Source organism: Prosopis cineraria, unplaced genomic scaffold, assembly GCF_029017545.1.
Source record: "Prosopis cineraria cultivar Desert tree isolate PC_DT_omini unplaced genomic scaffold, ASM2901754v1 PC3, whole genome shotgun sequence".
Lineage (NCBI taxonomy): Eukaryota > Viridiplantae > Streptophyta > Magnoliopsida > Fabales > Fabaceae > Prosopis > Prosopis cineraria.
The window spans coordinates 14,078,614-14,150,702 of NW_026555334.1; the positions used below are offsets into that span (position 1 = coordinate 14,078,614).

Below are 72,089 nucleotides of genomic sequence, written 5' to 3' on the forward strand. Positions count from 1 at the left end.
GAGAGATCATTCAATTATTGAAGCTTCTTCTTCTATCAAAGTCAATGCGAGAGAGCATTCAAGCGAGTAAATTAATTTAAGTAACCTCTAATTAATTTGGGTTTTTTTTTACTCAACCACATTAATATATTAAGCAGAGTTTGATTGTACTTTAAAGTAAGTATTTATGGTTATTTGAGAATGCAACTAAATACGCATAAACTTTAAGTAACTTGTAAATGGTAATTTTGCACCAAAACTTGTAAATGGTAATCCCAGAAAAGATGAAACAGAGTGAAGAATGAGTCGGTGTAACAAAAAATAAAATAAAATAAAATAAAACTTGACACTTGGGAGGAAGTTTCAAGTTTGGTTGGTGGAGGAAAAACGTGTTCGCAATTTCAACAAACTTCAGGAAAACAATGTACTGCCAAATACTCTTTTAATTTTATATACAAATCACTTTTAACATATTTTATTAATACAAAAAAATTTAAAAATTTATTAACTTTATCATAAAATTTAATAATTTCTCAAATTTTTATCTATTAAATATATACACTTTAGTAACATATTTTTAAACTCTAACATTCAATGAAAGGCAAAAGAAGAAATTTATGATAAAAAATTAATAATATAACTTATATATAAGATTAAAAAAATTATTCTCTTTTTGCCTTACAAATGACACCAGAGACCATAGTAATTTCATATTCCTTTGGTTAAAAATAATATAAAATATTTTAATATTTTAAAATATAATTAATATATTTTTTAAAAGTGCCATAATAAAATAAGGCTAAAATATAATTTTAGTTATCTAACTTTATATAATATTTTAATTTAATCTTTTAATTTTATAACGTATCTTTTTATTTCTTTAGCCCCAATATCATTAATTTCAAATGATTATTTTTTATATCAATTATTATTATTTTAAAAAATTAAATTTAATATGTCAACATTTGAAAATATTTTATTAATATTTAAAAGTTTAATATAAAAATTTATTGGGATAAAAATAATAATATTAGGGTTAAAGTATTAAAAATACACTTTATAAAATTAAGGAATTAAAATAAAATATTATGTAAATAAAATATATATTTTAGCCATAAAATAATTAATTTATATTTATTTTAAAATAAAATATATTTGTTAAATAAAAATAAATATATAAAAATGATCTTAATTTAAAAAGAAGTTATTATGGAGATAATTTTTAATTAAAAATATTTATATTTTTTAACATGTGAGTATGTTTCTTTTGCCATATTGTCGGACCCATTTCATAAATGCCGTCAGATGCCTTCCGGACTTCCCCGCCATAACACCCCAAAATTTATACAAAAAGAATGAATTATTTAATAATAATAATAATAATAATAATAATAATTTGTTTTTTTTGTAACCGTCAATATATTCCTGTATTAGTATATCTGACGTTTATTTTTTCGTAGTATTATTATTATTATTTATACTGCTAAATATTTGAGTTGATAAAAATATTATTATTTTTAAGAAGTTTTAATTTAATCCTTTAATTTTATAAAGTATTTTTTTAGTCATTTAATCCTGATATTATTAATTTTAAATAATTATTTTTATATTAATCATTGTTATTTTAAAAAAAATTAAACTTAACATGTCAACATTTAATAATGTCTTATCAATATTTAAAAGTTCAATGTAAAAATTAGTTGGGATAAAATTTATACATTTAGTCATTTAATTTTACATAACATTTCATTTCAGTCATTTAAGTTTATAAAGTGTTCTTTTAATCTTTTAATCCTAACACTATTAATTTTACTCCAACAAATTTTTCTATTGAATTTTTAAATATTGACAAAATATTTTTAAATTTTGACATATTAAGTTTCATTTTTTTCAAAATAACAATGATTAATATAAAAAATAATCATTTGAAACTAATGATATTAAGATTAAATAATTTAAAAAATACTTTATAAAATTATAGGATCAAATTAAAACATTATATCAAGTTAGATGACTAAAAATATATTTTAATTTTTTTTTGTAAGATAAAATTAAAAAAATTAATATTCCAACTGACTAAACACACACGAAGTACTCCGGATAGTTTGACAGTTTTCATGGAATGCATGCCTTTTTTTTTTTTTTTTGGCAATTCACGTGTGCATCTGTGTTGTTCTGCAGAGGGATTCACACACACGCACAGATTTTTTATATATTAAAGATAGCTTAATTTGGAGTTAAAGTTTAGTTTTTGTATTACGATAACAGTTAATTAAAATCGGGAAAACTGAAAATTTAGATAAGGGATTCACTAAAACCATTAGATCAGTGGTCGCATTAAATGAAGTTTAAGAAATTGCCAACGCCAACAAGTAAATAAAATGATTTATTCTACTAATTAAAAGTAGCGTGAATAGTAAAAATTCTCGTTACTTAAGTAGGTGATTGAGGATATGAATCCCATGATTGAGGATATGAATTCCAATTCTCATATATGTAGTAATTTAGTTAAGAAAAATTTAAAATTCAGCTTCGATATTTTAGAGGAAATAATTTCTACTATCAACAGAATCTACTTCTCATATTATCAAAAATAGGTTCATCATGTTGTTATTATCATTGCGGTCCCGCATCGATAGTAGATTAGAGGATATGATTCTATCCATATATGGACAAAGAAGTGAAGAACCATATATAGGATGATTTGGAACATTGTGATCACGTTTAGCCCACAAACTTTTTTGACTATAATTATCAACAACATGCTATTACAACAAACGCAATGGATAATTTTACTCCAATACGTTACTGATAATTGTATAATATATCTTCCATTGATGACAAAAAAAAAATCAAAGCAAGATATAAAATTTAATGCATCCTTTATATAAAATGAGAACTCTTTCTAACTATTTACTTTCCAATTTTTTTCATTATAAAATCAGAATGCATGGAAGGACAATGGAGAAGAGTATTTTGGGATAAGATCATGAAATTTATCTCTATTAATGACTTCATCTTTTAAGTTTAATTTTATTAATATAATTTCTCATGTTTTCTAAATTTATCATGTTAGTCACTCAGTCCTTTAAATTTTAAAATACAAATTAGTCTTAAAATTAAGTTGATATATAAAATATATTAATAACTTAATATGTATCTAAGTAAGAACAAGTTAGCATTCACAAGCTAACTAATATCATATCCTTACTTTCCCCTGCTTTCAAAAGTCATCCAATAATGGCGAAAAAAGTTAATATGACGCTTTGTAAAAGTTGATTGTTATCCTTCAAAACATGTGCATGTTTGATTACCAAAATACACACACACATGTGAAGTTAAAAATATATTTTATACTTTAAATTAATTTAAGGATCAATTTATATTTCAAAATCTTGAGAACTATAATACTATTATTCAAAAAAAAATAGGGAAATTGATTGATAAAAATTAAATTTAAAGAAACAAATTAAATCAATAATTAAGATAAATTAAGGATTATAGATTACATGATTTCAAAAAAAAATACGCCACCATAAATAAAATTAATTTTTTATTAATTAAAATAATTCACATTTTTTTTATAAAATAAAAACTATTTTAATAGGAATGGAATAAGTAATTAATAATTAAAAAAACATAATTTTGAATTTCTATATTTTGCTCAAGTTTGTGTTATAAATTCCTGTATTTTTTCTTTTCTTGTGTTTTAGGCCCCTCCATAAATGATATTATAGGAATCTATAATACTGAAGAATAAAAGTATAAAAATTTAGGGTAAAAAATTGAGTAAAATACAGAAATTTAAAATTATATTTTTTTCCTTAATAATTTAATATAACCCTCAACGTATTCATTATTTGTCGCGTCTTGCCTGGTGTATTTCAGTCGCTTTCATATGTGTGAAAGGGAAAACATGCACCGTCCTGAATTCTATTTTGGCCCCATAAAGAAAGTACAAATGGATCACTTTTATCAACTTAATTAATAAAATCCCATTTAAGTCGGCAATAAAGAAATATTAATAATATCCAAGAATTAAAAAAAATAAAAAAGGATGTGGGATAACCATGAAACACACTTGGCACAGGGCAATTGTTTTGGTAAACACATGAGCACTGTGGAAAATTTCAATTTTAAAAATGGTTCATGTTTCTCATCTAATCTTGACTTGGAATATAGTCTCTGCATTTTTATTTATTCCTGAGGCACCCGTATGGCATTGCTAAAGTGATAATCTCGTGCACTTCATTCAATCCAAGTCTCTTGACGCAGCAGATGACGAAAGACCCCTCATATTTAATTAATTATCGCTAAATAAATTCTTTAGTCAATTTTATTAAATTAAATGAAGTAAGTAATCTTGCGTAACGTCCGAAGATTAAGATAGGATATCTCCAGCCTCATAACAACAAAAAGTGCATGGCTTGATGAGAAATGTGAAATGAAAAAGAAAAGAAAAAAAGGAAAAAAAATAGAGAGATCCTTGTTAAAAATGAGATTATGTTTGTTATTTTGACTCTCTTTCACAAAAAAAAAAAAAAAATTGAATTGATGTATTTTTTTTATTGGATTTCTATCCATCAGGACTGATGAGGCTCAAACCCATAGCTTCCGCCTTGACAGGCCAGTGCTCTGACCAATTGAACTATAATCCCAGGAATATGCAATTTAGCATGCATAATCTTATGATTTCATTCAAATCTCTTCTATTTTGACTTTAGTTTCAAATTGTCTTCTTCTAACTGGCAAAGGCAAGACTAATATATTGATATTTATATGGATATGCACTTTAGCTAGATCAATATGAATTACTAGTAATCTATTTGTTATTTCCAAATCCATTGAAAATCAATCTTTTAATAAATCAATGAAAATAAAAAAGAGTCTCTTTTTATCAGACTTTATACTTATGGATCTTAATATGAATCTAGATCATTAGCAAGATATGAATTTGTGAAAAGAAAAATACATAATAAAATAAGTAAGGATGTAGCAGATTTTTAGTCTAGTGTATTAGAGTTCATTGGGCATTTCTTGAGAACAACAAATGGTTACATCATCTCATGGTGGATTGGCGAATTATTGGGTCGAACTAGATTTGAACCAGCGTTGACATATTGCCAACAAATTTATAATCTATCCCCATTAACCGCTCGAGCATCAAGCCAAGAAAAATCAATTTAAGTTCTTATTAATAACCCACGATCAACTTTCTTTCGTAGTACCCTACTCTCAGGGGAAGTCGAATCCCTACTGCCTCCTTGAAAGAGAGATGTCCTAAACCACTAGATGATAGAGGCACACTTGCCCAACCACCATTATAATATGTTCATAGTATGAACAATTTTTTGAAATTGTCAACATAATGGAATGATATGACTCAATTAGAAGGATCTTTCCATCTTTCATAATTTCATAAAATCTTTGGATTCATCATTCTCATTTTGAAATTGTTCATTCCAATCACTATTTTATACTTCTAAAAATAGAAAAAAAAAAAGTAACATGAAAGAGAGATAGGAGGCTTTTGGGGAATAATTGGTTTGTTGGAAAAGAAAAGGCGTGGGGGTTAAACTTCATTTCTTTCACTTTCATTCATTGTTAAGAAGGATTCAATGGGCATATTTCTATCTCACACCAGGCTGGAAAATTAAAAAATGATAATCAATCTAGAAATTTGAGAAGAGGGATAGGGATCAACAAGTTATTGCTTTTTCAATGAGAATTTGTTTGAATGACAAATTGAATCCATTTATCAACAATTCAATAAAATATCTTGTATTTATGTTGAATTGGTGAATGCATGTATCAATCAAATGAATTTCGCTAACATGAGGATCAATTCAATTAGAATCAATTTTGAAATAATTCATTACATTGATATTTAGAATATCCAATATCAATAAACCCATTTTACCTATATTATACTCACTAAGTAAATTCAATTTATTGTTCCTTAATGAGCCACTATACAGATAAAACGTATCTATGTATATATATTGTGATAACCCTTATAAAAATAAATTAATATATATGATAACTTGTTTATGTGTGTTTATATTAAATTCTTACACAATTATGCCAATAGAGGAAGCTGATGCAGTGGTAGTTGGGCTGGATTACTTCCATTTGGTCCCAAGTTCAAACCGTAGTGAGCCCATGGAACTTTTTTTTCCTTTGCTGATTTTCCTTGTAAAATTACCAAATTACCCCTATTATAATCAGACTTTTTTAAACTCTTCCTTCATTCTTCGGCGAGGATTCTGGAGCAAAAAGAGAGAGAGAGAGAGAGAGTTGGTGGAGAGAGTAAGAGGGATCTTAGGTCTAGAAATTTCACTTCCTCCGTATACAGCAGTCACTGGCGTTGGTGACTATAGAGGTTCTGTCTGCAGTTGCTAGTTGATTGAGTGTGTGAGTACGTGGCTTCCTTCTTCCCTGCCGTGACGTTATCTGGTGTGCATGCGAGCTTGAGCTGCAACTTGCTTTCTCCTATGTTCTTGGTCTTATAAAAGAGCACGCTAAACCTTCTCCTTCTTCCTCCTTGAATTGTTGCTACTTCTTTTCAGTTTCAGCCGTTATTATCACCGGCATGCTTGCTTCTACTCCATCTGTCATTGGTCAGTCAACTCGTGATCTTTGCACTCTATTTTTCTCTATTTATTTCAGATTACCGAGCTCTTTCTCTCTTCTTTATCTAGGTGCATGTGTGAGTATTTAGATCTTCCTTTCCTTTATTATCACTAGTGATTATCGTTGAAAAGAGTTGGAGACTTGTGCTGCACCGATTGCTCCAGCTATCTTTCATGTTCTTTGTCTCTATTTTTCCTCTTTGTTTTCTGTTCTGGTTTCATCTGTGGCGTCACCTTCAAGTAACAGCTGGGATGAGAAACCAAGTTGCCAAAGCTGCGACAGTGCTGTTATGAGTATGGATTATTATTGCTGATTCATTTACTGTGTTTCCTTGCTAGTAGTGCCCAGTTTTCTGCTTCCCTGTTCTGCTGCAAGCTTCGTTTTCTTCTTCTCTCTCCTTTGCTGTCCGTCGCTGCCTGGGTCAGTCAAGTTGAGGTGAGAAGTTTAGTTTTTGTGTCATTAGTTTTGTTGGGTTGTGCACGTAGGCTTCTGTTGCTGTACGTAAGAATATAAGTGCTGTATATGTACGTGAAAATGCAGAAGTTAGTATGTGTGCCTTGCTATTACTTCTCGGTTATGAGTAGTTATGGAAGCTTCAAATTTTTCTGCTATCACCTGTACTGATACGTAGAGAGGAGAAGACAAAAATTTAAGCAAGAAACCCATCTGAACTTAGTAACAACAAATGATAAATGTGGGTTGGGGGTTGAAATTTTAGATATTTATCCTTCCTTGTGATTACATGTGCAAACATAGAAAGGAGTATTTTAAGTTAAATGGATATTGTAGTTGTATAACCAAGAAAAGTGATTGAATTAGTGATAATACTTGGACCGATTTTAAATCATAAATTTAGCTTTAAATTTTGGGTGAGGATGGTTAATTTGGAATTGTTTCTAAAGATTGAGAATCTATGAAATTATTTTTATCTTGATAGGAGGTGAGGAAGAATAAGACCCTGATCAGAATTGAAAGAAAGGATATTTTAAGAATTTAAAATTCTAACGAGTAAGTGAATAGCATTCCATTTAATTTATTTTTAATAGCTTTTTTTTCTAAAATATTTTATTCTTATGAATTATATTAATTTTGAAAATTATGAAATATCAACGAAGGATAAACGAGTTATGATATATGCATTCATTATTTGCAAAAGTGTATTTTCAAGATTGATAAAGGTATTTTTGTATGGTTGTTAAGCCTTGAAATGTATTGGCTATTCAATTACTGCAAGTTTAGTATATTAGCTACAAAGTATGATTTTCGTAAATTTTGAGAATTGAAATAGTTCATGCGAGTTTGGCAGTGAGAACGATAATATTATTACAGTAGTAATTATTCTTCTCGCATGTTTAAAACGTGATTTTTAAGAGGACTCAAAACAGAACACTGTTGCTAATGGCAATTCTGTTAGCCCGTAGCGCGCTGTGATTAAACACTAACTAGTTTATTTCGTGAGTTTTATTCTCACATTTAGTATTCGTGGGCTTCGTACCCGCGTTTAATTCTGTGGCCTGAGTCGCGTTTGGTCACTTACCCTCGTGGACTATGTGTCCACGTTTGTTTTCGTGGCATAAGCCGCGTTTGGTTATTTACCCTCACGGACTGAGTGTCCACGTTTGTAACCTGTTCTGTTGAGTTCTCAAAATTTTAAATGTTGATTAATATGTGTTTTCAAAATTTCCTTAATTTTGACTAGTAATTTGTATCATTTTGAGTTATATGAGAGCAGATTGTTTTTTTTTTCAAGCATGATAACATAAATTGTTCTCAATTTACTTTTATTTTATAAAAATGGTCATGACTTACAAGTTTATAAATTTTGGTGGAATTGTTTTAACTAATTGATACTATTATTAGAGATTATTGATTAAAATTTTATGAATTTTTTTGGAAATGATATTCACTGAAAAATTATTTTGGCCTCAGATCTGTTAGCTGACACTGATCCCACCAACAGCCTCAAAAAGGGCAATTAGCTATAGTGGGTGGATTTTTTTGATTGGTATTGTTACTTTAATGTAAATATATAATCTGTATGTCTTTTTTGATTTGAAAGAAATAGCAAATACTCCACATAGGTTGTTGATGAACTTTATTTTTGGTTTGTATATTGATAGCTGGTTGGAAGGAGCTACGCTCCTGAATTATACTGTTATTGTAAAAAATTTTGTTGTAGAATTTTTGAGAGATCCTAGTTATAGGGGAGGTTCTGTTGAAATTTCTACAAAAATGTTGACACTTTCTTATGATAATGAATTTAAAGAAGTTATTTAAATTCTCATATGATTTGATTAAATTTTTCCTTTCTTGAAAAATGAAATAAATATTTATTTGAAGGCTTACGGGAATGTGAAAGTGGTTCACACTCGTGCCAGTTACCCTCTATTTTGGGGTGTGACATGTATTCTAATTTCATATAATATAGCATATAATAAGTATATGCAATAATAAATATATGTACTAGGCTCATAGTGGCTAGTTCCTTATTCAGGAATTGAATCAAATGGGGTCTTTTAACTCAATGGTAGAGTAATGCCATGGTAAGGCATAAGTTATTGGTTCAAATCCGATAAGGGGCTTTTTTCTTTTTTCATAAAACTCCACCCTGTAATTAACTTTGGTAACTTTTACTTCCTTCATGTCAAATGTTTCATTTTACTTTTTTTTTTAAGTTCAATATAGCATTTATTAATGCTCTTCTAATTATGCCCTTATTTATCATTGAGTAAATGAGTAAATTAACTCTTAAATTATAAGTTTAGAAGTGTCTGCGATCCTAAACTCAACTTTTGATAATGGTATAATTTGAACCCTATTATTAAAAAAGGTTAACTTTGATCATTAGTTGACAAAAAAATAATTTTAAAAATTATGTAAAAGGATCGAGAAAATTTTCTTGGTTCATTTATGTAATTTGTCAGTCCTTATCTATAATTTTTGAAGTCTATTTGTGGCATTTTTTGGTCAACTAATGATCAAAATTAAATTAACAATAAGAATTAAGTTACACCGTTTTCAATAGTTAAAGGGAAACATTGCACAAAAATGATCTAGGATCACAGACATTTTTGAACTTATAGTTTATGAGCTAATTTCTCATTTACCCTTTATATTCTAAATGCACTATTTATAAATACACATCTTTGTTTTTATTTTGTACTTATAAAATGAATTGAGAGTAAAATTGCCATATTAATTGTATATCTTCATACTTGTGTCAAAATATTAAAACGGAAGTAAGATAACCTTAATCACTAAATTTTAGTACAAGAGTCTTTAAGAAATCAACCATGCGTGGCTTAACCATATGTTAAGGTTAAGATAACAAATGTGTTTGGATTGGTTGTCCCATGGGCTATACAGGCAGACCAGTGGCTCAATGAACTTAATCATGTCTAAGCCATTTTGATTCAGGTTGCTTGGGCTAAGTAATGGGCCAAGTTCTAAGCCCAATTGGGCTTTCTATAGCTTTTTTCTTTTTGCAAATTACAATTGTTTTGTTGTGGATTTTTTTCTTTATATTTTCCATATAACAAATTGATTTTTTTTGTAACTATCACATATTTTTTCATTATCTCAATTTTCAAAATTCCATTATTATTTTTTAACTTAATAATTGTTATATATAATTTTCAAAATGATAAATTTTGATCCAAATATTTTTTTGAAAGGGAATGATAATAATATTGAAAAAGTAATTTACTTTTATCAAATTATCTTATATTTTGAGATACTGAATCATTTTTAAAATTGTTTTATCTATATTGAGACCTAGAGAGTACTAATTATATAGTCTTTGACTTTCTAAATCCCTTTTATGATCTGCTCTTCACTAACCTCACCATATTCTTTTATTCTGTTTTTTTTTAATAAAAATTTGCCATGAACCATATAGACTGTTTATCTTACCAAATGGGCATGGGATATTGATTCTTGGGGATATATTCTTCCTACTTGGGTGATTCATAAACTCAAACAAATCAGACCACTGAGGAGGAGGAGATGATAGTATTTGTTGGGGGCAAAACGCAGATGGAAGATTTAATGTTGAAGTAACATATGACTTTTTGCATAAGCAAAGTCCAAGAACTACTGAACCGATGTGGGTGAACCTTTGGAAGCAGCCAATCTCAGAAAATTGAATTCTTTATATGGCGGGTAGTTTACAAGAGACTGCTCACAAATTCACTCAGAACTAAACGAGGGCTTACAAATAATGTCCACTATCCTTTTGAGTGTCTCTATGAAGAGTGTTATACACATTTTACATGATTGTGAGATTGCAAAAAAGAGTGTGGAAAGAGATTCTTATTGCTAACGATTACCCTTTTTTTTCTTTTACTGTAGTGATTTGCAGGGATGGTTGAACTGGAACTCAACAAAATCTGAGTAGCAGCAAAATTTCAAAGATGGCCATGGCTACAAGTTTTTGGACATGATGCTGCAGAGATTTTTGAGAACTCAAGCTTTACGCCCAAGGATATTATTCTTCAATGCATTGGTTAAACTTGTGGTTATAATAAAAAATCTCAAGTGTGATTTTAAAGACTAGAAATAGACTGTGTAGGTTGGGCTGAACCAGAATAACTCATTTATGTCAAGCTTTCTCATCTCTTAAACCCATCCATTTCATAAAAGCTTTCTGCACTTATTTATTATAAGTCCATCACCTCATGGAGGAATCAACTGGCAACAAATACAGACACGAGATCTTTCATGGCCTCACTAAGGATAGTTCAAGATGGATGCCACCACCTGCAGGAACTGTCCTGATTGATGTGGATGCTTCTGTTACTTTTTCTAGACATGCTGCCTGCGGAGGAGCAGCTTCCACCATTGAAGCTGAGTGAACAGCCATTAGAACAGGTCTTGAGGTATGTCAAAAAGAAAGGATTGCAAATGTTCAGCTTTATTCAGATTCTGTTGAAGCCTGGAATCTCATATTCCATGATTGTGATCCTTGTCGCTCCCTTAGACACATGGTCAGCGATATTCGTGACATTTATATCGATAGTGGATGGGATGTATCTGGAATATACCTAGAGAAATCTTCAAATGCGTAGACTTAATGGTGCGGGATGCTGAGGGAACTCGAAGGGAATATTCAATTGGTTTGGACTTGTCCCGCCAGTTGTATGAATTTGCTACAGGCTTTTGAGGTCATTGTTGGCATATTTATAGTTTTCAAGCTTGTCTTGCCTTGGATGGGTTTTTTTTTTAAAAAAAGTTATAAGGCACTTTAAAAAAAAATTTGGGAGAATGACAGAAAAAAACTCAAAAGGAGTAATTAATTCAACTTAGGTCTCAAGTGTTAATTTTTAAAAATTTACAAGTTTAACTCTCAATTTTGCAACTTTGTTGCGATGAATTTGTGATTTGTATTTCAAATGTTAACGATATTTATTTTTCAATCATATTAAAATTTAAAAAAATAAGTTGCAAATTTATCACAACAAAGATACAAAATTAGAAGCCGAACTTGCAAATTCCTAAAAGTTGACACTTAAAACCTAAGTTAAATTAGTTTGTTCTTTTATGGCCTCTCTGTCATTTTTCCTTAAAATTTTATTAAATAGGCTTTTTTCAATATTATTTTTTTGTTCTCTCTCTATATTTAATTTTTATTCCTTTTTCTTTTCAATATATTAAATGAAGAGTATTTTTATAAGTTTATATTTTTATTTTTTAAAGAAATAAGATTATTAAGTATATTTAATGAGATTTATTGAAAATTGATATACAAAATTATATTTAAAATATTTTATAATTTACGAACGACAAAGTGATATTTTGTTCAGACCTTTTCAAAAAATTATGATACTAAAGCATAACAAAATATCCACCAAAAGCCCTACAATTTCAATTCCTTATGGCCTAGTCCAATAAAAGACACAAATCCTTCCTCCCTCTATCCTTTTCATAAAAGCCTTTACTAAAGTGCAAGTTTTCTTTACATCTTTTTTGTTTTAATATTTTCTAACTAAATAAACAAACTTCTCCTTCCTGTTCTTTTTCTTTTTTTTTTTTTTTACTAAAAAGAGGATACATTAACCGAAACAGATTACAAACTGGCCAGGTTTTCAACAGGATCATTATCATCTACTACTGCTTCCTGCAGAGTAGGTGAGGGGAGATCATAGGTACAAAAACAAGCATCTAAATTATGAGAAAGTCTAGCAAGATAATCAGCATTAGAATTAAAACTCCTATTAAAGTGGTGCATCAAAACTTTCCAGTCCCTATTATAAAGCAATCTAGCATCCTCAATAATGTCTTTAAAGGGGTGCTCAATGTCATATCTGTGCTGAATCAACTGGATGGCATGTGTACAATCACTATATATCTCTAAGTCTCTAAATCCCAATAACCAGCAAATTTGAAGCTTTTGTATGATAGCCAGAATCTCCGCAATCACTGGAGGAACATTAATAAGCTTACAATTGAAACCTTTAATTCAAGTGCCCTGTTCATCCCAAAGGAAACCACCATATCCACTACTTCCTTCCTGTTCTAATTATAGAGTAAATAGGCAAAATCTTAAATATCAAGTGGAGATGAGGTAGTCAAATTTTTTTATGCCTGCCCCTCCTTGGTTACACAAAGTTGTCGATACAATGTCTTTAATTTCTGAATAATATTTTATTGTCTTCATTAACTCTTGAAAAAGATAGAATTTAAAAATCACATTTTTCTACAAGTTTAGATATACTAACTACTCCCTCCACTTTCAAATATAAATGAATTTCAACCAATTCATATAGCTTAAGAAAGCTAGTTAACTTTAGTAATTATGTTTAAAATTGAAATGTTTAGACAAAAATGCCCTTGTAATTAATGTTTACTTTTTTCCCTAGTTTAATGATAGTATCCTTTTTTGAGGACAATTGAAAAAAAAAATTAATTAATGCTTCTTGAAATTTGTAATATTACTTATGATGAAAAAATATAAGATAAGATAATTTCGGCTTCTTTAATATTTGAAAATGGATGAAGTATCACTAAGTGAGAACTATTTGAAGTTATTTGAAAATATAATATAGAATAGGAAGGACACTAATTAATTGAAAACATGTACAAATTAATGAATTTTCATCAAGTACTAGTATAATTCAAAAATTTTATAATTCTTGAAAAATTTTAACTGAATTTCTTAACTACATAAAGTAATTACTAATAAATAGGTCCTTGTAAAAATTATTTTTATTATTATCCTGGTCTTTTGTTTTTTAAGTTTTGGGTTTTGTTATTTCATCAAGTTAGTATTTTTTTATTATTAGTGAGTTTTATTTGGGGTTTTGTGACAACATGGATCATATTTGCCCACAAATCACCATCTCCATTCTTATAAATTCATTAGTGGGAAGAGAATCATCAGATAGTTTAAGGGCATTTTTGGTTCCTACTTTTATTTAAAAAAAATATAGTTTTGAATTCTTACACTTTACTCACTTTTGATTTCAGTGTTTTAATCTTTATATTTTTATTTTTCATTATTTTAGATCCATTCAAAATTGTTCCACTTTGTTCATGAAAGAACCTAAAACAACAAAAAAACAAAAGTGTAAGAATGTAGAACACTAACAAAAAACTGCAAAGATCAATAGTAAAATATAAACAAAGTTAAGGTACCAAATCTATGTTTCCCCAAAACAAATTGAAAGAAAACAAAAAAATTTAGTTAATTATGTACATTTAAAAGGAATTTTATAATTAAAAACATCAGCCAATAGCAACTCCTATGGTTAATGATAGTAATTTATGATAATGTTTTATTTAATTTGCATTAATTGAATATAGTATTTTTTGAAAACAATAAAAATAAAACAAAATAACTTTAAAACGCTCCCATTTTTTTGTTTTCAAAACCCAAAAAAAAAGCGACTTTAACAATAATTAAATACAAAATATTTCTCCCAACAAATTTTTTTTTTGAACTACAATCCAAAAGGCGCTCATGATAGCCAAATTGTTCATCAAATTCATCACAAGTCCACATCAACACACCATATGCAACTTTTAAATGACTCGTTAGCTTTGCTTTATGATTTGCTGGTACTACATTTTCCAGATGAGAACTGAATGGATAAAAAGCTAACTGTATCTGTGCCTATGAGGGTCCATTAATGAATGGGCAAATGAGATTGCACCTTAAGCAAATCAAATCAAAACTAAAATACTACTTTGTTTGAATTCAAGACCTAGTTATCTACAATATATAACACTTGAACTGAAGTCATCATTTATAACATAAACATCACATCTTTTTCATAAAATACGGCACATAGGTAAAATCAAATATCAGCATTACTTCTCAATGAAATATCAGGTTTCTTTCCACAATATTAAAAAGCATCAGGTTTCTGAATAAAGCTAGCTTTACTTTAATACAGTTGCCTCCAACTCCCTAGTGAAAGCCACCATGGTAGGAACTCAACCAATAGCCTCTTCATTTGCAATTTGCAATGTGATTTTCCTGAGTCAATTGAAAACCAAAGAGCCTGCAGCTTCTTTTATACGAGGAAATCAGCTCTTGACCATCTCTCAGGGGTGAAACAGAATCATGAGAAGTGTCCATTTGATCATGCTCAAAAACACCAATAGATTTAGTTCTTCCCTGAGTTTGCCCACAGAAACCAGGCTCATGAGACGATACTGCTGCAAATTTCCCACCATTGATTTCAGAAGCATGCAGACCTCGATGTTGCATTTTACCCTCCATCCTCAGATTTGTAATGATGCTATTGTTGTAGTCACAGTTGGGAGTAGGGTTTACTGCTTGCTGAAACATGAAAACTGATGACGGCGATGACACTTGCACCGATGGAACAGAAGGATGCAAATTGGCAGAATTATTTTGTACTGAGGCAGTCCATCCATTTCTGGAACCTGGCACTTGATAACTGTCGAAAATCCCACAGCGACCATTTCCTTGAACCTCATTACAAGAGAAAGCTCTTCCATATGGTCGGCTTGGAAGTATTTCTTGACCTTGCAAGACCTTCTGGAATCGGAAAGATTCACTAAAGCCTATGCCATTGCATGAATCATCAGAATGCACTTGTGAAATTCTGATATTATTTCCTGAAGCGGCAATCCCAGGTACACTGGAACCAGGATAGCGCCTTTTTATTTCAGAAAAGGGGTGACTCTGAGCACTAACACCATCAAAAGGAATATTAACACCCAAAATTTCTTGACCTTGCAAGACCTTCTGGAACCTCATCGATTCCCCAAAGTCCGATGTTCCAATCCCATCTGACGGGCAGAAAATAAAGGCATCAACAAAGTTGCAGGTAGTAGTAGGATAACACAAGATAAAACCTCCAGAAAATTCCAAAGACTTACTTGGAACTGGAAATTCTTGTTTTGAAGAAGACAAACCAATCCTGGTCCTCTTTAAACCAGCTGCGTTGAAGTTGTTGGGAGTGGAAGCAGAACCAGATGGCTCAATTTCCCATGGGGAAACCCTGTTATGCCTAGTGCCTTCCATGTCTTCCCACCTAACCTGCAAAGATGGGATCATCACTTAGTAAGTTATAACAAAAAATGGGAGAAGAGGCACATATCATGAAATTATTGAAAAGAACGACCTGCCAGTCAAAACCAAGTAATTATCATTCGACTATCAAGGTTCCCATCGCTAATTATTTGTGGAAGACCTATTATCTTGACTGTGAAGAACTCAGCCTCGTTCCACAAATAAGGAATGAAATGCAGCAAGTTGAAGTTGAGTAAAAAGAACTTTTGGGTTCTCAATTGATAGCAATGTAAGGGTTTAAGCGATCCATCAAGCCTACGATGAATGAAGTCTATTAAAATCCATTTAATGGTGAAGTAACAGAAAATAATACCATACACCAGCTAACAGAAATTAAGAGCCACGACCTAACTGCTGGAATGACCCAAACACAAGACCCTTGTGTTGCCAAAAGCCAAAGCAATCCCTAGGGCTTACAAATTAAAAGTTCAAACACAATCTCTTGAATGAGAAGTGACATCACAAAACATTTAAATCACACCAATGTTAGAAGTTAAAAATGATCCTAACAACATACCATAAGGCATCTCCACTTGGATCCAGGCCATCTAACAGGATCTGCATCACTAATGCCAATAACCAATCCCGTGCATCTGCTCAAAAGAAATTAATGCAAGATTTGCTACTGATACACAATCTAAATGGTATAAGCACAACCTAGACAAACCTTCGTTCTGCAGCATCTTCACTTTCAAAACGCATTCTGAACCTCATTCCAACAGAATAGAATTGATCAAGGCTCTTCAAATATTTGTTGAGTGGTATTATGAACTCTGAGGAGCTAACCCTACAATCAAATGACAAAATAATGGATGGAAGACAATAATAAGAAAGCAGTGATGGGAACAAAGAAAAGCATCAGAGAGGAGGTTTGCAGATCACAAAAAACTAATAAGGGCTTAAATAAAGACAAATGTATATTAAAGAGCACAGTCAAATCAGTGTTCATGAACTCAGATAGCAGGCGCTATGCTCCATAGTACAAGCATAATGTACATATTAGTGCTACCAAGACTTGGTTTTGTTGTGGAAGTGACTTCATCACACAATGCATTACTAATAAAATGAGTTGGACAAAATGAGGAGTTTTTATCATATCATATTAGAAGAGCAGGCATCGGATAAAAACTGGGTTAGGAATTGCGGATAGCTTGGTTGGCTTGACTTGTAGGTCAGTTTGTAAACAGGCTGACAGGGTAATAGTTGAGGTCAAGTTGGAAAGCAACGCTAAGCACAGTTGGAAAAAAAAATGCAGAGGACAGCGAGAGGCATGGATACATGCAAAGCTCAGGTATGACTGTAAAACAAAAGAAGCTACAAATGACAAACAAGGAAAAACTCATGATTTGGGTTCATGTTGGGTAATATCCCGGAAACATCCTTCTGAATTCCTATATTTAACCAACATGATTGCACTCTACAATCAAAAAGATAATTCAAAAAGATGAAACATAATTCAAAAACTGCAGAAGAAAAGGCAGAAAAATACCTTGGATTATAGCAAACACTAAAGGCACACTTCGTAGATATTGCATTCACCACATCGATAAAACTATTAGGATTAAGATGCAAGCCAGATGGAACTGATAAGCTACCACCACATTTCAACTGAGATGCCCTGCGAATGCCTAATCTCAGAACTCCATCCTCACCCCTGCCACAAAATTTAAAGTGTTATTTATTATGGGAAATCTAATGGAGGCTTGGTGGAATTAACTCTTCATACCTCAGAAACAGCACAGCATCTCCAGACACAAGCTTCTTCTTGTTTACAAATGCACTCCAACCAGTTGTAAGCAAATGCCTGCGAGGCTGCCCTGCTCATATATTGAAAGATCCAAATAGAAACCAAAACAGGATATAGTATTTCAGTCAGCTCCAGAAATTACAGCCTATTACATATCAGGAATGAAAAAACACAACAGACACAAGTTGCATACCCCTGTATATATGCCTGAACCTCCATTCCAGGCCATGCAGATCCTTTGCCACAAGCTCTTGTGAAGGACGCTGTTGATTGTAATCCTGAAATAAAAGTTCACTTGAATTACTATGAAGGAACTATTTAAGCATAATCTGGAAAGATAGGTATTGGTCCTGGCAACAAGCACAGATTTAAGCACAAGGTTAAGCCGCCACCATATTTTGAGACACTAATTAGTAATTAATATGATCTGACTAAACTTCTGCATATGAAACTGTGAAAGCATGAGTGAAATTAAAAATGACCAGAGAAAAACACAAGCACAAGGTCACTCTGACAGGAGGATAACAAAGACATCAAATATCATATTTTACCAGCGGAGGAAAGCAATCTTCAGCTGCCCGCCGAGGCACAGAGAATCCACCATGAGTGCTAGTATCAGAAGCCGTCAGGGTCTTACAGAACATATGCGGTGTTGTTGACTTCACTGCAGCTGCAGCATCCTCATCTTCACAGTCAGCATCGATTTCACCTTCCCGTAGTCTTCTCTCGGCTTGCTATGACAATGACCAAGTTTAAACAAATTGTTAATCATCCGCAGATGGTACTCTATAGGCAGGTATCTCTTCAACTGTCTTTCACTCCTATCGTAATATGCTGGTTATATTTTCCCCTCTTGCTCTGATAGGGCTGTTGACGGACTATAAACATGGACAGAGATCGAGGCTATATGTACAGGATCCTGATAGTATCTAATCCTATAAATATTACCATATTATGACGCAATACTGAAACATAACATTATAAACAGTCTTTTTAGCAACATTATTTGATCTCAAAGACTAGGCACTTGCTAATTCACGATATACAAGTTGAGATTCCTCGTTTTCTTTCCTTTTTCAGTGTCTTTCCCAAAAACCCAAACAAATCAAGCATTGGTCAAGATAGCTCACCTCACTTTCAGGAACCAGCGATACCTGACAGTACACCTCATCGATACCTTCCTCCGCCTGCACAGGAAAAGCACGCGTATTTCACGTAAGATTAAATATGAACCAAACTCTGGTTACCTTTTACGTGGCTTGACAGTTGTGAAATATTAATGAAGAAAGATGAAGTAGCAGAAGATATTTTCTAATCTGATTTTCCAGCACAGAGCAGTGCACAACTGCAAGAACTTGAGCAATTTACAGTTCTTTAAGCATCAATTTTCTAAACGAAGTAACAGAAACCCTACATTTTACCAGCTGAAGGAAATCAAATTCTTGAATAACAAATAGAAAAAGGAAAGAGACTCGGAATAATTACATGGAGCTTGACATCTGCAACGCGACAGAAAACATGGGGTGGGATATTATAGGCAGAGACCGGAAAATCCTGAACCTGCTGCTCAAGCTGGCCCTGTGGGAAGTAAACCACGATGCTTCCCTTTTTGGGCAACGAGATCATTGGACCGGCGCACGCGTGCCATAGCTCCAAGCACACAGTCGAAGGAGCAGGAGATGTGGAAGCCGAAGTGCTAATACCCGAATGAGAAGACAATGAAGCAGAGGAACCCGACGACGGCGTTTCGTCGTCCTCAGTGGTGTTGAGATCGATCAAACCCATCACAGGAAACAAAGCCCTAGCGACAATGCAAACGAAAGAAATCTAACGACAAAGGGGAGAGGGATGAGCAGAAACTGGAGATAAAAGCTTCGGAGAAAGGAGAGATTTCAAGGAGTGATTTCATGCCTGAGCATTTTCAGAGAGCGTGAGGTGGGAGCACCTTTGGCATTGCCAAAAGAAGCTGACCCAATACTCCAAAAAGAAAGAGACTCTCTTTCTCTGTGTGTGTCTCTCTCTCTCTCCCACCTCCCACTGACCTATCACTCTCTGCTAATTTTCCTTTGTTTCTTTTCTTGGGCTCTTTCTTTTACTTTTTTCTCGCTGAGGAGAGTGAATGACTGAGTGAATGAGCAGTTTTTGGGTTTGCATCAAATCAAGCTTTCACTGTGATTTAAGTCGGAGTCTAATAAAAATGGAAACGCATTCGCTGCTCATCCGAATTCACACCACCCTTACCCTTCATTTCTCTTCAAATAATTCCTGCCGCTAATTTAAAATTATTTTTTAAATATTTTTATTATATTTATTAAAATAAAAGTATATAAAAATTATAATATTAAATATAAATTATTTTTTATACTTATTAGAGTCTAGAGAATAAATATCATGATGCTCATGACTCCTGATTAAATAATTTAAATTTAAGTTTTTTACTTTTATTTTATATTTATCAAAATAAAAATATATAAAATATATAAAAATATTTAATAAATTTATCTATTAATTTAAATTATCTAATTTAATATACTCTCTATCATAAATTATAAGATACTTTTAGATAAAATCTAACATACCAATAAATCTCATTAAATATACTTAACAACTTTATCTTTCAAAAATAAAAATATAAACTTTTCAAAATATTATAATTTAATATATCGAAAAAAGAAGTGATGAAAATTAATTATAAAGAAAAAAGATAATATTAAAATTAATATATTTAATTAAATTTTAATCTATTCAAATATCTTATATTTTAAAACGAAAAACTTCCTTCAAAAGTATTTAATGATTGCAAATGAAATGAGTATTATTTTTTAATAACTTCTATAAATTAACCATTCACATGTATTCTTAATAGTATAGATAAAATTTAAAAAGCATAATTTAATATTTAAAATTTTATAATTTTAGCTACTTGATCATTTAGATAGGCACAATCTATATTTAATTTTATAATTTTATTTTAATAAATATAATATAAAAATATTTAAAAAGTAATTTCAAATCAACAAATAGTAGGGATCATTTTAAATAAAATAAAGGGTTCAGATATCGGATAGGAGTGATGAGCACAGTATTGATGAGCACCGAATGCCGTTTCAAAAAGGAAAATGGTCTTTTCTCTCTCTTCCCTTCCTCGCTCATCTTCTTTTCTTTATCTCTCTCTTTTTTCTTTCTTTTGCTTTGTCTGTAGGCTGTGAAGCTGCTGCTGCTGTCAGCAGTGCTGCCTGCAATTGCTGCAAACCTGCAATGCTGCGACTGTTTTGGGCGTGATGCGTGGCGTAGACAGTGAGAGAGAGATAGAATGAGGAGTGTGTGAGAGAGAGAGAGAGAGAGAGATTGAGAGTGAATGAAGCCTATGATAAAGAACCAAGACTCCAGTGCCTCACTTGTGATGAGCCTATGTGTTGCTTAAATTCCCATAAGAATAAAATATATATATATAACACCAAAACTGAATCAAAAGGGTGTTTATGACTGTACGGTCTCCCCTGTATTTCCGGGCGGATGTCTATTCTGTCCCCTTCTACCTCACCAAATCTCACGCCTATGCCCCTCTCTGCCTAATCATCTTCCAAATCTCAAAGCTTGATTTCAAGAATCCATGAAACCAAGCTTCTTCATTTTTTTACGTGTTTCACTACTCAGATCTAATCCCTCTTCATGGGTTTTCTGGGAATTTTGTTTTTGTTGACCCTGCCATTCATCCTCTTACGGATTCTCTTCCTTATTCTGGTACTCTGTCCTGGTTGTACGGACCTGAAAGACGAGCCACGGATACTAGTTTTGTACCACTACTATTTTCTGCAATTTGTATTTTGGTTTCTGTCCAAATTTGTAGACTCATCTGAGTGACTAACCAATGGATGGAGTTTGATTGGAATGAGAATATTTTAGTTGCTCTCTCTCTCGGATTAGGGTTTTGGCAGGCTTTGGTGATTAATGATGAGAATTAGCAATGAAAACATCCAACAAGTGGAAGAAATCTGGCAAGTTCACATGCAATGTAACTACACTACATTAATTTGAGGAAAATTCATCCTTTTCACTTTAGAAAGGCGTAATTACTTTGCCTACCAATGGTTTTGACTTTGCCATTAGAGTCCTATCACAATTATTAGCTGTTTTCTTAGACAAAAAGCAATGACAAATCCAGGTCATTGTGCCTAACCAATTGGGGGATTAGGAAATTAATGAAAGTTTTTATGTTTACTTTCTAGCCTAAGATCATAAAGTCATCTTAGGCCACCCTTTTGCAAATTTTGGAGCTATTCACTGCTTTTTTATATTGACATGTTAGTTAATCATTAATGCCCATGCCTACAACTTAGATTGTGTCTGCCTATATATCAAACCTTTTTCTCCTTTTATTTTTTGCTATATGACCTTCCTGTAATAAACAAATAAGATCTGAATTTCAATAGTGACTTTTTTTTTTACTATGCATTCATTATTAATAATTGAAGCGATCCAAAGATGATGTTGAGACTTGAGAGAGAGCTTTCATTGAATGGCATGTGGTTGTCTAAAATGCGAAAAAGGCGAGGGATCGATGAATTAAAATCATGCAAGTAGGTTTAATTAGGGAGAATTTATGAAACTCAGTTATCTAACTAGAAAAAGAAGCATCATGTTTTGAAACAAAAAACATTACATATTCCTCCATGGTCCACCTAATTATGGCATATATAAAATAAATAGACCTCCGCTGTCTTTATTTTCCTTTCAAAAGTAAGCAACAGAAATATTTATCCTCCTTAATCCTTACCCATTAAACATTTCCCCTCTCTGTTTTTCTCCCCCTCAACTTCAGTCACACTACTTTTATTTCAAATTATGAGATATTTAAGAAGAGATTTAGCATTTCAAATATAAAATATTTTAATAAAAATAAATTTCATTGATAATTTTTTTAAACTAAAATATATAAAACCTCCTGAATTTTGAAATAATTATATATAATACTCTTACCTTTAAAAATTTAAAATTAACCCCCTTGATCTTTAATTTTATTTTCCAAAATCCCCTATTATTAATTATGCTATTTTTTCATGAATATTAAAATGTCATTCAACTAAAAAATATTATTAAACAAGATATTATATTGTAGAACTATGACTAATTAATTTTTTATAATTTTTTAAATAGTTGAGACATTAATAATAGCCAAAAAAAATATTATTATCACCATATAAAATTTTAAATATTTACTTTTGTGTTAGTTTTATCTTTTTTTTTGTTATCAATGATGCATAGTTTTTTAGTATTAAAAAATAAATTAATCTAACATGATAATATTTAAAATTTTAAATATTTTGACCATGTGCATTACATTAATCTAACATGAAAATATAAATAAAAATTTATCTTTTAAAACAATAAAATTGATAAAAAAATGTATAAAACTAATTTAAACATAAATATTTAAAGTTTTATGCAGTGATAATAATTTTTTCTTTTGGTTATCAATGCTTCAACCATCCAAAAAATATAAATAATTTGTTATAAATAGTTATACAATATAATATTTTTTTAATAATATTTTTAGTTGAATAATATTTTAAAAATAATATAATTAACAATAATGAGTTTTGAAAAATAAAATTAAAGGTTAGGGAAGATAATTTTAAAATTTTAAAAATAAAAAAAATTATATGCAACTGTCTCAAAGTTCAAGAGAGTTTTATGCATTTTAACTTTTTTTAATATTATATTTCTCATTATATTATCTCTTCAATATTTTTTCATAAATGAAGTATTGAATGAAAGAAATTTTTAAAAATTTATATTTTTATTTTAAAAAATAAAATTATAATATATTTATAAATAATTTGTGATTTTATTTAAAAATATTTTGTAATTTAAAACGGAAAAAGTATTAAATATGTGCACTTTGGAAAACAAAAACTAATGCAATTGATTTCCTCATAAAACTGCACGTCTACACGCGGCTTCTCATATGTTCCTAGCTCCGTTTAATTATATCGGACATTTTTTAATATAATATTAAAAAATATAAGATATTTTAAATTTTTTAAATGTAAATAATATGATTTCTCTGCTTTTTAACTTTCACATGTCTAGTTTTAATAGTCACCAAAGGCTAGCTAAGGTATGATTAGAAAATTAAAGTCCAAAATCTTCTATTTAAAGCGTTGATGATGTAAAGTTTTTATTATATCAAGAAAGTTTAAATACATGATAGTAACTTTTTAATAAAATTTTCTTCATCTGTTTTATATTATAAAACATTGTTTGAAGTATCACGTTTAAGAATATAATTAAAAAGTGTAATAAGACTTTTTTAAATATCCTTAATTAGGATATAATTAATAAAATTTTAAAAGTAATTAATTGAGAGATGAACTTAATTATAAGTATCTTATTATATTAAATAAAGAGAATACAAGTATTTTTTTTATTTCCTAATGCATCCTCATAACCACTGACCATAAAGCTAATGCTTCAAGGAATTTAAAATATTACTTTCTTTCAAACAATGCTCTGTAAAAAAGTACAAGTATTTAATGAAGGTATGTTTTTTTTATTTTTATTATAAGACACTTTTATTATCTTATATATAATAAAAAATTTAATTTTTTTAATATTACAAAAAAAGTAATAAATATGTTTATATTAACTCTTGACTTTAAATAATAATACAATTATATTAAATATTTTAATGTTAATTAATAAAGTACAAACATTAAAAAATAATTTAATCATTACAAAATATCTTATATATGGAATAAAAATTACTTTTATTAAGTGTTTTATAAATAGTATCAGAAAGATTACCCATTAACCACAATAAAAGAAGTTTTTTTTTTTGTAAATATTGCTTTTTAGGATATTAAATAATTTTTATATTTAATTATATTATTATTTTATTTATTATTTTTTAAAAAAATAATACAGTAAATTTTAATTACTATTATTAAAATATTTATATAAAATATCCAATGAAAGTAAAATTGTAAAGATATATAATTTTTAAACAAATTAATAATTTTTTAAAAATTATAAATTAATAATCAATGTCTTAGTATGGAGAGAGTATTTAAGTATAAAAGAGGAGAGAGAAGGAGAGAAGCAGTAAAAAGAAAGGCCTAAGAGAAGAGAGAGAGTAGTAGAGGAGGGTACCCTACATAGTTCATAATTCTGATGGTCCTGACCCTATCTCGGATAACCCGGACAAAACGGGTTACCACTCATTGTCCATCTGGTTTTGCCCCCCTTCCCCTATCCACGCGCCTTTTAATCGCGTCCCCACCACCCCTCCGGCTCGATGGAATCTTGCCCCAAAAAGGTCCACAGAGAAAGAAAGACATCAATTTTGTTGCCTCTCTGCTCGAAGCCTCGGTCTTCAGTCTTCACTCTACCTGATCCATGAACATAAACTCTTCTTTTTTAGAAAATAAAAGTTTAAAAATATCATAAATTAATTAATAAGAATAAATAATCTCAATTCTCACCCAAGTAATGTAAATAAAAAAATCACACGAAATTAATTTTATAATATTCCTTCTAATTCTGTTGATAAATCACTTTTAATATAGTTTATCTAAAACAAAAAAAAACCTTAAACCTTATTAACTGTAAACCTTAAACCTTATTAATTCTATATTAATATTTAATAAATTTTTAAATTTACTCTAACAAGGACAAAAGAAATTATTTTTAATAATTTTATAGAATTTAATATAAACTTAGAAAAATAAAGTATTTTATAAATAGAATCAAAATTAATATTCTTTCTTTACTTTATAAATAGAATCAAAGAAATATTACTCTAAAGCCTACTTGACGTCATTTTTCTACTTATCTTTTTCTTTTTTAATTTAAAAAGGGTGTAATGATTTATTTATTAAAAAATTATGCTAACAATCTCTTATATATAGGGATAAAAAATATTTTACAAAACCTCTTATATATAAGAATGGAGAGAGTACATATTTTTTTTATATTTATCCTTATTAACTAATATGCTTCAATTAAAAACTCTTATTAATTTTTCCCTTAATCAAATATTTTTTTTTTAAATCTCATTAATTTCATCTTGAAAAACCAAAATATCTTATATTTTTAATAGTTTACTCAAAATATTATATTATATTTTACAATGAAGGAAGTGTAGAGTAATAGTTGACAATTTTAATTTTGATATAGCAAATAGATAGATTAAGTAAATAATGAGATTGCTGAATAATTTTATAATTCTCTGTTATATTCATATGGGTCAATAAATAAATAAGATCTTAAATTATTATTCAAAAATTATCCTGGATCTTAAACTTTTAAAATATGTAAAATAAACTATAAACTTTTAAATTTATAATAAAATAAATTTTGACCATTAATTTTTTAATATCGTTGTTGTCCATGCAAGTACTATTTAAGATTTATTTATCATGAATTTAATATTGACTGTTATAGTACCGACATAAACAATAATAATATTAAAAAGTCAACGATTAAAGTTTATTTTGTTATAAACTTAAAAATTTAAAATTTATTTTACATATTTTAAAAGTTTAGAATTCAGGATAATTTTTAAATAAAAATTTAATATTATATTTACTCATTAACTTTATTCATATTACTTGCTTGGGATCTGTGAGGAAGATTTTTCCAACAAACAATGCCACATTATCATTGTCTAAAATCGAAATAAATATATTTTTTGTTCCTGTATTGTTAGAGGGAGTGGGAAAGTAAAGATTGTTGGTAAAAGCCGTGGTTTCAAATTAGCATCTTCTGAGTCCTTCACTTTCTTGTGAAAAGACCTTTCTGTGACCAACACCTTTCCACTTTATTCAAGTAGTTTTCCTGCAAATCATGTTTCTTAGTGATGGCACTTATCTCCCACCTTTTTTTTTTTCCAGGATTTTTTGTGTGTATAGCTCATGGAACGTTATGCTGCTTATTGATGGACCACATTACTTTGTACCTAAACTGAGAAAAATTTTTGTATAGACCCAATGTATTATATTATTCATATTTTATCTAATAAAAATATTTTTATATTTATATTAGTTTAATCAAATAAAATCTTATATGTTATTATTTTTAATAATTTTATTTTTTAAATAGAGTGCCTTCCCAAACTATAAAATTTATAAAATGTTGCGTTAAATAAATAAACAATTTCAAGTCTTTTAAGATGTTTGGTACATTTTTAAAAAAATATTTTTAATTTTAATGATGACTGTAATTAATTATTTTTTATTAAGACAGCATATTAAATAAAATAAACACGTAAAGAACGTATAATTTTAAATATGATTAATAATTAATTAATTTATTGGAAGCATAAATTAATTAAAAATATTGTAATACTGAATGGATAAAATATACTTCAATCATCTTTTTATATAGTAGGTGTTTTTAATGAATCCAGCAAACTAATAAAAAATTGTTATTTAGTTGTAAAAGCATATAAAATCATAATAATGTTTCAAAGACTAGACGCTTGGACCTTTAAAATTAGAAACAAAGGCATGTCAGTATGAACTCACAATCTTAAAGCAAAATGTTAAAGCTGAAGGTATACTATCATATAATGACTCATAAGCTTATGATCTTGATATTAAAGATTGAATCACTAGAATTGAAGGCAAAGGTTGGAGGAGAGATCATAAATTAGAGAAAATAAAATAGAAGAGAACTAGAAATTAAAGAAAAAAATTTGTGAGTCTGAGTGACTGACCTTGAGTTTTCTTTTTCTTTTTCATTAAATTTTTAAGGTTTGAACCTAGTTAACCCTGCTCTAGTTTCAAGGTCAACTTCAATTCTCTCAAAACCGTCTGAGTCAATCCAATCCAAATGTTAAGTTGATTCAATTGATTGGATTAGACCATTTTATTTAGTAGATGATAGTTGGACCAAACCAGATTAGACGGTCCAGTTTGAGTTTCACACCACTGCTAGTGACTATAAAAATATGGCATTTTTTGTATCTAAAGATAAAATAAATTCTTAAAAAATATTTTATATATAGAGAGGGAGGGAGAGAGAATATCCAAAAGAGTGAGGATGGTGCATATGTGGTTGATGGTTGGAGGGCATTAAGGCATTTATTGTTGTATTATTTTGGGCGTTAGTTGATAAGATGCTGTGATTCATTGATTGAGGGAGGCCTCTTTTATTTAATGATTTGTCCCCAAATGCCCAATCTTTCCCTGCAACCCATCTTTCAGCTTCTTCCACTTCTTCCCCTCACTTGCTTCCCTCCACTGCACTGTGCAGAATGGTTCTACTCCCTCCTCATAGGATGTTCACGGGCCATAATAGGATTGGGACATTTTTGTCCCCTGTCTCATCTAAAAAGTAATTAAAATTAAATTTTTATCTTATATTTTATCTTATCATATTAGAAGTCAAGATAAAATTAAAACGTCTCAATAAAACAAACATTGTGAGAGAGACATGAAAAACAACATCATTAACTATAAAATCACATATTAACTTGCTTAGTTTAAAATAAAAACAATATGAATATATAAATTACAACAATTAAAAGTTAATTATTAAGTTATAACAATCACAATTACAAGTTTATAACTTAAAGTTAAGTACATATAAAACATAACACATTATGATATTAATTACAAAAGACTTCTAAGTTACAAGAGCAATAATCATAGGCGAATCAGGAACAATATCAAGTTATTTTTTTTTTTTCTTTAGCTACCACTTTATTATTGCAACGATCATCAGTACAATAATTATTGCAATATTAAGTTTTAAATGTTTTTATTGTATTCAGATATTTTTTTTATTGGAAGCAATTTTATTTAAGTTTTTAAAATATTCTATAACCAATTTATGCGAACATGTTGCAGGTATGTGATGATTTGTTTCAATGCATTATCAATTATTTAAACCACATGGAATGTGATAGATGTCACTCGAAGTACTCAAAATCATTCAACATTAGTTGATAACACGGCTTATGAATATTTATCGTGTCACATATATTTATTGGTCATCTTTTAAAAGCATGCCAGGTTTGATTTACAAGTCACTTTATAAAACTTACAAAACAATTAATATTTTGTTCAATATTACCATTGGTATTAATTAAGTATATTTATGATGGGGAGAGGGATTAGAAGGGACAAGTGAGATTATGTCATAATTTATTATAATTAATTAGTCAAGGATAATATTACATGAAAGATGAGATAACGTGAACTTTGACTATTAATAAAAGTTGATTCTAATCATTAATTAACTATAAAATGATAAATTTTTTTAGAATTATCGAAAATGATCCAAAAATTACAATAAATGATCCAAAACTTTATAAATAAGGATAAAAAAAATTATTAGTCATTTTTGTAATTAATGGGGTTCTTTTCGTATCAATTAATGATTAAAGCTAATACTCTCTTTGTTTTAAATTATAAAATACTTTTAAACAAAATCTCACATACTAATAAACTTTGTTAAATACATTTAATAATTTTATCTTTCCCAAACAAAAATATAAACTTTCAAAAATGCCCATCATTTAATATATTAAAAAGAGAAGAGATAAAAATTAATTATAAAGAGAAAAAGGGTAATATGAGAATTGGTGGATTTAATAAAATTTTAATCTACTTAAAGTGTCTTATATTTTGGAACAAAAAAACTCTTTCAAAAGTATCCTATAATTTAAAACGAAGAGAATATTTATTAATAACAGGAGTTAAATTGCATCATTTTTAAATATTAAAGATAATTGTATTAAAAATAAATCTATAATGTAGACGCTTCAAAACTTTTGTTTTTGGAGCTCGTTCGCTTTTTTATCCAATTGAAAAAGAAAAAAAAAAAAAGGAAGGATGGTGGTAGTATAGTACTAATTTAGTTTAGTGGCTTCTCACACATTCAACAACAAAAGCGAAGCCATGTTCCCCAACCTCGTAGTCGTTTTGCCTATCATTAAAAATAACGACCAAATATGCACTGTCCACTGTATATATATCTGCCTCCTTAGTCTAGCAAAAAGCTTATACCCTTACCAACTCATTTTCTAAAGATTCCAAAGTCTGAACCAAACATAGTATATACTTTGAAAATTCTGTTTCACACCCACGACACACACTAAAAGACAACGTGATAATAAAATATATTGTTTAGAGTAAGTTTGGATATTTTATTAATTGTGGGCAGAAACTAAAGGAGACTGATATGGTGCAGAGGAATGAGTGTCAATAAGAGCTGGGTTCAACAAATGAAAATGATTGGTGATGCATGTTGGTAGTGCTATAATCATATTGTTTGCCTAATCCTATTATATAGAGTGGTAGCCTAATCCTCCCACTAATATTACCATTATCATATCTCTTCAGTGGCAATTCATTCAGTTTGTCTGGTGGTGTCACGAGTCTTATATCATAAAGCCCCGTAAGTCAGAGAAGATTTTTCACCTAACAAATTAGGGTTTTAGGATGAATATTTTCTTAACATTGCACTCATGATATTGATATTTTTATCAAGATATTGGTCTCATGAAAATAACTACCCATAAAGTTTCTTGATTAACAAGGAGTCGGAAGAAGTGTTATAAAGTGAAGCTATTGTTAAAATATACTTTCTTTAAACTTTAATTTATACTTATAACATTAATCTTTTTATTGAAAGCGGTGTTCATGATTTGGATAAATTCTCCATTTATTTTAATTTAACACCACGAGTCATGTTAAGATAACTCAGGTGATAAAGGTAACATCAACACTTCCCGTGACGTAAGGAAAGCATGTAGGTGCAAGGTCAAGTTTACTTTTCTTTTGTTTTTTTCTTTTTCTCTCTGTTTCTTTTTTTAAGTTTTTACTGTGGTCCTGAGGATACCCAATTGGTTATTTATTTATCTTCCTCATTATTTGTCACTATTTTCTACATTAATTACGGGGTTCTCCATTTACTGCTATAAGATGGAGTCTCTTAAATGCTTCATTATTTTAGAGGGTCAGAGACGGCAAATAATCCTGTTATATCAACTAGAAAGCACACAAGTGATAGATTCTTGGACATTCATAGACACGCTCTAGTGCAAACAGATCACTCTATGGATGCCATATTCATTATTTTTTTCCCGTAGTTTAATCCTTTTTTTAAATTAGTGACATTATTGAAAAGTACCATACAAAATACTCTCTTTATTAAAAAATATAAATTTTTTTTGAAAAATTAAATGTTAAAAAATGTAAAACATTTTTAATCTTTCGAAGTGTAATCATTATTTTTTTTAAAATGTCATTCTGGACGCACGCGGCTAAAGAAGTTAGTCCATAAGAGCAAAATTAGATTTGGTACTTGGAATATTGGGACATTAAATTGTAAATCTGTAGAGGTTGTCGGAGTTATGATTCAAAGGAAAATCAATATCCTTTGCTTGCAAGAAACAAAATGGCGTGGAGAAGAAGTTAAGGATATTCAAGGTTTCAAACTTTGGTATACAGGAAAAGTAAGTGCACGTAATGGAGTAGGCATCATTATAGATAAGGAGTGGAAGAAAAACGTAGAAGTTAGCAGAATTGGAGACAGAATTATTTCTTTAAAAATGATAATTAGACGTGAGACTGTTAATATTGTTAGCGCTTATGCGCCGCAAGTCGGGACAAAAGCCAATCTTAAGGAATTATTTTGGGAGGATCTGGAGGAGTTGATTCGACACATACCACAGAGTGAAAAGATTTTTATTGGAGGAGACTTTAATGGGCATGTCGGGAGAGAAGCTGGTCAGTATGCGAGGGTGCATGGTGGTTTTGGTTTTGGAGAGCTAAATAATGAAGGACAAACTCTTCTTGATTTCTCATTGGCGTATGATTTTAAGATTGCCAACACTTGTTTCAAGAAGAGATATGAGCATCTCATCACTTACAAAAGTGGAGCCTTAAGGTCACAGATTGATTTTCTTTTGGTTAAAAACATAGATAGAAAACTTTGTAAAAATTGTAAGGTGATCCCCGGAGATGCTGTAACGACACAACATAGGGTCCTAGTCCTTGATGTGTGTATTATGAGTAAAATCTAAAAACGTCGACAAGTAGTAACACCAAGGATTAGGTGGTGGCAATTAAAAGGTGAGAAGCAAGATATTTTCAAGCGAAATCTTTTGGATAAAAGAATTTGGGATTCTCAGAGAAGTGCTAACATCATATGGGAGGATATGGCGAAAAAGATACGGAAGGTTGCAAAAGTAGTTTTGAGAGAATCGAAAGGTTCTGGTCCGAGAGATAAGGAGTCTTGGTGGTGGAATAATAGTGTACAGGACAAAATCAAGTATAAGAAGAACTGTTTTAAAGTCATACATTTGTGTAACAATGAGGAAAATTGGAAGAGGTACCGTATGGCTAAGAAGGAAACTAAGAGAGCTGTGGGTGAAGCTCGTTCTAAAGCTTTTGAAGAATTTTATAAGAACCTTGAGACGAAGGAAGGAGAGCAAAATATTTATAAGATTGCCAAGAGTAGGGAAAGAAAATCAAGAGATCTAGAACAGGTAAGGTGTATTAAGGATGAAGAGGGAAGAATTTTAGTTACAGATGATGAAATTAAAAATAGATGGGAGACTTATTTTTCTAAACTTTTCAATGATGGAGAGGATTCATCTAGTAATTTGGAGGATTTAATAACTGGTAAAGGAGAACAAAATTTGTCATTCTATCAAATAATACGTGATAAGGAGGTAAAGAAAGCTTTTAAGAAAATGGCAAATGGTAGAGTCAACGGACCTGATTGTATATCTATCGAAGCGTGGAAATGTTTAGGTGAAGAAGGGGTGAGATGGTTAACTAAGTTATTTAATGTGATTTTACGGTCCAAGAAAATGCCTGATGAGTGGAGGAGAAGTACATTAATTACTATTTATAAAAATAAAGGAGATATTCAGAATTGCACTAACTATAGAGGGATTAAACTCATGAGCCACACAATGAAATTGTGGGAGAAAGTAATTGAGCACAGGTTGAGATTGGAGACAAGTATTTCTGAGAATCAATTTGGTTTTATGCCAGATAGATCAACTACAGAGGCAATTTATCTACTAAGGGGATTAATGGAAAAGTATCGTTGTAAAGATAAAGATCTACACATGGTTTTTATTGATTTGGAAAAAGCTTATGACCGTATACCAAGAGAAATGCTTTGGAAAGCGTTGGAAAAAAAGGGAGTACGAATTGCTTATATTAAAGCCATACAAGATATGTATGAGGGGGTAAAAACTAGTATAAGAACGCCTAGTGGTCAAACAAAGAATTTTCCTATAAAGATTGGACTACATCAGGGATCATCTCTGAATCCTTATTTGTTCAACTTGATTTTAAATGTTTTGACGGAACATATTCAAGAGGAAATCCCGAAATGTATGCTCTTCGCGGATGATATAGTTCTTATAGCAGAGACAAGAGAAGAGGTTAATTGCAAACTTGAGTTATTGAGGAAGACATTGGAGTCGAAAGGTTTTCGTCTGAGTAGAAGTAAGACGGAATATTTATATTGTAAATTTGGTAAAGGACTATTTAAAAATAATTTGGAAGTGAAATTGGGAGATCAAATTATACCTCAAGTGAAAAAGTTTAGATATTTGGGAGCCATTATTCAAAATGATGGCGAAATCAGTGGAGATATTTCACATAGAATTTAAGTTGGGTGGTTTAATTGGAGAAAAGCTAAAGGAGTTATTTGTGACCGTAAGGTGCCTAATAAACTTAAAGGAAAGTTTTATCGCACTGCTATCAAACCGGCAATGTTATGTAGTAGTGAATGCTGGGCTCTAACGGGACAGCAAGAGCATAAAGTTGGAGTAGCAAAGATGAGAATGTTACGATGGATGTACGGACATACACGTAAAGATAAAATTCGAAATGAGCACATACGCGAAAAAGTGAGGGTGGCACCTATTGAGGAAAAAATGGTAGAAAATCGGTTGAGATGGTTTGGGCATGTACAAAGAAGACCAAGGAAGGCACCAGTGAGAAGAGTGAAACATATAACTTTGAGTCCGATTAAAAGAGGTAGAGGAAGGCCTAAGAGAACACTCTTGGAAGTTGTTAAACGCGATAATATTCCTAAAAGCTTGATAAATGATAGAGTACAATGGCGTCTTGCAATCCATGTAGCCGACCCCACCTAGTGGGATAAAGGCTTGCTGTTGTTGTTGTTGTCGTCTCCATTGATGAATGACTTTATATTTGTTACAAGGTATTTAATAGTAATAAATATAAAAAATAAAATTAATTTAAAAGTAAATAATTATTTTATTAAAATAAAATTTAATAAAAAATGTGAGATAGTTTTAAATCGGGGGAGTAAGCTTCAATTTTTCCCTTTGGTCAAAAAAAAAAAAAAAGCTTCAATTTATCCCTTGAGGAATAAGGATAACTAGAGAAGCATGGTCGTTATGAAAGGCTGTCCAGCGTATTCCATATGAATTCAGTTGCATAGTTAAAGCTGCCATCCCACCGCCGTTCAATCATTTACCCCCATGCAAAAAAGAAGGTTTTTTTTTTTTTTTCTTGGGCTGAAAATGCAAAAAAGAAGTTACCACAAGAATCTATATGTCCTTATCTACGTATTATTTAAAAAATTAGCTAATGTACTAAATTTAGTCATCAATTATCTTTTCAAAAGTATTAAATAGTTTGTACTATTAAATAATATAAAATAAATTTTTAATTTTTAAAAAGAGAGTATCTAATAACTCACTGTTAATTTTACTCGAGAGACGTTATGTGAGGACCATAAATGGCATGTGGTGGTACAAATTTAACTATGAATTATTTTTTAAAGAGTACTGAATAGCTTTTATTATAAAAAATAGACCTTGCAATATCTTTCCATCAATTTTGGCCAATCACTATTTATTTTTAGACTTATGAGGTCTATAACGCTTTAATTTCTCTAATCTTTTTACCTCCTTTCTAAGTTTCAACTCAAGAAGAAGAGGTTAAAAAAGTTTTGATCTAAAGACATTTATGAGGATAATACTAATAAGGTACAAGCTTGATTTTACTAAAGCTTAATTTTAGTTTAATTTAGCCACGCATTATTTTTTCTACTTCATTGTCATTGTCTTGATAAATGTCTTGAGATAATAACTCTTTGAATTTTTTTTTAGAGCTGAGATTGAAAACAAAGACAAAAAGATTGGAGAGATTGACATGTTATGAGTTTTATAATTTTTAAAATAAACGGTGTTTGATCAAAATTAATGGGAAGATATTGGATGGTTCATTTTTTTATAGTAAAAACTATTTAGTGCTCCTTCGAAAATAGTTCATGGTTAAATTTACACCACCAAATGTCATTTGTGGGTTTCACATAACTTCCATCGACTAAAATTAACGGTGGGTAGTTGGATGCTCTATTTTTTAAAGTTGAGAATTTATTTCGCATCACTTGATAGTATAAGTTACCTAGTGCTTCTAAAAAAAATAGTCGGTGATCAAATTTAATCAATTCACACAATTGAAAAAGTTAATTAAATGTAATAATTATATTTGAATTTAAGAAATTTGAATTATAATATTTTTGTAATTAATTTTTAACATGCAAAGAAATTGAGTTTACCTTGGGAAATAAAGTCTAGTTTTATACCTTTTTTAAAATAAAATTATGCATATTAATAAAACTCATTAAATATGCTTTACAACTTTATTTTTTAAAAATAAAAATAAAAATTAAAAAATACACTATATTTAATACTTATTTATAAAAAAATATTAAAGATGGAGAATATAATGTAAAAAGTAATATTAGAAAAGTATAATTAATAAAATATTATTTTTATTAAAAGATCTTATTTTTTGAAATATTGAATCTCCTCCAAAATATATTATAGTTTAGGATGGAGGGGATATGAAACAACTTAAAAAATACAATTAATGCTTTTTGAATTTTATAATTTTATTTATTTAAAAACAATGAAGCATGTGTCAATTTCTTTCTTCCATGACCAAAAAAAAGTGAGGGAATGCCCATATACTGTTCATCATATATGTGAATAACACAATTTTTAAAAATTTGGGCAAAAAAAAAACACAATTTTTAAAAATTCTTATATTATAGCATATAAATATATATTTTCTCCAAACTACCATCATAAGTCACTATTAATTAATTTATGCTTCTAAACATGGTTAGTTAATTTTTTTTTTTTTTACATCCTTCAAATCATACTCTTATATGGAATCAATATAATATTTGACTTGACTAAATTATATATTTAATCCATTAATTTTACACAATATTTTATTTTAATCTCTTAATTTTATAAAATATTTTTTAATTTTTTAACCCTAGTATTGTTAATATTATTTTATTAAATTTTTACATTAAACTTTTAAATATTAAAAAAATATTTTTAAATATTAACATATTAAGTTTAATTTTTTTAAAATAATAATAATTTAAAAAAAGTTATTTAAAATTAACGATATTAGGGTTAGAGGATTAAAAAAATATTTTATAAAATTAAAAAATTAAATTAAAATTTTATATAAAATTAGAGGACTAAAAGTATATTTTAACTTATTAAACTTATTCAAAATAATTTTATAAATTGCTTGAGTAAAATGTAATAAAATGAGGCTATAATCACACACACACCCACCACACAAAACATAGCGTATGACGGATGATTCTTTTCCCAATTTAAAACTGTACAACAGATAAATACGCAAACACAAAGTGATTCAAATATGGAGATGGAACGTACAGAAGAAAGAAGAATTCCAATTAGAAGGAAGCAAACATGTGACGAAACAGAGTAGGGGAGGAAGTGAATGATGGAATTGATAGGGCAAGTTTTCAGAGTCTCTCAAGAACCAAAGGCACTACACATTCCAAATACAAACACTGGGGTGTGTGGCCCCCACCATCGTCAGACCAGAACATATGTGTGACTGATACTGAGACACGAATGGGCCCCACAGCCACACATTAAAATAACATATCCTTCAAAACAAACAACACCCTGTGCCCCCTCTTCGGCGCTCCATAACCATAACCTCCCAATTCTCACGCTCATTCCTGACCTTTCTTGTCACACCCAGGCCCACTGGCCCATCACTACTCGCACCCACAATTTTTTTCCAAGATTCCATTCACAATTATTATTATTATTCTTATTTTAAAATATCTTCACATTACCTTCTTTTTATCAAACATGGTGAATAAACTTAGTTTTTAACTTGATTTTTTTTAATATATATGATGTGGATTAGAGTTGGTAATTCTTGTGAATCAGGCTTAATTCGGGTTGCTACTAATGAATTCTCGAATCGCCAATTTTTTAAAAATTTATTTATACAAATTTCAATTTTTCCTTTAAAATTATTTATTTTTATATTATAAAAAGTGTAAAGTGTATGTTTGGGATATTTAAAAAATATATACAACTCATTTTTTTTAAAAGAAACTATGTGAGTTTTAAAGTTTAAAAATCAAGGTTAAAATGCATTTTAAATATTTCTGTGAGATATTTTGTACATTAAAAATAATAAAAATATAACAGTGTGAAAATTTTTATTTTTTAAAAAATATAATAATGTACTTAACTATATGATTTTTAGTATAAAATGAACCAAAATTTAAAGAATTAATTAATGTTTAATATTGTGTATATATGTGTTTGTATATTTACAACTAACTTTTTATTCAAGTATTCAAGCTTATTTGAGATGGACCGAACATTAATAAATTATGATTTAACGAAACCTGACCTTAAATATTTTTCTGATTTTTTTGAGCTGGTTCATCTAATTTGATCTAAATTACTAGCTTTAGTGTAAACCTTCATGAAACCTCAATTTGGAATACATCATATTACAATTCATTATTTTTTAAAAAAAAATCATATTCACAATTTTATTAAAACGTATGAGTAACAACTATCCTGAAGAATTAGATATAGGTCTTGTGCATTATGAGACCTGTAAATAAAATAAGCCATGTTTTTCATGGTTTATTTAAAGATAGCATTATGTATGTTTTATACTTAGTTTGAGAAACACATACAAATAGTGTTTCTGATTTTGTAAAATAAATTTTTATTCTTTTTTTTTTTTAAATCTGATATCACTATTGTGTTTTCCATGAAATGCAAGTTGATCTATTTGTAAACAATGACGAATGTATAGCACTAATCACGTTATTCATAATACATGAAAAATAATAATAATAACGCTTGCCACTGTGATTAATAATGGGGAATATTTTACCGCTAACCTCGTTGAATTGACAAAGTTCGTACTGCTTTTGTACGAGGTTTGAATTCTGAGTTTAAAAATACAGCAGTGTTAAACACACACACACACAGAGTTCTAATATCTCATGTAACTTGTGCGTTACTCTTTGGAGGGCATAACTTTTATCTTTAATGGCTATCCGCTGTTGTATGTCTAGGGTTCAAATTGGGGAGATCAATTCTCATCAGTTGAGTGTCGGTTCTACCAGCGTTAAATATTGGTGTGATAGAATTTAGCCAATGGAGTACAATGTTGATTTTATCACATGCGAGGGAAGTTTGATTTTAATTTAATTTAATCATGAATTATTATTTTTATTTTGTTGGCTTTGTTTTTATAAATATTTTTAAATAAAAGTTCTTTAATTTTTTTTTTAAGTTGAGACTAAAAATAAAGATAAAAAGATTAGAAATATTAAAACATTGTTAATCTCATAAATGTGAACATAAATGATGTTCAATTAAGGTTGATGAAAAGATGTTAAATAATCTATTTTTTATTGTACCAAGTTCTCCTTAAAAAAATAATTTATAATTAAATTTATACTTTTATATATGTTAACGTGAAGTGTTCGAGAAGGGTCATGTATTATTAACTTATTATGAATCCCACATAATATTCATAGATTGAAGTTAATGAAGAGTTATTGAAAGCTCTGTTTTTTAAAATTAAAAATTTATTTCATATTATTTAATAATTTAAGTTATCTGGTGATCCTAAAAAAAATAATATAAGGTTAAATTTATTATTTTATTATTATATGTAAAATTTTATTTTATTTTATTTTTTTATAATTTGACATGGGGTAAGTATTTTGCGCGTCGGGTGATCTTGTGAGGCGTGAGAAAACGCTCTAGGAGGAAGAGAGAGAGAGGGGGAAGGAAGGGAAGGGAGAGAGATGATGAAAAGGACCACAGGTGAGTTTTTATTTGAAAAGAAATGGGAAGGACGCGGAAGAGCCCTCGACTTTTACGCGCGTGCCTGCTCTGCTCTCTCTCTCTCTCTTTCTCTCTCTCTGTCCCCATCACACTTTCATCGTACTTTACTCGGCTCCGTCGCCTGCACGCTCCCTGACGACGCTCCTCCTGTGACCTGACCCTCCCGGGGCATTCTCGTCCTTTCACTTTCCACTTGCCAAAAAGGAACTAGCCCCGTCCTTGTCTCCTCAGACCCTGTCGGTTGCCGCCAAGTGGACCGTACGGCCTCGCCCATTAATCCCTCCTTCTTAACTCTACATGATACCCGGAACCGTCAGACCCGGAAATGCCGAGCGTTGCTATCCTACATTGGCCTGCACTGTCTTGTCATGCGCCCCACCTCTGTTAGTTTTTACCCTGCTTTCGTGTTATCAGTATTAAATTAATAATAATAAATGATGACTGTGGGACTGGGAGTCTGGGTGTGGTCTGGTGTTCAGATTTCAGAAACGGGGGCGACGGTAGGGTGTAGCGGTGCAGCCACTAGCTACAGCCCTATGTTTGGTCTCTGTCAGTGAACTCTTGAATTCTTTTGACGCTTTGAAATAGAAACTTCCCTGCACATACTATTTTCAACTGAGGTCCGTTTGCTTGATTGCCACGGGGGAAACAATTTAAAAAAAAAAATTAATTAACTACATGTTTTCACTGAGTAAATTTATTTATAAATAAATTTTAAAAAATTTAAAACTATAACTGTGTCTTGAAATCTTAGTGAAATTTAAAATTAAAATAAAAAAAACAATATTCTTATTAAAAAAATATATTTATACTGTTGAATAATTTATAATTACCTTATTAGTAATTTACAATCATAACTTTAAAAATTAAAGTTATGGTTGTATAAGTTATGACTGTAAATTATTGATGAATTAGTTGTAAATAATTAATATTAAATTTTATTAGTAATGCACAATTATTTGATTATTAGATATATAAATTATAATTATAAAAAGTTAAAATTATAGGTGTAAAATGTTAATAAAATAGTTACTTCCTCCGTTAAAAAATATAAAGCATTTTTAATCAAATTTTACCCACAATAGAATAGTTACTTACTTTTAAATTAATCCTATTTTTTTATATTTACCCTTATTAAACACCCTACAATAAATATAAAGTCACTATCAATAAAAGCATTTTTGAAAAAACGACAACGATTGATATATTATATTTTTGAACGGAATAAATATAAATTAATTGATGTAGTGTATGTTTAATATGAATATTATTATTTTTATAGCCTAATTTTAAATTACACTCAACTTCTAAGAAATTTGGCTGTGAATTCTAGATTTCATTGAACTTATTCATAAATAAGTCCACTCTATAAGACCTATAGGTAGTTTTCCCAATAAAAAGATAAATTAAAAAAATAAATCATCCAATACTCCTTCAATCTTCTTTTTAAGTCATTTCTAATAATTTTATTAATACTAATACAAAAATAAAAAACAAAATAAAAACTTGCAAAATTTTAAATATGTTCTTATATAACAAATCAAAAAGGTAATGTCATATTATTTTTTCTTTGTCCAAAAGGGTTATTTTTGAAATACTTTTTAAATATTATTTAAAAAATTATATCATGACTTATAAATAAGCTTAAATGAATCTTTTAGGATGTTCTTTATAAATGAGATTGGAGGGAGTACCTTGTAATAAACATCAAAAAATTTAATACTACATATTTTAAATACCAAAATCATTAAGCTCATCACAAACTTAGAAAATCATAAATCCTAGCCTCATAAATTAAATTACCCATCCCTCTTTTTAAACATTTTGATTATTATCTTTTCTTTTTTACATCTTGATTATTATATTTTCATCTTTATTTGTTAATTCATTTCATTTTTATCTTCATATCTAAATATTTCTCTCCACCCTTAGTCCAAATATATATATATATATATTAACACATAAAAAAATCATAAGCGGTTGGTTTGCAGTCCAAACTTACGTTATAAATAATTTTAAGTATATTTTATAAATTTCTCAAGAGATTTATCTATATATTAACACTAAACAATATAAGTGATTGGTTTGCAAATTCACAGATTGACATTTATAAATTCCCAACTAATGTTACAAAAATGCCAAGTGTATTTTATTAATTTTAATTTATCTATATGTTCACAATAAAAAATTAAAATTCTCAACTGATGTTATAAATAATTTCAAATATATTTTGTTAATTTTTCAATTGACTATTCACATTTTTTAATTACAAGTAAAGACCATGATCTATTATAGGATTTTTGATAATTTCTAGCAACTATTTTTTCTCTTGATCACAACATAAAATATTGATAACTAATTTATATTTAACAAAACTTTTATCCGCAATGAGATCTATAAATTAAATGCCTTAAACAATTTTTACAAATATTCTCCACTGTTGTTAACAGACCTTTAGAAGTCACATTAAAAACTTGCTTTATCCACAATTTAGGATATTTGACAGGTTTAATATTTTTCTATAATTATACTCTTGCGTTGTCCAAAAAATGTCATATGATGAATTATTGGGGACACAAAGTATAGTGGTAAAAACAAAATCATGAACAATTATAGCCACTTTTTGCTTGTCAGTCTATTATGTAGTGCTGATTCCTCTTTCAATCTTTCGTTGCTGTATAACATTTTTTCAAAACAGAATATGTCATTTTCTTTCTTTTGCTCTGCTAAATTAAGCGGGTATATCATTTTCAAAGGACAAGTGGCGCCATTATTGTGATTAAAATTAAAGCTAGAATTAACATTATTGATTGTTAATGAGACTTTGAGAGGTCTCCATCTGATGCTTCGTCGTCTGAAATAGGGATCCCAATTCCATCGGCTATTGGCCTTTTTGTGTAGCCATGGACCACCTCAATTATCGGCTTGTTCACTCTTCAAGTTCCTCTTATTTTTCACATAAAATTAAAATATTTCAAATGCGACCTTTTTAAGTATTAACGTTACCATGAGATTCTTAGAAGAATTTAAAAAATTAGTGAGAACTGAAATATCATTTTTGTAAAATTTGATTACTTTTTTCGTTAAAAAATATAATACATTTTTAGTCTTTCAAGATGTAATCATTATCTTTTTTTAAAAGTGTATAATGACTTTATATTTATTGTAGGGTGTTTAATAGGAGAAAAATAAAAAATATAATTAATGAAAAAATAAGTAACTACTTTATTGGGGTGAAATTTGGTTAAAAATGCATTAAATTTTTAAACGAAGGGAGTATAATTTATTCATTAAAAATATCTACAACTATAATTTTGAAAATCATCTAACATTATTGTTTTAATATTTAAGATTTTAAACTTGACTTTCTCAGTTGATCACATGTATTTTTTTATTAGAGATAATTCCATTCAAAATATTATGAATATTAAATATAAGTATTTTTTTTAATGAGGATTTGAATATTTTAGTTTATCATGAGCGACCATTTTATTAGATCTTAATTTCCGCTGGTTGATAAAAGAGGTTGAAATGAGGAAAAGGACTGTGAACTGAAGCGGGTCATTGCCATGTCCTTATTGGTGAAGTTTCAAAACCCAATAAGATGATGTGAAAGATTGTCTCTAAACAATAATTGAAAGCCCATAATATAAAAGCTGCTTTCAGGTCCATTCCATGTGTTCAAATTCATGATCTAAGTGAGATTTTTATGTCACTTTGAAATAAAATCTACAATGGCTTCTGTCTTGTTTTGCAAGTACCAAACACAACTTAACCCTAAACTCAAAATTAACGTGTGTTGTTGTCTGATAAGCAATCGTATCGTGAAGCAAGACATCATTTTCAATCCTTGTATATACCATTATAATAATAATAATAATTATCATTATTACTAATATCATTGTCATATTAATTTTCTGGTCAATGCTATGCAAATTTTACTAATTTAGTTGTATCATATATTTGAAGAGAAAATAGTTTCTTTGTCAACACATGAATGATATTAATACTCAAATTTTAAAAGTGATCTCAACTGAGTGACAAGCCAGCATCTCCAAGCATTTTTTTTCCCCATTCAAAGCATGAAGACAACACATGAGGATAATTTGGAACATGAGAGATAGTTTCATTTTTAGTGCTGCAATTTGAGCGTTATATAGGATATACAGTTAGTTAATGAAGGGCAAGCAAAGCAATAGATGAGGTGGGATGTGTGTGTGTGTGTGTGTGTGTGTGTGTTTTTTTTTTTTTTTTTCGGGGAGGGGGGAAGCAAGTAGGATTAGATCCATACAGCGTAATGCTCAAAGTCAATTGCAGGCAGTTGCTTATAAGAAATATAATCCTTCAGCTCATCCACTGGATGATAGGCATGTTTATGATCCCAGGAGGGGGGGGGGGGGGGCAAGAGTTCAGTGATGAAATTGGAATTTCCCAGCTGGTATGTAATCTGGAACTCATTTGACGAAATAAATTCTATTTTGTGAGATTGGACTTCAATGAAATGAGAAAAGGGGGAGGGGGGATGAACGTTTATCCATTTTTAAACTGCTTCTGAGTAACATACAATTCGTGCTTCATTCTGGATCATAACCTGTTCCAAGCAAATATTTACAGTCAGGTGTATTTTGCAATGAATTCAATTGTTAATGGCTATATCATAATTCCCACATAACCTTCCAACTTAGTTTTCTGAAGCTGGCTTCCCTGAGCCCGAGTGTTATGCAATGGCCTGGAATTTGAGTCGACGCTGTGAAGTACGATCACCATGACCACCGAAGAAATAAACATGGGAATCGGCCCGAAAAACCATAGCAGCAGATCGAGGGCAAAATAAAGAGCTCGAAGACCGAGTGACCAGAAATGGTCTCCCCTTATCACAGCAATCTCCACGCTGCTCACTGGTATGTAACAATCTGGTGTGCTTATGAGATATGTCGCATGAACGAAGTGCCTTATCGATTGGATGAAGCACGAGAAAGCAAGAAGGAAGCAGATTAACAGGCAGATGTACTTGATGGAAATGGTGGTTGGGTTTATGTCACCGTAGATTAAATCGCTCTGGAAGAATTTGTTGGAGCCATTAGAAATCCAAGCTCCTATAAGAGAGCAAACAGTCAAGGAAACCGAGGCCATGAAAGTTGCAGCCGTAATGTTTGATTGAATGACTGAGAGAGCTGTGCCTATGTCTCTCTGATCAGCCTGGTTATTTCACGAGCAAAAAAGTGTAAAGGGGTTGGATTGAATCAAAGGAACGAAGAAGAAGGTGAAGGATCAAGGTCAATTACTTGCCTGCATGATTCTCTCAACCCAAGCTCTTTTGTCATAGTCCTCAAAGCCCTTGGTCGTAGTGTGTGGCCTGTGGAGGTATCTGTGAAGCAGAAAGAGGTGGTAGGCAAAAATGATGAGCAATCCACAAGGGACCAGAATCAAATCCAGGTACTCCTTATGGAACTCCATAATTCTATGATTAGTTGGTTACTCAATAATATGATCTTCATCAAGGCTTTAGTTATAGTTGTAGTTATAGACATGATCATGCATTGTGGTTTGCTCTTCATTCTTCACTTGTACGCTTTTATTTGCATGAGGTGCTGTAGAGACTTGGAAGTTGGGTAACCAATTACCAAATGCAACTTGACGTGTCTTGCCAGAGTAATACATTCAAAACCCATGAAGTTAGAGGATAGTACGGCTACAATATTTGGGGAATAGAAGAAAGGATGAGTTAAGGAATTGCTTTTGCAGCAAGGGATCAGCTTGAGTTCATATTATTTCACCATGATGAGTTCCTTTTGGGGGGAACATTTTTTCTAGAGTTGTTTTCTTTTTTCAAAAAAAATCCTATCATTTGTTTTGTTAAAAAAATCCATTTTGAAATATGACTTATTGTGACTTTGAATGGTGTTCTTAATAAGCGGTTAAAAGGATATAATGACTAAAATGCTGCCAAAACCAAAAAAAAAAAAAAAAAAAGGAAAGGCTAAGAAATTTTTGTTTCTGCTCCCAATCCCCCGAGGAAAAACTATGTTCGGGTGCGACCAACCATCTTGAGTGCAAGGCTTGTATTACTCATTCTTATCTCTCTCTCTCTCTCTCTCTCTCTCTTCTACACATTTTATTCTAATATATATATATATATATATATAATTAAGAGAAACCGAGCTTTTAGACTGCGATAAAATATCATTAAATGCAGCGGAATTGTCTTGTCACAACTAAAATTAAATCCGAGTGGACGGCTTATGTTGTCTTTGATAGATTTTATGTAGGTATATAGATATACACATCGCACAGGGTTTTTTTCCATTACACTCATTTTTTTTTTTTGGATATTTACTTGAGACGATAATTATATAATTTTTTAATTAAGACATTATAAATATGTAATTTAATTGCAAATCACACTTGTGATTGTTGAAGCAATTAAAGAGCCCAAAGCCAGAAGACCAATAAACAATCCTAATGGACTCAGAGCCCACTTATGTTATATGTATCTATTTTGCATAACATTTGTTTATTCTTTATTCTATGTATGCGTGTCCTGTGATGACTCATTAGAGTTGTGTTTGTTCACTATATGAGGAATAAACAGCCTAGGGCTCTCTTCTTCTCTTGCCCACACACTTGTCAACAAAATGGTAGGGCAGAAAGAAAACACAAACATATAGTTGAAATGGGATTATCCTCTCCATTATTGGTGGGAGGCATTCCACACTGCCACAGAATTCATAAATAGGTTACCTAGGAGTGTTCTAGGTGGTATTTCTCCATTTATAAGACTGTTCACTAAGCATCCCAACTATACTAACCTAAAGGTTTTTGGGTCAACATGTTATCCTTGATTAAGATCCTACAATCAGCATAAGCTACAATTTTGAACTACCAAGTGTGTATTTCTTGGCTATAGTAATTCTCATAAAGGGTTCAAGTGTTTAAGTTCTACTCACAGAATATACATTTCTAGGCATATTGAATTTAATGAACAAGTGTTTCCTTTTGTCTCAGGGTTTATTAACAAGAGACAAGTGCCGTTGAAGAAGTGCATTCGAGTGTTTTCTTCAAGCCATTACTGTCCTCTTTTCCAGCTATTCGTCCATCTTCAAGCAGTAATCATTTATAGCCTCTTGCAATCAGTAATACTGTTTCTAATGATCAACACCTCACCCATCACATGATCAAGTTCACACAAGAATACAAGAAGGAGAACTATCTAATGATGCTATTCCTTATCAAATTCTTCATATAAGTACGGGTAATACAAATGAGAGTTCTGACAGATCAGAAGAGCAAGAAAATATTGTTGTTGTGCAGAACAGGCACCCTATGGTTACAAGGAGTAAATCTGGAATATATTAGCCGAAAGTTCCTTTTGTTGGCTCAGCAGATTCCTCTTCCACTGTCATATCTGAACCTCAGAATGTGTCTGAAACCTTGTGATCAGATATGTGGAGAAGGGCTACGATAGATGAATTCAATGCTCTTGTCAAAATCTAACATGGATTCTAGTTTCTAATACCAGGAAAGAAGCACCTGTGGATTGCAAATGGGCATTTAAACCTAAGTTTAACCCAGACGGCTCCTTTCTTAAGCCTGAGGCTAGATTAGCAGCCAAAGGCTTTCAACAACATCCTGGGGTTGGTTATGAAGAGACATTCAGTCCTGTTTTGAAACCAGCACCTCTGAGATTTGTTTTGACTTTAGCTGTTAGTTTCAAGTAGTAGATAAGACAGCCAGACATTAATAATGCATTTTTTAATGGTCATTGGCAAGAAAAGGTGTTCATGAAACAACAGGAGGGTTTATTGATAAAAGATTCCCTAATCACATTTGTCTATTGAAAAAGGCAATATATGAACTAAAACAAGCACCTAGAGCTTGGTTTGACATGTTGAAGTCTACTTTGCTTGGTTGGAATTCGAAATACTCAAAATGTGATAATTCATTGTTTTTCCTAAAGCTGAAGTCCTATGTGATGTTTGTGCTTATCTATGTAGATGATATCATCACTAGATAGTTGTCCAACTATGCTGACTATGTGTGTTGAACAACTTAATATTCTATTTCCTCTAAAGGATCTTGGCCACTTACACGATTTCCTTGGCATTGAAGCTCATAGAGAAGCCACGGGACTTTATTCGAAGCAGGAGAAATACATCATGGACATTCTTAAAAATTTTGGCGTGTCTACATGTTCCTCTGTCCCTACTCTTATGGTGGTCAATAAAATTCTTTCAATCAACAATGTTATTCCTCTTAAGAATCCCTCAATCTACAGACAGGCTGTTGGTGCTTTACAATATTTGATCAATACTAGACCAGGTATCATGTTTGCTGTAAACAAATTGACTCAAGTGGCAAGCTATTAAGCGAGTGTTGTGATATCTCATAGGCACGTTAGATTTGACTCTGTCTACGGCCAAGCAAATTTCTTACCTTGCATGGCTTCTCCAATGCAAATAGAAAGTTGTGTGTCAATGATTGGTGTTCAATCGGAGGTTATTGTCTATTTTGAGGATTCTCTTGTCGCGTGGTCTTGGAAGAAATAGAAAGTTGTCTTTCGATCGAGCATGGAGTCTGAATACAAAGCACCTGTTGATTTAGCCGCTGAGCTCGCATGGCTTCAATCTTTGTTCTGAGATTGGTTTTAAGCTGAAGCAAACCCCTTTGGCGTGATGTGATGATAAACAGAGTGCCTCAGCTTTGGCTTCAAAAACTATGTACCATGCGAGAACGAAGTGCATTGAGTTGGACATACACTTTGCTAGGGATCGAGTCTAATTTCGCCAGCCGTTCGTACGCTATGCACTAACCTTAGACCAAATTGTTAACATATTCACAAGGGCCTTGTGCAGCTCATGGTTTCTTGACTTGAGAACCAAACTCGGTTTGGTCAAAGGCCCTAGCCATTCGTTTGATGGGGATTGTTGAAGCAATTAAAGAGCCCAAATGCTAGACGCCCAAGAAACAGTCCTAATGGACTCATGGCCCACTTATGTTATCTGTATATATTTTATATAACATTTGTTTATTCTTTATTCTTATGTATACATGTCCTGCTATGACTCATTAGCGTTGTATTTGTTCACTATATAATTAATAAACAGCCTAGGGCTCTATGTGCCTCTTTTCAGAATTTCCTTTTTACTTTAACTGAAGGAAGCAAAATGATAATTAACATTGAAGTACAAATCTTATTAGTAGATTAAAATTCATAAGATATCCTTAGCAAGAAAAGAAACTAACAGTAGCATACAAAGTGAGTAGATATGACATGATGAGGAGGGATTTCAAGGATAAACTTCAATAAGTGATCTTACACCAAGGATAGGTGTTATCTTGTAGTGACTGAACCCAGCTTCCAGGAACAGCTTCTCCCATTCTTTTTCTTCTCTCTCTCTTCCAGCGACCACAGCCATCATCAACACATCGAAGAACAGCTTCGCATCTTTCAGATCGCCTTCATCTTTCTTCTCAATCACTATGTCTATAATAATCACTTTCCCTCCTTTGCCTTTGCATGCAATGGCTTCCCTGCACTTCTTGAGAACCTTTACGCAGTCTTCATCACTATAAGCGTGTAAAACCAACTGCCAAATCCCAATTAATCATTGCTTAGTCAAATTTCCTGTCTAGTTAATTTCATACAGTGCTCATCAATGCTACACAAACTGAAGGACCTTAAAATTTTCATACCTTAAGAAGAATGGCATCTGCTGTGGGAATAGAATGAAACATATCCCCTCCAACGAATTTCAAATTTCTGCTGTCTTGCAAGTTTTCAACAACATGTGGAAAATCTAGCACAGTACACCACAGATTAGGCAGTGATTCGGATATGATCCTAGACGCAGCTCCTTTGCCACCCCCAACATCAACCAATGAATCGAATCCCTCAAAGACTGATTTGCAATCTTTAATTACTAAATTCATCATACTTGAATCACTAATCAAAGCTTCATTAAAGAGCCTGTTAAACTCCTGGTTTTGGCTGAGATAGTCCCAGAATCCCATCCCATGTGCAGTGTGAAAGGGGGTGGGCTCATCACTGATAAACCAATCTCCCAAGGATTCCGATGAGTGCACTATAGCTGGATGAAACATTGCCTGAACGAAAGTAGACAAGCTTGGGATATTGCCTTTGAGGAGGAGCCTAGAGGAAGGTGTGAGGTTGTATCCCTCTTCTTCCCCATCACCTTTAGGGACTTTGGAAGTGGTGCAGAAGCCAGAGTGAACCAGTATGCGCATGAGCCTATAGAGATAAGAAGATTTTGCAGGGTCCATTTGAAGAGTGGAGAGCAGCTCAGGGAGGGTGATGGGTCTGCCATGGCCGTGGATTATGTCTGGTATGTTCAGCTGCAGAGCACTCTTGAGACACATGGAGCTCAAGAAATTGAATACGTGTTTATACAGATGGGACTGAGCTTGAAACAATTCTGCTTCTACCTTGACTTGATTGAAAGCCATTTTTGCAGGCGCAGATCCCTCTGTTCTGATGAATAGTACTGCCAGTAAAAGAAACTAACTGTTAAGAAAATATATAGTCGGGGACTTGAAAATTCCATGGGAGCACATCGGTGCTTACCGAAGGCACCTCGAAATCTGGATGGCCTTCAGTGCTCATTAAAGTAATATAATTTGGATTCTGGATTGCTGAAATTTAAAATTTTTATTTTATATTTATTAAAATAAAAATTTTTAAAATTTTTAAAAAATCTGCTCATTATTAATCTAAACTATTTAAATTGTTTAAATTTAGTGTGAAATTTTTTTTATAATTTTTATAAAATAGCCATTTATATTTATTTTAGATGGTCAAAATTTAATATTAAAAATTATAAATTTAAACCAATCAGATTAAATTTGGATAGTTCATATCGTATCAAAGATAATGAGTACTTTAATGAATATCCAAGGTGCTCCCAAATTTCATCTTTCAAAGGATGCAAGGACTTTGAAATTTTCTTAGGTGTTTGTTTTTCTGGGTGCCGTGGCTGTTCATTTCTCTTCACAGTAAAGTTCGTCTCAATTCAACTTGTTAGATTAAAATAAATGATATAATGCATTTGGATAATACTGATAGCTAGAAATAAATTATGCAGAAAGATGGGATCTAAATCTTACGCATGATTATTTTATTTTGTATTATTCGTTCTGTCCACAATAGTATATAAATATAAAGGATTCGATTTAAACTTTGTCCCTCGTGGAAATTTGAAACAGGCATTAAACACACTAATTAATAAGTTGCAGAAAAATTCTTCATCGTTTTGCAGACTTTTTCCATGGGACAATGACAATAAAATTTTTTAAATTATATAAATAATATTTTAAAATTTTAAAATGTTTTAATTTTTTTAAAGTCTCCTGAAACTTTTTTATTATTAAAGAATTAATGTAAATGATTAAATTATCTTTAATTTAAATATTAATTATTATTTATAAGTTTTGTTTTAAGATTCACAACTTTTTTTCTTAAAATCATAAGAATTTAACAACAATTTATAAATTTTCATTTAAAATCTTAACATTTATCAATTGCCATTCACAAGTTTTGTTATAAGATTCACAAATTTTTTCTTAAATCACAAGAATTCAACAATAATTTACAAGTTTAAATTACGGGCAATTTAATCTTTTATATTAATTTTTTAATGATAAAAAAATTTTAAAAAATTTTAAAAAAATTATGACATTTTAAGAAATTAATATATTATTTATATAATTCAAAAGATTTTATCATTTTCCTTTTTCTTATTGCCAAGTTGCCTTGCCGCCTGAAGTGACTTGCAAGTTGCAACTTTGACTTTTCAAGCATATGATCAAAGCATAGTGAATTAAAAATTGTATCATCAAAAGCATTGGCATTTTGTGTTGTTAAAAAGAATCCAAGTGCTCACCATTGGCTTATCTTACCAATGGATCTTTCTGAATTACAGGTAATAAATAGTCAAAGCATAACCTTTGTGATGAAGACTTAAGAAATCCTCAACCTTCTAGGGGCAGCCGATCCCCTTAATATTCTCAGTTGCACGTACAATGCATTTAGTAAGCCTTGATATTTCGTGTTTGCAGTGAGGGGTCTCTGGAGGTACCAGTGAAGCAGAAAGAGGTGCTATGCAAACATGATGAGCAATCCACAAGGGACCAGTATCAAGTCCAGGTACTTCTTATGAAACTCCATATTTCTGTGATTAGTTGGGGTTCCAATTGTATGATCTCCATTAAGGCTGTAGTTAAAGTTCTAGTTATAGACATGATCATGGAATATGAATTCCTTGTCATTCTTCACCTATAAGCTTTTATTTACTTGAGGTGCTGTTGAGAATTGGTGATTGGCTAACCAAATGCAACTTGACGGCCTTTTCCACCCATAGTAATATACTCAAAACCTTCTGAAATTATTGGATGGGTTAAAGAATTGTTTCAGGAGAAAGGGAACAGCTTAAATTAAAATTAAGGGCTTTTGTAAATATAGTTAATGTTAAAGAACCAAATCAAACAAATAGCCCATCATTTATTATATTTTACATTATAATCAATTTATTATATTTGTCAATTTAGATAAACCCCTTGTAAATTTTTAAATTTTTAATGATAAACTCATTGTATATTAATAATAAATTTTTTGTATATCAATATAAATCGATTATACTTCTAAATTTTCAAAAGTAAAGTACATATTTTTTTGGGCACAAGAAGTTTTTTTAGCCAGAGGGCTAATTTATCCTTAAAGTTACCACACATTGAGTTCCATTTTGAAATTTTAATGAATGAAAAAAAAAAATCTCCAAAAGCTTTTTTTAAAAAAAAAAATGGTGAGAGAATCCTATGACTTGTTTTGTTAAAAAATTCATAGATTAAATATTACATTCAATCAACACTTTGACGATAATGGAAGACTATATATAGCACAACATCTTATTTTTCCCCAAAACAGTAAATTAATCACAGAACTGGAATGCAGAATCAGGAGTGAATTTTGTTGCTGACATGCAAGAGATTTATTGCTGATGTGTGGTTTCTGTTAATTAAGGACAAACTTCAAGAAGCGACCTTAAACCAAAGAATGGTGTTATCTTGTAGCGACTGAACCCTGCTTCCAAGAAGAGCTTCTTCCATTCTCTTTCCTCTCTTTCTCTTCCTGTGACAGCAACCATCATCAATAAATCGAAGTACAGTTTTGGTTCTGTCACCTCATGCTTATCCTTCTTCTCATTTATCACTATGTCTATTATTATCACTTTTCCTTCTTTCCCTTTCCCTGAAATAGCCTCTCTGCATTTCTTCAGTATCCTTACACAGTCTTCATCACTGCAAGCATGTAATATCAGCTGCCAATTTCCAATTACCAGAAATATCAATCTCAAAACTTCAGTAACTCTCCTTGTTTCTCTTGTTAGTTCTCATGCTATTTGTAGGTTACAATATTTTACATAGCATCTTATGTTAAGTGAACAGCAATATATTTCGATCTTGGTATAGTTTTCTTTCAACTTCATCATTCATCTTTTCAAACATCATCATTGTTTCAGACCTAATTTTGTGAGATTACAGATAGAATATCCTAGACATGTATTATGTGTAACATTCACATATCAGCTATTTCCCTATCTCTTCCTCAAGGATATCAACTTTTCTACCTGGAAATATATGCTTAAAAAAGAATTTATGTCTTATACTGTTTCAGATCTATAGAACATGTAAATTTATAACTGAACAATTATATAGATTTTTCTTACAGTTGTTAAAATTATAGTTACAAGTTTGGTAAAATTATATAAACCTCTTCTTTATTTTTACAATACATGAAATTGTTTAAATAAAAAGTTATGACGTACCTTAGTTAATAAATAGAAACACTCATCATTTGATTTTTCAAATTATAAAATATATATGTATATTAAAACATATGTGAGTAAAATAATTCGAAATTAGACTAAAGCAGAAGGATTTTTTAATTTAAAAAAATATTTATCTAATTTTTGAATAAAACTGAAGAAAAAGTAAATTGCTTATTAAAATTTATCATATTTGATATATCTAACCATCCACTCTTAAAAACATGGCCTAGTCACAACTGAAGACCAAGAATTAACTGGCTATGTGCTATTATGAAAATCAAGCTTTGAATTTTGAAACAGAACTAAACAATGATGAATGCAAAGTAAAACTTCTCTGGACATGTATAAGTGGAAAACAAATAAATCTGCACACATACCTTGAGAAGAATGGAGTCAGCTGGAGGAATATGGTGATACATATCACCTCCAACAAACTTGAGATTTTTCACTGTCCTGCAATCCGCAACAACATGGGGAAGATCAAGCACTGTGCATTTCATACTGGGAAACTCCTCAGATATGATATGATCCTAGCCACAGCTCCTTTCCCACCCCCAACATCGACCATCGATTCCATCCCCTCAAAAACTGATCTGCAATCTCTAATCGCCAAGTTCGTCATCCCAGAATCACTCACCATAGCTTCATTATAAAGCTTGCTATACTCAGGATTCTCACTTCCATACTCCCAAAACCCCATCCCATATGTACAGTGAAAAGGATTTACCTCTTCTCTGTAGAACCAATCTCCCAGCAATGTCCACGGTTCAGACAGAGCAGGGTGAAAAACTGCCTGTGCAAATGAAGTCAGATTGGGGACATTTCCTCTGAGGAGAAGCCTTGAACAAGGTGTGAGATCATAAGCCTCTGCTTCCTTGTCTCTTTTGTCAACTTGGGTTCTGACAAAGAGGCCAGAGTGAACCAAGAAGCGCATGAGTCTGTAGAGAAAACCAGATTTTGAAGGGTCAATCTGAAGTGCCAAGACCAGCTCAGGGAGAGTGATGGGTTGGCCGTGGTTGTGGATTATGTTAGGTATGCCAAGGTCGATTGCACTTTTAAGAGACATGGTACTGATGAAATTGAACACGAGCTTGTACAAATGAGACTCTGCTTGGAACAACTCTTCTGCTCTATGGCTATCCATTTTTGCAGGCTACTCTGCTATCGGAACAGATTATAAAGGGTGAGCCAAGCCTAAGAAAAATCCCTTGTTTTAATAATGTGAAATCTTCCCTTGTAAAACGATTGTGCAGCTTGTCATCGACCATGCAAATTGCAATTCAAGTCAAATTTCGGTAAGGATAAATAATTTTTTATTTACTGGTGATTGACTGACAGCTACCATTACAAAAAGGATTTTCATGTGCCTAAAATTTCTTCCAAATGCAATGCTGGTGTTCAAACAGAGCTTTATATTGAATGCAATTAGGATTCAGTAATTACTGTAGGGAAAAAAAAAGAATTACTATGCTTTTTTTGGCTGCCCAAAGAATCTTAATCTTATCTTTCTTAATCATTGGCAATCACCGTCGGTACCAATGTTATTAAAATCGGACCAAACATTGAATCGGTCAAGGCACTAGTTTACAGTTTAAAGGTTGGACCAGGGTCAAACCGGGGTCAGACCGTTTGTAAATTAAATTAATATATTTTAAATATTATACATTAAAAATTATAGGAACTATGATAAACTAAAGATAACTAACTACTAATAAGGTGATAATTTCATCATACTTTAAAGTTTAAAGGTATACTTCAAAGTCATTCATGGCCATGCACAACACAACAACATAGTCTAACATTATCATACAATCCAATGGTCCAAATTCAACTAAAAAACTATAACATTCAATTGCCATATAAATCTTCTAAATTAAACTCTCCAAAATCATGTTGGAGATCACAAACATCTCCTTCAACTCTTATAGCATTTGATGAATCCAAAATAGGAGATTGCAGAACATTGACATCTTCAACAACACCTAGACATATATTTGGCAAAAAAAATAGTTAGCATTGACATATAAATAATGAATGAATAAACTATAAATTAAACAAAACTTTAATGTAAAAAGAAGAGGAGCAACCTTCATTTTCCCTTAATTCAAGACTAGATTCAGAGGGACATGCATTTCCACCAAGAAAATCTTCATTTTGAATTTCCTCAATAGTGAAATCAGGATTTGGAGTTGGAACTTCTTCAGCTATCCAATACTCAAGCTTATCAATTGATCATAATCAACAGGATCATAGCTCACCTTCTTCAATTTTGACCTTATACATATATATTAAAAATCACAATCAAATCCCTAATCATTCAATTATTGAAGCCAAAGAGAGTTATTTCAAATTTGAGTAATGATTAATGATCACCTGTTTAGCAAACGCAAGTTGTAATTAACAAACACAAGATCATTCAATCTTTCATATTCTAGCCTATTTCTTTTTTTGGTATGAATTCTTTCAAATAGGCTCCAATTTCTTTCACATCCTGAAGAAGAAGAAGTTTGTCCCAAAATGCGAATTTCAAACTTTTGTAATATTGGAACACTACCCCCAAAACATTGCCACCAAACATCTACATCAAATTCAAATAAATTAATAGTAGTTAATATTTAAAATTATAATAAAAGAAAAAAAGAGGAAGAAGCTAACCAGGTTGTATTTCATTTGCTACTTTATGAGCTTCTTCTCGACTAAAAGAGCCTTAGCGCTTGCGGTACATTTGCATCTCAGAAATCATGTCAGAATATTTATAGGTAGACTTGTATATTTAAAAATAGTCCAACATTGATTCTGTCACTCTACTCAATAAATCCTTGATCATACAAGAATGCAGGATTTAAAAAGTAGGCTGCTGCATGCAAATCACACTTCAAATGCTTATCCCACCGAGCTTGAATTATGCTTGTGCAAGGTTTGTATTGTTCCTTCTTTCTGCGAAAGAAATTTTTGATTGAATTCTTTGCTCTCTGCATACCCTCATAAACATAACCCAAAGATGGTTTTTCATCAGCATCTACAATTCTTAGTAGCTTGATAAGAGGACCCACAAGACATATAATTTGATGGCAATCATCCTAAAACTTCTTATCCAACATAATGTCACCAACTAGTTGCCCAGCTTTAGTCCTTGATAGTTTATTATCATGGAAGTGTTTATCTAAGACTAAGGCTTGCAAGTCATGCTTGTGCTCATGCAAACTTTTCAATGTAATAAAGGTAGTAGCAAACCTGGTCGCTCCTGGGCACACAATTTCTGTCCAACCATCTCTTCTCCTAAGCCATGAAAGAAAAGCCACATGATTGTACACAAAAACAGTAATTTTTGATGCCTTTGTTGCAAGGTCAGCTACATGGGGCATGCATGCAATGTCCTTCAAAATAAGATTCAAACAGTGAGCAGCACAGGGTGACCAATAGATATGATTATATTTTTCACGAATCAACCTGCCAGCAGCTACATAATTGGCTGCATTATCAGTCACAACATGCACTATATTTGTAGGACCGACCTACTCAATAACTTCACAAAACAAAGAAAACAAATTCTTGGCATCCTTGACTATATGTGAAGCATCAACAGACTTTACAAAAACCAAGCTAACAGGAGAATAAACCAAAAAATTTATTAATGTCCGTTGCCTTTTGTCGGTCCAGCCATCAGCCATGAGTGTGCAGCCACTTTCTTTCCAAGTAGCTCGGTGGCTTTCAATAAGTAGTTGACACTCTTTTCTACAATCAGTTAACAGGTCAACCCTTAACTCCTTAAATGAAGGACCTTTAAAACCTGGGCCAATTGCAGCAATTGCATCCAAAGCAGGCAAAAAATATGGACAATTTATAGCATTAAATGGAATGCAATTCATATATAAACACTTTGCAATGGCTAATTTAGCTTATACTGAGCTTCTTTAGATGACCACACACTCTTTAGCCCTAGTTGGGAGTCAGAAGTTGACCTTAGGGTAAAATAATTATCAACCCCGCTAGTTTGTCCTTTTTTTTTCACAACATTACTAGAACTTGCCTTCTTAGCTTACTTACTTGGCTCTGGATTTGGAGCAATTACTTCACATTTTGAGTTATCAACAAACTCTTCAAGCATGTCTGGATCATCAAGCTTCCTCTTATTTGCCAATGACACTTCTTTTAGAGATTAAACCATTTTATGGCGAACATCATGTAGAACCTTCTTGCAAGAAATTATATTTCTTGAAACACCTGCAAGATGCTGCTTCATCCTATTTATCCCACCTCCTCTAAATGATGAGGAGCAATGAAGGCAAATATACACACAGGTTCTTCCCTCTTTTTTAAAAGCAAAATGCTCCCATGCAGGATCACTTTTCCCCCGAAGAGATGGTGTAGATGATACTTGAATCCTAGAGGCATTATTACTATTCAAACCAATAGCAGTTTGTGGGGTGCTATTATTATTTGGAGTTGAGCCAGAGGGAGTGTCAATGACAGGAGTAGGATCAGGATTATTAACTTGCACATTGGGCTCAGTGGCAAGAGTGGGAGGTTCCAAATCCATAAAAAACAACTAAGCTTAATCAAAATATAATCAAAATTATGAAATCAACAATCAATAATCAACACCAGACATCCAGATTCACAACCAATTATTTCTTAAACTATCATTTGATTAAGCTTCAAGAATAAGAGGTTTAACATGTTAATGAAGATTGAAGATGGCAGAAGAGGCTGGAAATGGACTTGATCAGACTAGAAAATGCTGAAATGAGAGGTCAGCCGAGAGGCTCGAGACTAAAGAAAATGCAACGAACAGAGGAAAGGGAGGAATGCGAACAAGATGACCAGATGAGAGCTCGTGAGGTTCGCTGGACTGATTCTACAGAAGCTCGAAATAGCAACCCAAAAATCCAACATAAAATCACAACACCCAAAATGCATAACCCAAGCGATGAACTGGACGAAGGTGAGGTGGTGAAGAACAGGGGAAGAACAGAGATGAATTGATAATAAGGGAGCTCAGAAATGGCGTGAGCTATGGTGGTCTACGGCGAGAACAAAAATGGATGAAGAAATGTAGAAGAAATGGGCGACGATGAGTGGCGCTGGTGGAAATTTCTCGATGGCAATAAACCAGTCCTCACGAAGATGAATGGAGGCTCGGGTGGAGTGAACGAGAAATTAGAGGTAGTGAGAATGGCTAGAAGATGATGGAAGCTCGGGTTTAGGTGAGGAAGGATGACGACGCCGTAGCAGAAATGAAAGGTGACGGCGGAGGATTGTGGAGGAATGACAAAGACGATGAAGGCTAGGGTATGAGTGAGGAAGACTGTAGAGAAATGCCGGACTGAGTTTGAAACGAAAAATGGTCAAACTGGGAAGGAAAAAAAACAAAATACTGGACTGCAAAAACGGCGCCGTTTTGTGAAAACTAGGAAGGAAAAAAAAACTGGACCGCTTGAACCGCCGGTTCTCTCGGTTCAGTCCGGTTTAAAGCCGGTTTAGGCGGTTCCTGTCCGGTTCTCCCTCCCCCCGGTTCTGCATCATCTCCGAACCGGATACCAGGCCGGTTCCCGGTCGATAACCATGGTCAGTACTTTACTATAGTACCGTAGCTCTACAGTAAACATTAATCTGTCAATTGGATCAATAATTGCTTCTCGCTGTACATGGATTCTATCGGTGGAGTGAATAAAAAAAATAGTTTTAATTCTGGATCCTCCGGACTCTATTAAAACCTCCCCTCCTTTTTCCTCAAACCAAATAAACCCTTTAATTTATGACAAATTGAGTACGAGATTTGGATCATTTGAATATAAATGCTTCAAAAAATTAGTCAGTTTAATTAACAAAATAAGACAGAATAATTTTTACTATAATTACTAAGATCCCGGCAGAGCGGCCACTACTAGGAGTCGTTCGATCAATCTGATTGTTGACAATATGCCACATCCTCAAGGTCATCAAATTGAAACGGTTTATATAAACTCAATCTTAGCCGTCCGTTTGCCAAACCCAAACTTCCTTGTTCTTTCGGCCCCCGTAGGTCGGGCCTTGATGGCCCAAAAACAACTTGCACTTGTGTCTTTGTTTTTCTTTTTTTTTACTTAGTGGGGCCAACTTGCACCTGTTTCGTGTTTCGGAAGCTTTGCTTGTTGAATTAATTACATCCTATGGTTTAACTCAAATTTTTGGTGACATTTCTACCCAAAAAAAAAATTGGTGACATTATTAAACCGAATCAATTTCCGTGCTTGCTGTGGGGGCGGGGAATTCTTTTTAAGCGGCAAAAATGTTCGATCTCCGTATTTCACAAGCAAACCCAGTATAAATGTTTTTGGTTAGAAAATTTCGAGAACATCATGCCTCAACAAACCATCGAAAATTTCAAACCATTATTATGGGGTTTACAATATGCCCAGCACCTAGCTTCGTCGATTTCTTCAATATTAGGGTGTGGTCACAGTTATTAACTACTATAACAACGAGCCATTGAAATCTGCACAGTTTTGAAGAACAAATTCCATAATTCCATTGAGAGAATACTTGTGCCTACAATCATATCCAGATGTGGAAACCTAAAACAGAGACCATAACGAAACCTAACAGCACCGCTATACATGCCAAACTACAAGCTTAAGCCCGCTCACCCCTGATACGCCTAGCGAGTTGAATATCCTTTGGCATAATTGTGACCCTCTTGGCATGAATTGCGCACAAATTAGTGTCCTCAAAAAGACCAACCAGATATGCCTCAGCAGCTTCCTGAAGAGCAGCGACGGCGGAGCTCTGGAATCGAAGATCGGTCTTGAAATCCTGAGCAATCTCGCGAACCAGACGCTGGAATGGAAGCTTCCTGATCAAAAGCTCGGTACTCTTCTGATACTTCCTGATCTCACGAAGAGCCACTGTTCCAGGTCTGAAGCGATGTGGCTTTTTCACACCCCCAGTGGCTGGAGCAGACTTCCTAGCAGCCTTAGTGGCCAGTTGCTTCCTTGGAGCTTTTCCACCGGTGGATTTGCGAGCGGTTTGCTTCGTACGAGCCATTATCTCAGATTAGGATCGAAGTCGGAAATCAAGGGATTGATTGCAAGAGATTTCAGAGAAGGCAATGGAAATTTGATAGTGATTGAGAGAGCGGGCAATGGACGAGCGTTTATATAGAAGACGGCTTTTGAAATCGAAATTTGTGCGCGTAGACTGAAAGGTGATCCTGGCCGTTGATAGAACAGGATGCATCGACGGGTGTCATTTGTTTTGAGTGGCATGGTAGCATCCTGGTACGCACGGATCGATGACGTGGCAGGATGGATGCGTTGACGTTGTCGGTTTTCCGTGTTCTCTGAGAGCGTGTGATGGTAGCCGTTGATGCGTATCAGATTTTAACGGCGTAGATCGTTTTTCTTAAACTGAGGCGGATCGCCAACGTGGCAATAAAGACTGTAACCTTTGAATTTTTTTTTTTTGAATTACAACTGAGATCAATAACTAACAAAGCTTACAAATAAAATCAAGTGAAAGCATTTTTATTATCATCCATCACCTTCAAAGAAAAAATAAAGGTTGATCAAAAAATAAATACTTACTCTTTTCTAAGCAAACTTAACCAAAATTTTTGGATTGTAATTCGAATCATTTTCATTTGTATTTCTTTTGGTCTACCTTCATTTTATTCTTGGAGAGTTTTAATAAAAATTCTTTGAACACATTTATTTAAATTTAAAATCTCTAAATTTTAAAAATTATACTGTAGTTTAGGGATATTAATTTGATATTAAATTTTTGAGAGAAATAACAAAGTTGTCCCTCATTTAAATGGAGACAAGAACTTTCATACTTCACTTATTTATTGTCCTACTTTACTTGTTAATTTATTTATGAAAAATTATTAATTATCCTACTTAACTTGTTTTCATTTAAATATTTAAATCATCTTAAGATAACTTGTTGATTTCTATAGTATGTGTTATTCATTTACTTATAGACTGTTGTTCATTATCCTACTTCACTTGTTCATTGCCAGACTTTCACTTAATTTTATTCTAGGAAAATGAACAAGTGATATAAGACAATTAATAATATTTCTTAAGTAAATGAATAAGTAAAATAAGCAATCACTAGTACAAAAATAACTTTTTACAGCGGTTAAAAATGACTTTTTATAACATTTAAAAAGGCGATGTTGTTCTAGGAGATGTAAAAAGTCCACCTTTTTACATCAGTTATAAAACCAATGTAAAAATTAAATTTTTTATATCGGTTATAAAGCCAATGTTAGAAATTATATACAAGAAAATAAAAAAAATTATTTTAACTTTTAACACCGATTGGATCCCAACCAGTGTTAAAAATCTACTTTTAACATCGGTTATTACCATAACCAATATAAAAAATATTATATTCTACAACAGTTATGGTAATAACCGGTGTAAAAAGTATTTTATTTTTTTAATACTATATTTATTTTATCAATTTTACTCATTTCTGTATATAAAAATTGTCAAATCAAACAACTCAATAATTTATAATTGTTTATTAAGTATTTATCAACTATACAAAGCTATTTGACTATTAAAAAAACTAATAATTGTCTAAATTGTCAAAATTGACATTCCTATGCATAAAAATTACTAAATCAGACAGCTCAATTTATTTACAATTGTTTATCAAGTATTTATCAACTATACAAAACTATTTAACTATTAGAAAAACTAACAATTGTCTAAATTGTGTCAATTATCAAAATTAAAATATGTCTAAAACTATTTTTCTAGTTGTTAAAACTTTTTTTGACTAGAACATTTAATAGGTTTAGATCAATGGCAATTCCATTATACTTCCTCCATCTTAAACTATAAAATAACTTTAAAGAAATTTTGTTATATCAAAATATAAGATAATTTGATAAAAATAAAGCTTTATTAATAATACTATAGCCACTTATAATCATAAAACATTTACAACATTCAGTACACATAATCATAATGGGCCATTATATAGTTCCAATACTTCTAGCCCGTGTCTTTCCCTCTACTCCTATTTGTGTATGAACCTATAAAATAGTAATCATAGGGTGAGATAGAGTCTCAGTAACCAAAATAATTTACAAATATCTATTTAAAAGTAAAACCATAAACAAATGAATAAAACATTATTGTAAATCACATGCTAATATACATAATCATTATCAAATGCACAATCGTACTATCCATCTGAACCTTCGCATCTACCTTTGATTGAATCCATAAGCTATACACTAAACCAATTTTGTGTAACTGATTCGTGCTCACCTTCCATAAAAGAACTACCCGACCACCAGCCATAATTTGCTATTAAGCAACCAATTATACCTAATAAGCTAGATTATTGCCCAGTCAATATTCATTAGGAGATGGTGATAAGATAATAGCATAGGAGTAGAGCAGCTTTGATATAGAAATACATGAAAGTGGCCATGACAATCCATCCATCAAATATAAGGTAAATTACAATTTATCTCCTAATGGTTTGGCCTGGAATCAAATAACCTCTTGCGGTGTTAAAAGGGTGCCCTAAATAAAAATTTAAATCATTACACTAATCATAATTAAATAAGGACTAACCCAAAAGAATTATCCTATCAGAGATTAATCTAAACAAGTCATTACCATGTATTTTCATAAACTATTTAAAACAAAGAGATCTCAGTTTTTAAATTATTTCAGGAAATCAAATCATTCAATTAAACCTGTGTGGAAGCATGAGATTGGTTAAGCATTAAGAAACACATTTCAAGATGAGATAAAAATTCCCCCTTATTTCATCGTTATGCCCTACTCCACATAGTATATATATTCACCAACATAAAATTTGGCCATTCAAACCTATCCATAATCGGCAGAGGGGACCAAGGTCTCAATCACATTTATCACAATGACTATGACATAGTCATCATACTATATATATCATCTGTTCATTAATAGCTCATCACATGTATGAATTTTCCTTTTCATTCATTTATAGTTAATATCAACTACTCACCTTTGGATGTAAAAAACACAAGGAGAGACCATAACAATAATTAAGTTCTCAAATCATGCATATAATTACTATTTTCACTTACACAAGTATTTTGACCCACTAATATAAATATAAGTACCAAGACACATTCCCAAGGGCCCTAAATACATTTTCACCAAACACAAAAACCCATAATATAAGTGGATTAAAAATATATTGTCCTAGTTAGTAATATCATAAACTAAATACACATATCAAAATAAAAATTAAAGGCCTACAGAAGTAATTATTATTGTTTAGCCTAATTTTTCTTTCCTCTGTTCTTCCTAAATGAGCTAGCTCTTATAATATATTAAAAGAGAGGGGTGAGTACAAGTACTCAGTAACCAAGGCTAAGTTATACAAATGCATAATAATTAATCATGAATACAAGTGGCTAATAAAGTAATCAAGATAACCATGTAAACAATTATATTAAGATCATGTTAATCATATTAACATCTAACTCATGTGAATAATCTCAAGAATAAAATTAAGTACAAAATTGGCAAGACTACTCACAAGTACTAAATGTTCGTATAAAATTTGCACAAGTGCTCGCATATACATTACTCACATATTTACCATATGTTCTCATTTTCACAATTACAATTATAATATCAAACATAACAATAATGAAATGCATGATCAATCTCTTCCTTATATCCTCCCATATTTCCTTTGACGTGAAATCCTTGGGCTAACAATTAAAAGGGATCGTCCATGTGGTGAGACTACCTAAGCCCTTAATTATATCGTGAAGGGCTACTAGGCTATGGTTACCTTACTATAAATACAGTTTCCTTCAAATTATTCAATATGGAATGTCATACCCAAGAAACGCTATAGTATCCTATAAGGTAAGGAGTAGCTATGACTCTTAGGATTAACTGTTAATAGTTAAGTATGATATGGATTTTGCACAACTGCTAACTCCTTTACTAAGGCAAACTCTCGCCATATGATCATACTCATGAGAAAATATATTTCAATAACTCTTATATATGTAATTCATAATTGTCCCACATGTTCATCAATTTTCATGCACAACAAGCATTAAGAATCATTGTATCTCAATCATGCCTCATGCATCAATTTTCATATTACCACATAAATCACATTAGCATCATATGAAAACTCAACATGTTCATATACAATTCATCACCATGTATAATCCACAATGTATGATCAAAAGTATGTACATCATCATCAACCCTCAATCTCGTTACTCAAATCTTGTCACATTATCCCATGATAGCATAACTGATATTAATATTCCGCATTACAAGCAAGCTTTCATATTCATTTTTTTTCTCCACATACGGCCATCACATTCAAATTCTTTACGTGTGTTACAAATAACTTTGTCACAAATCATATAATTTTAACAAGACCACATATGCATTACAAACAACAATTTCAAGATTTAATGATACATATATATATATATATATATATATATTTGTTTGTTTTACAAACACAAACAATTAATTAACATACAAATACATTAATTAGATTTTTTCTAGTTACCTCAACCTTTGAGAGGTCAAAGATTACCCCTCAAATCATTACTTTTAAAGCTTTTCAAAGATTAAATGGTTCTAAATGACAATTATTCTATAATCAATCATATTACAATGTGTCACTAATATTATTAACACAATTTTCACTCATGTTCCAACACTTAAGCATTTTTTTAAGACCTTAATTTTAACCTCTTGTTCTAAAATTTAATTCCACATAATTGAATCTATCTACTTAGTTCAACAGCTTTCTTTACCATAGTTTCATTGAAGTTTTACCTAAAATTATAATTCAAACAATTTTCTAATAGCAAAAATTCCATTTTTATTCCAAAAATTTACACCTAAAAATATCCAAAAATTGAAAACTTAATCTTAAGGCTAGAATCATCATTTTATAGCCTTAATATTATGTTTCTACTCCTAAATAACCTTCTAGCCATTAATAAATCAACTTATAATTTTAGATTTACCAAAAACCTAACTATAAGAGTCTAGGGTTTAATTCAAAAGCTTTAAATTCAAATTCTATCAACAAAACGATACTCTAGAATATTTATTATATTATCAACAATCTCATTAACCATATTTATTCATAAAAAATTCATCCCCCTTCAAACCCTAAATTTTTCATAATTTTAAAATCAGAAATTAAAGAGAATAGATAGTTAAGAAAAATATTTAAAGTACTTAAATGGTTTTAAAATGCTCGAAATCTCACTTAAAATATCTTAATATGAAGCTCTCTCTTCCACTTAGCTTCTCCCTCGTCGATAAACTCACCCTCTTACTCTCCGTTCGTGTCTCACAGGAAAGGGAAAAAGGAAATAGAGGCTTATGTACGTGGGTAAGTGAGATTGGCAATTTAATTGCCAAATTGTTAGGCCCCACATTCTTTTCCTCCTTACTCTTTCTTTTTAATTTTGGGAAGAACTTACCAATATAATTTTGTTCACTTATCAATAAATTTTATAATAATTAATTTTTTTATTTAAAATTTTAATGTAATTCTCTCTTTATTTTGTAATTGCACATCACACACACGGGTTTTCTAATCCATTTCCCCCCGTGTTCTTTTTTTTTAGTATATCCCTTTTCTTCTTTTAATAATGATAATAATAATAATATTATTATTTCTATTTTCTAAAAAAACCATAATTTAAGATTTTTTAAATTAGATCCAATAATAATTTTTTAATTAAAATTATTTATCTTTAAATATTCCTTCAAAATTACTCATTTATCCTTAATTAGCTTAATTAATCTTAAGTTAAATTTTGGGATGTTATAGGTTTGAAGTGTTTGATTTAACTCTATCATATAAACATTTTAGTAATGACATAAAATCAATAAGATATATAATTTATAATTGAATCTAGGGCTATGTAAAAATTCTCCAATCCTGTTCGACCCAATTTGACCCGAGAAGGTATGGTCCTGTCCAATCTTGTTAAAAACTGGTCTTTTAGGACTAAAAAGACTAAAAAAAATTAGACTATTTCTTTGAGGTGGATTAGGCAGGAGATTGAGCATCTAAAACACTTGGTCCAGTCTGGTCCCATTAAATTTATTTAATATGATTATAATTAATTTATTAATTATTTATAATAATAAGTTAAGACTATTAATAATTTAATAAGTCTAGTTCCTTGTATGGTTGCATGCTCAAACTAATAATTTAATAATCGAGACCACTTAAACTGTAACTGAAATTTTTTTTTCTTGTTGTTAGAAATTATTATGGATTTATTATGATTATAAGTGTTTTTATTATCTTAATTAAGTTTATTATGTTGAAATGAATTATTGCTTCTCATAGAGGAAAAAAGAAAAAAAAAAGCTAAGTGAATAATAGACTAACAGGACCAATATTCCAGTCCTATGGACCAAATCTGACCTTATTAATCTTTGGGTTATCACTGGACCAAATCAAACTATAAGTTACCTTATTCAATCTTTTCATGAAAAAGACTAGACTTAGGGTTAGGTCAAAATTTAATCTTATCCAGTCCTTTGTGTAGCCCTAGTTGAATCTATCACTTATACCATAAACAGTTCAACACTCTATAAGGCTATTACTAGGATTAAACAACATTTTGAAACCTATTCACTTAAAATTTAGAACAAAATAAAAATAGAGTATAGCACTTAATGGTTGTGAATACTGTATTTTGTCTAGATATTTTTTAAAAAATTTAGTAAAAATAATAATAATTTTAACACAAAAAATGAAATTTTAATAATATAGATAAAAATAATAATTAATAGAGTTTAATTTTATTTTAACCTAGATAATCATTTATTGGTTAGAATTTTATTTTGTTTAGTTCATTAAAATAATCAAAAAATATAAAAATAAAATTTAATCCTTTTTAGGATTATATTTCCAAAAATATAATAACAATAATAATAAAATAAAGAAGATAAATAAATTTAATCTCTCTTCAGAATCAATTTTAAAAATAAAAAAATTATCTTACTTAAATCTTTAAAAAATTTCTCCCAAATTATCTCAAAAATTCAAAGATAAGGAAAATTGTTTTTTTTTTAGAGTTCAATATATTTTAAATTTCTTTTTTTAAATCTTGTTGCTTTCCAATAAAAAAAAAGAGATATCCCCATTTAATTCAAAATAAAATTTTTCCGTTTAATCTAATTTTTGAAAGTACTAAATATAATTAACAAGAAAAAAAGTTATGGTTTTTTTTTAAAAAAAAAAAAAGACAAAAACGAAAGGTTTTCGTTAGAAAACCAGTGTTTAACCATCGACTTCTTTTCCTCACCACAGGGAAACAAAAAACCCAGAAGCAGAGAGTAGAGCGAACGCGCACACATAAACATTTTCGGCTGCACGTAGAAGAGCAGAGACGAAAACACAACTGGGCAGCTGCAGACATGGGGAAGAGGAAAAATATGGTTGGGCTTTTTTGGTCTTTGTTAATTTCACATGCAAACTGAACAAAAAACAATTCCCTGCTTTTACTTTCAAGAGGAGAGCAGCGGCATAGATTTCTGGAGGTTGGAGTGAGAGAGAGACCGAGTGTGGGAGAGCAGTGGCAGAGATGGAAGAGGTTGGGAGAGAGACCGAGAAGGGGAGAGCAGCGACAAACATGGGGACTTCTTGCCAACTTCCACACACTTGTTGTTACAGCATGTCGAGTTCTTGCCTGGCTCTAACAAGTAGCAGATCTCGTTGTCCTTCTTGCAGTGATCGGCGGCGTTAACGTTCCTCGCGGCCACCGACACTGGGTTGTTCGCCGCCAAGAACCAGCTCACCCTCTTGGAAGAGTGATCGAGAGAGACAAAACCATGGTCAATGCAATGATAAGCAGGATGAGTCCTTTGAAGAACGCCATGGCTTTGCCCTCGAGTGAGATGATTCGAGAGCTAGAGACATGGATTGTGATGAGTAAGATTGTATTGTTGGGCTGTGATGCAGAGAATGATGATTATGATGATTTGTGATCGTGGGTAGAAAATGGTGGGAAACAGTATGAGTTTATAAGGAAGAGATGAAGGGAAGGGTTGATGCGAGGAAGGAGAGAAAAGACCAGATCCGTAGGTTGAAGAAAGGTGGTGTTATAGAAGAAAGACTCGGCCACGCATATCGACTCATCACTACTTAAGAGGTGATGAAGGTCTTGAAGGCCAAGAAGCTTGCAAAGACACGAGGAAGGAGAAGTACTGTGCAGGAGAAGCAGCATTTGTGACTGTGAGCGAGGAAGGAGGAGAAAAGCAAGATACGAGGAACACACACGAGGCAATTAGAGCAGAGAGAAAATTCCAAGTAAAAATTTAGTTGCCTTCTTAATTATTTTGATTAATCCTATTACCTTGAAGAACGTATGATGATCATTGTTAAAGTGAAAACTTTGAATAAAATTCTTGTTTGTTGTCTGATTTACCTTGATCTGATTTCAATGCATATTCCCATCATGGTTTTGTCTCAAGCAAAGTGAAGGAATTCTTATACTTGTCAAACTAAGGTTAAATTAAATCTAAAATATATTTTTTTAGCATAAAAGAGCATATGAACTGAATCTGATTTTTTATCTCTTTATTTCTTATGGTTAAGACATTAACTTGATTTTGATTTCTGTGGGAGATAAATTGGGTGTTGATGATAGTGATGATATGTGAATCTTGTTTAATTTAATTGTTGGATACTATTACCATTACTCTCATTATTTCCTTTCAAAAACCATATCTGAGCATTAAGCTAATTTAAAAAATCTTGAAGAACACATCTTCAAATCCAAAGAGGAGTGAAGTGTCAAAATGGTTTTTTTTTCTCTATTCCTTTGAATACTAAATTCATATTATATACCAAATGCAAATATCTTAATTACCTATTTGTTGTGTGAGATTTTAAGAATTTTCACAGGCATTTAGAATGATCTCATACCGTGTAAATTAATAAAATTTTATAGGTGTGAGTCAATAAGATTCTGCAAGTATAACGATTAGTTTTTACAAATTATTTACACACATAATAAGAAATAAATTAAAATATATTATTTAATCTTTTATTGTGTGCAGATTTTAAATCTCCAAGATATTTAGGATAATCATATTATTGTATAAGTCAATAAAGCTTTACATGTATGATGATTAAGAGTCTTTTAAAAATATAAATATGTATATACACGCTTAAAGAAATTATTATTAATATATAAGAATATAAATAAATAAACTCTTCTATCACATGAGATTTCAATTTTTTTATAAATATTTAGAATAATTGCATTATCATATGAGCCAATAAGGCTCTGCAGATATAGTGGTTAAATTTTTAATAATAAAATAAAAAAATTTAAACTCTTTACCTTTTTCTTATTTCAAAATTTTAAAAATTGAAAAAATAATTAAAATTAAATTAATTTTTGTAATTTAAAACATACTTATCAAAATTTTAGAAAATTATTTTATTTGCAAAAAGGTGAATTATTTTTAATTAATTTCTCTTCAAAACCAACAACTTATAATCCTGAACTACGTGGACTTTGATTCTTATCGTAGGGTATATAGGCCTCAAAGTCTAATTTTAAATCAAGTCCTCTCTTATAAATAAATAAATATTTTTACTTAATTATTATCATTTTATATCAAACATATGAATAAGAAAGAGATAATTAAAAGAACTTTAAAACCATATTAATTTAGCACAATTAACTTCAAGTAACCGTTTTGACGAATGGCTGTTATAAGGTGTCTAACACCTTCCTCATACTCAATCAACTCTCAAACATGTTTTTGATTTCATAGACCATCCTTACCTCCATTAATTGGTTTTTTAAGATTTTCTTCAAAATTTTGATGGTGACTCTCATTTTAGTCGGTTTTCGCTTTAAAGGCCAAAACTTCTGTTCTTGCACCGTTTGCATCTCATTTTTAGGTGCAACAATGGTCCATCGAGGAAAAAAATAAGGAAGCCACTTGGTTCATGAGCACAATAGAATGAAGAAGGCAAGGAAAAAGACATACCTGGTTCATGAGCTTAATGAATTGACAGACAAGATGACCTAGATGCATGAAGTGATTTTTCCTTTTTTGAGCTTTGAAATGTCTTCATAATACAAGAAGCACCTCAATTTGTGACATAATGAAGGTCATCGGTGTGATAGCCTCAAATTTATTGAAGTTGGATGAAGAACACAAGAACATAGCAACAAGAGAAGAAGAGCGTTTCTCAAATGAAAGAAATCAAGGGAATGAACTCCAATCTATACTCACCAGATATAGGAGCAGTGATGGCAAGTTGAGGGAGAGGGTAGGACTGACAAATGACGACAGTGAGTTGAGAGAATAAGAGAATTACACATAGTAGGGAGAATTTGAGGAGGAGAGGACTATTTGAAGTTATGTGAGAACAAAGGGTATCATGGTCATTTAAAAATTAGGTACACAATTATTCCTATCATAATTGCTCCTAACTCCCAGCTCTTATTTGAAATCCACCAAAAAATAGAATTTCATAATCCACATTTTAAACCCATTTCAACCCCCTTTTTAAAATTCATTTTGCTCCTTAAAAAATTACCAAACAACTTTTAACATCCCACAAGTTCAAAAGTCCATTTCAAATGTTAAATGTATGTTAACAAACACACTCAAAATACAATAATTTAACTTAACTATCAATTGGTTCAATTAGTGGTCAAGTTCTCATATTATGCTAGCCATTCCTAAAAATAGGAAGTCAACCGAGCCAACCATAAAACTCACGGAACCTCGCTTTATTTATTTAAATTAAATAAAGGGTTAAGGTGCAATTTTGCTCTTAAACTATTCATGAAGGAACAACGTTTCTCGTAAACTATTCAACGTAGCAATGTAGCCCCTAAGCTAATTAAATAGGAGTAATGTTGCCCCCACTATTTAAAACCCAAAAACATCCGTTATCTGAAGCAACTGGGTCTTATTTGGCTGGCGTACATGGCAATGATCAAACACTTGTAAAATAGTTCTTACCCATACTCCATATCCTTGGCCCTTTCGCTTTATGTCACAAACACACCTACGCAATTGCCATCCTTGATCTTCACTAGAACCCTAAGCTCCATTGTCCAATACCATCGACCATTGTGTATTCATATTAGGTCATCATCAAACACCAGGGTGAGTCACAATAGCTGCAGTCAACCTTGATGAGACCATTATTTCCAAGGCCTTGGACTCCATTTTAGATGTCCCTCACGACTGCAAGCTCAATATTTGCATGACTTGCCTTACTCATATTCACAGTGGCTCTGTCGATCAAAGCGATGTCATGCTCAAAGGCAATGATGGTATTGGCGGTGGGAGCGTTAACTGTAACACCAAAAACTTTAAATATGAAATAAATTGTTAATTAAAGGATAAATTAGTTAAAAATGATTAATTAATTTAATTATATTTTTGGATTGTTAATTGGCTTTTTAGATTATATTTGACTCTAAATTGAGTTAGGATGGAAGTTAGATTGAATTGGGTGGCATCGAGAGAAGCAAAAATGACTTTTTATTTATTGCATCATGAGCCACAGCTTGTGTGTTATGCGCTGTGGCACACGGCACAGCATAGACAACATAAAAAATGAAAACGATAAAAAAGGCAGTTTTGTGGGGGGAAAGCCTAGGACATGAAGGGGAAGGCTTTGGGTATTGTTAGGGCTTTATTTTGGGAGGATTTTAAAGCTAAATTAGGTCTTCAAATTCTTGAGTAAGTTTCTCACCCTTGTCCTCTACCTTTTCATCTCATTTTTTCTAGAATTTGGAAGTGGGATAATTTGCTTTGAATAGATTAAGCTTTGGGTCTATATTTTAAAGATTTCAATTGACTTTAAAGGTTTGATTTAAGTTTCTTAACCTTAGATAAATAGTAATATGAAGCTTAATTGTTATTTGGTGTAAATCGGATCAAGCCCTAGCTTGATTATAGAGTTTTAAAGTGAGACAAGTTGAGATATTAAGTGTTATATTGTGACAGAGTTAGAAGGAGGCTTGAGGGGAATGTGTGGACAAAGTGTAATCTTAACAAACCTCTTTATTGAGAATATGAGTGAGAAGTGAGAGAATTAGGATGTTATTGATAGCTAATAGTGCTTATATTAATTGAAAGTTAACATATAGTATTTGTTGATATA

The 72,089-nt window shown here is 31.2% G+C and overlaps 4 protein-coding genes, 2 long non-coding RNA genes and 1 pseudogene across 8 annotated transcripts; 2 read left to right on the plus strand and 5 right to left on the minus strand.

The window, feature by feature from the left end:
• Window positions 1-15,653: 15,653 nt before the first annotated feature.
• LOC129306739 (auxin response factor 3-like) lies at window positions 15,654-20,053 on the minus strand. Its single transcript, XM_054947471.1, is given in 11 exon segments — window positions 15,654-15,811; window positions 15,814-15,870; window positions 15,961-16,120; window positions 16,671-16,746; window positions 16,821-16,940; window positions 17,643-17,807; window positions 17,880-17,970; window positions 18,094-18,178; window positions 18,452-18,634; window positions 19,031-19,087; window positions 19,386-20,053. Coding segments are annotated over 11 exon segments (1,314 nt in total). The 5' UTR covers window positions 19,686-20,053; the 3' UTR covers window positions 15,654-15,791.
• Window positions 20,054-43,519: 23,466 nt separating this feature from the next.
• Window positions 43,520-44,897, minus strand: LOC129306359 (uncharacterized). 2 transcript variants are annotated; one of them, XM_054946913.1, is made up of 3 exons: window positions 44,374-44,897; window positions 43,758-44,283; window positions 43,520-43,675 (listed from the first exon to the last, which is right to left on the minus strand). In XM_054946913.1, exons 1-3 carry the CDS (start codon window positions 44,539-44,541, stop codon window positions 43,659-43,661), a joined length of 711 nt encoding a protein of 236 aa, XP_054802888.1. In that variant the 5' UTR covers window positions 44,542-44,897; the 3' UTR covers window positions 43,520-43,658. The 2 variants fall into 2 exon arrangements, with proteins under 2 accessions (XP_054802888.1, XP_054802887.1); XM_054946912.1 differs by lacking the exon at window positions 43,520-43,675 and having other exon boundaries at window positions 43,735-44,283.
• Window positions 44,382-47,073, plus strand: LOC129306360 (uncharacterized). Its single transcript, XR_008592201.1, has 2 exons — window positions 44,382-44,520; window positions 46,090-47,073. It is a non-coding gene; the product is annotated as an uncharacterized LOC129306360 (long non-coding RNA).
• A 1,182-nt stretch (window positions 47,074-48,255) lies between these two features.
• LOC129306357 (trans-resveratrol di-O-methyltransferase-like) lies at window positions 48,256-49,680 on the minus strand. Its single transcript, XM_054946911.1, has 2 exons — window positions 48,778-49,680; window positions 48,256-48,671 (listed from the first exon to the last, which is right to left on the minus strand). Exons 1-2 carry the CDS (start codon window positions 49,546-49,548, stop codon window positions 48,372-48,374), a joined length of 1,071 nt encoding a protein of 356 aa, XP_054802886.1. The 5' UTR covers window positions 49,549-49,680; the 3' UTR covers window positions 48,256-48,371.
• Window positions 49,681-50,943: 1,263 nt separating this feature from the next.
• LOC129305082 (uncharacterized) lies at window positions 50,944-52,577 on the plus strand. 2 transcript variants are annotated; one of them, XR_008591865.1, is made up of 3 exons: window positions 50,944-51,020; window positions 51,157-51,244; window positions 52,049-52,577. It is a non-coding gene; the product is annotated as an uncharacterized LOC129305082 (long non-coding RNA). The 2 variants fall into 2 exon arrangements; XR_008591864.1 differs by lacking the exon at window positions 50,944-51,020 and having other exon boundaries at window positions 51,032-51,244.
• Window positions 52,053-54,069, minus strand: LOC129305080 (trans-resveratrol di-O-methyltransferase-like; annotated as a pseudogene).
• Window positions 54,070-59,411: 5,342 nt separating this feature from the next.
• LOC129307308 (histone H3.2) lies at window positions 59,412-60,029 on the minus strand. Its single transcript, XM_054948229.1, has one exon. The coding sequence runs from the start codon at window positions 59,949-59,951 to the stop codon at window positions 59,541-59,543; it is 411 nt and encodes a 136-aa protein (XP_054804204.1). The 5' UTR covers window positions 59,952-60,029; the 3' UTR covers window positions 59,412-59,540.
• Window positions 60,030-72,089: the final 12,060 nt, after the last annotated feature.

What these genes read in the sequence shown, in the direction of transcription:
- LOC129306359 (XM_054946912.1), bottom strand. Translation starts at nt 44,541, where the DNA reads ATGGAGTTCCATAAGGAGTACCTGGATTTGATTCTGGTCCCTTGTGGA. An exon ending in GGGTTGAGAGAATCATGCAG is followed by an intron (nt 44,284 to 44,373) that starts GCAAGTAATTGA and finishes TGAAATAACCAG; the next exon opens with GCTGATCAGAGAGACATAGG.
- LOC129306357 (XM_054946911.1), bottom strand. Translation starts at nt 49,548, where the DNA reads ATGGCTTTCAATCAAGTCAAGGTAGAAGCAGAATTGTTTCAAGCTCAG. An exon ending in CAGATGCCATTCTTCTTAAG is followed by an intron (nt 48,672 to 48,777) that starts GTATGAAAATTT and finishes GGGATTTGGCAG; the next exon opens with TTGGTTTTACACGCTTATAG.
- LOC129307308 (XM_054948229.1), bottom strand. Translation starts at nt 59,951, where the DNA reads ATGGCTCGTACGAAGCAAACCGCTCGCAAATCCACCGGTGGAAAAGCT.